Here is a 59733-nt window from a genome sequence, read left to right as displayed (position 1 = left end):
CACTGCGCCACCAGGGAAGTCCCCCAAACTCTTTTTTTCTTTATTTAATTTTTTTTTTGGCCACGCCACATGGCATGTGGTATCTTAGTTCCCCGAGCAGGGATCGAACCTACGTCCCCTGCATTGGAAGCACGGAGTCTTAACCACTGGACCGTCAGGGAAGTCCCAAGACCCAAACTCTTCAGCATGGTGTTCAAGGCCCCTCATTGGCCCACCAACCCCACTTCATCTCCCAGCATTCCTCAGGTCTTCTCTGCCCCCATGCCTTTGTTCATGGGGGTTCTCCTGCCAGGGAAACCCTACTCCCCTTATCCATCTGCGGGGCTGGGGGAATTCTATTCACCTTTCAGGGCTCAGTTGAAATGTCACCTCCTTCGTAAAGTTGGCCTTGACCACCCACGCTGAGTCACCTCCCTCATCTAAGTCCCCACAGTACCCTGTACTCCAGTAGAATAGCCCATCCCACTTTGTGATAACCGGCTATTTATACATACACCTCCTTTCCCTGGGCTGTGAGCTCCTCCAGGGCAGGGGCCAGGGCTGATCCTCTGCTACGTCCCAGCAAGGACCAGTTTGGAGGCTCGTGGGTGCTGAAATGAATGAATGAGTCAGTATTCTCATGGATCTTGCGTCATCAGTGTGGGAACCACTACTATAGTTATATGGATTTTTAAAAAAATGCGTTATCCAGTATTATACAACCCAGAAATGCATAGGGATTCAAAGACCCAAGGAAGTGGGCTTTGCAGAGCCCACAGAAGAGGAATCTCGGGAGCCTGCACAGAGGACAACTGGCACCTGGCTTCCCCGTGCCCCGGCAGAAGTTCCCCACGAAGCCACTAGGCAGGACCCCTGGGAGTCCCGTCCCGCCAGCTGGGCCTCTGGACAGCCCAGGACCGAGAAGCACTGATGGCTGGGAAGCCCTAAAGAGATAGTCATCACTCATCAGCTCAGTCTGGCACCAGCCTGCCCTGCCCAGAGGCGGGGGGCTGCATGAAATGAATCCTGCTCTAAGAGGCCCTGGCTCCCTGAGCCTGCGTGACAGCCCAGACAGTTAAAATGGTTGTGCATAGTCACATCTGCAGGTAATTTCTGCATCCATCTGCACTGGAACAGATCTCATTCAATCAATTAGAACAACAGCCTCTGTCCCAGCGCCATCTCTCAGGCAGGAGGGACCCCAGTGTCCCCCGGACAGCACGTTGCTCAGGCTCTTGTCGGAACCCGCTGTCTCCTAGTGGGCTCCAATTGCATCAGGAGTAACCATGAGGTCAGTGGGCATGCTTGTTATGGGCAGCCTGGCCTCCAGCCGCCTGGGTGCGTGCGCAAGGAGCTCCGAGGCCGTGCTGCCTGACATTTGCAATCGTTTAATGGGAATAAGTTCCATCTTTGAGCTCTGCTCAGCCTTTCATTCAGCAGCCAAAATGTCCACCCTGGACAGGACATAAATCCCATTGGCGAGTCACTGGGCCAGCTCTCCTCCTGGAGCCGCTTCTTCCCCGTGGCTCACCAGGGGCAGCTGTTTGCCCCCCAGTTCAGGAAAGACCTCAGGAAACTGATGGGGTGCAGGGGAGAGAGAGCACTGCATTGGGAGTCAAATTCCAGAGGAGTAGTCCAGGTTGGGTGAGTTACTTAACTCTCTGAGCTTTGGTTTTCTCATTTGTCGAAACAGGATGATACCTACTTCTCTTAATTATCCTAAGAATTAAGGCCCCAACTATGCCTGACACCCTGTAGATACACAGAAAGTGCTTCTTTCCACCTGTGTACTAGCTGTGTGACCTTGGGTGACATACATAACTTCTCTGGGATTCGATTTCCTCATGTAAAATGAGACCACGAGAGAACCCGTCTCATATGACAGTTGTGAGGACTAAATGAGGTTAACACATGCAAAGTGGTTAGAAGGGTGCCTGGCACGTGATAAGCACTTGATACACATTAGTCGTCATTGTTTTTACTCCTTTGTAGGTCACAGTTACAGGAGAAAGCCCTAGTCAATGTATTATTTGGGATGCTTTGGAGGTTAATCCTCTCCTTGGTGGGGTTCCGAGTTGAGACAAGTTGCAGTTTGGGAGGAGAAAGAGGACGAGTGGGAGGGCTGAGTTCCAGACTGACCAAATGTTCATTTCACGAATGTTTATTGAGGTACTACTGTGTGCCAAGCACTGGGCTAAAAATGTAGCGTTGATAGGAACGCCTATCTGGATTACTGTCATTCGTGTGATCTGGTGATTTTATTTTTCTCTTCGCTGGGCTATTCATGTTTTAAAAAAATCACCAGTGAAAGGAAAGAGGTTCCTTGACACCACCGCAGCGGAGCTTCTGGGGTATCTCCTGGGGCTCAGGTCCTGGGTGACATGTTTCTAGGACCTTCCTCTGTTTATGCCTTCCCTCTTTTTCTAGTCTCAGCTGAGACTCCTCAGCTAAGGTCAGGTGGCCTGTCCTTAGCTCCTGATTCTTTGTCTGTCACTAACAATGCGTATCTTGAAGTTGCCGGTACTTTGTCCATGACCTAGGATGAGCAGGCGCCATGTCTCTTGTTTTCTGCTCTTCTGCAGAACCTAGCGGATGCCTGGCATGGAATAGATACTCGACAGATATTTGTCAAACAAAGGGGTGAGGCACGGACTTTGGGCCTGTGGTCAGGTGTAGGACTGGGGCCTCTGAGAGGTAACCTACCTCCACCTTGAACAGCCCCTCGGACCTGCCCCCATGCCCAGCCCCTGTGGAATGTCTCCAGGGCCAACGATTTCACTGTCTTCCTCTGGCTCCCATTCCAGCCGCTAAGCCCCTGTCGGTCAGGACGTTCTTCCCGATGTCTGCCTATATCTCCAGGAATAACTTTAGCCTGCTGTCCCAGAGCCAGGCAGCACAGAGGCAGACGGGCATCCTCCCTGAATGCCTCTCCCTGCTCCCCCAAGGAAAAGACTGCACGAGGGACCAGAACAGGAAAGTGCCTGGGGGTGGGGGTGGGTTGGAAATGGGACTGACAAAGGTCAAGCACACGTCCCCGAGGAAACAGAATGTAGTTGTGGCGAGTGGGGCTTGGAGACTCGGGCCTGCATCTGACCGGAATCTTAAGAGCTTTCCTGGTGGAGAGGCACTGGCAACCAAGAGGGGTGAGCTCTCACCAGCTGGGTGCCCGGTGTGGGGCATCAGGAATCCTGGAATGCCTACCGGGCAGAGTCCGAGTGGGAGTCTCCAGAAACCCAGCCTTCCCAGGCTGGGCTGGGGTTGAAAGGAGAAAGTCAGCCTGGCCTGGACCAGGACAACTTGCCACCCAGCAGGCCAGCGAGCAGGAGCCTCAGGCAGGGACCACTACAAGAAGGAAGGGCCCCATCGTCAGTCTGGGTCAACCCCAAAGCCCCCCAGCTAGACTACAGCTGGGCCACTGCGTCCTCTCCGCCCTCATCCCGGTGTTCACTGTCTCCTCTGCCGCGCAGGCCTTCTGCGGCCTGGAGGGATGAAGCAAAGTACTCAAAGGGCCCGGGGCACACCAGCCCACACACTCCTTCCTGCCTCCTCGTGCCCTAAAGAGCTGTTTTCCATCTGTCTCTGGTTTATCCCAAAGTCACGTTGGTTACTCCAGCAGAGGATGGAGGGACAGCTCGGGGCCAGGAGGCGGGTGGCTTGCTTTATGTGACCTTGGACAAGTCTCTTCTCTCTGAGTCCTGAGTTATTTCCCTGCACAGAGTGGGCAAGGACAAGGATATTTACATGCTTTTTGTTTTTTACAGTAACAGACACTTCAGTATTTTGGAGAAAAATCTGAGTTGGAATGTCGATGTTTAAAACAAAGAAAAGCAGAGCTGCTCTGGTTGGAGTGGGGGAAGGGTCTGGGACCCCACCTGCTCAGCCTCCCCCAAACCCACGGCTGAAAGTCACAGGACCTCATGACCTTTAAGAGACTTGCTGCCCTCAAGTTCAACGGGGCTCCTAAGTGGGTTAGCACTGGGAGGTCCAAGGGCAGTGCTATCAGCTGGAAAATTGTTGACAACTAGTTCAACAGCAGGATGGGGGAGGCTAGGCTCATTGTACCTTGATCATGAAATAGAACTAGCTTCCTGCAGATGGTCCCAGCTCCCGCTGAAGGAGTAAGAAGAACCGCCACCCTCCTGAAGCAGCGCACACAGAGGGAGACGGGTCCCTGGGCTTTGCCCTCGAGGGGCTGAGGACACACTGCCTAGAGGCAGGAGATCGATTTGATGGCCTCCCCGGGCCCCGACACCTTGGGTGGGGATGGCAGGTGTGGAGGAAAGCTTGGAGCACGAACGCCCCTACCGAGAAGAGACTCGAGTCCTCAGACCAGCCTTGCCCCCCTCCAGGGGGAGTGACTTTGAGACACCCGACCAGACCCCGTCTCCAGCCTCCTCTCCGGAAACCCCCTCATTCCACGGTGTCTGCTTAATCCCTGTTCACAGCAGGCTGACCTCCCGCCTCCGTGGCCTCACACTGAGCCTTCTCCAGATCCTCTCAGGCCTCCTTCGAAAAATAAATAAATACTTTCTCTATTATCCCATTAGCAGCTTCACAGGTTTTTCTGCTATTAGTTCCCAACTCCAGTGAAAGTGGAAACACGTGTCCTGAAGAGCCTCCCTTGCCCATCAGCCTCTATTGGGCTGGTGCTAAACTCCAGGTGGGAGCTGTGCCCATCCACCTGCAGCCACCCTCTGGCGAGAGGTGGGGTCAGAACCAGCTCAGCTCCCCCCGAGTTCCGCCAAGCTCAGCCTATACCAGCCCCCCACCCCAAACACACCAGACAAGGATCTGGGAGAGGCAGCTTTTGCACACTTCTCCTCACAGGCTGTGCATCTTCAGGCAAAGCTCTTTACCTCTCTGGGCCTCAGATTCTTTTTTTTTAAATGGAGTTTATAATCCCTGGCTTGAAGGATTGGAGGACCAAAATGATCTGAGAGAACCAGGGAAGGTCTTAAGAGGCACACAGTGCTTTGCCAGTGGGGTAGTGTTTTTGGGAAATATTTTGCTTTTCTGACCTTTGCTCCTACAGATTTAGGAGAGGAAGCAGCCAGGCCTTCCCTATAGCCGAAGAGGGGACTTTGGCAGCTCAGACTCTCTGGCATTGGCTCATCGGCCTTCCCTTCTATGCCTACCACACTCTACTTCCCATGGCCATAGCTCTCTGAGAAGATTCTAGGATGCCAGATCGTCAGCTCCTCGAGGTCAGGCAGGGAGCTGCCCGGTGGCCTCATCTAACACCCGCACAATGCCCCGGGCAGGCCCTGGCACAGAGCAGAGTCAGGCTGGGAGCTGGGGATGTGTTTGTCTCTTCATTCTATCTCTTGGCCCCTTTTTCCCTTCCTCTGCCTGTGGCCCCAGGCAAGAGGGCCCAGAAAAGGCAAGGCCAGCCCTTTGGCCCAGGTGTGCAGGAGTGTGGGCTGTTTCTGGCTGCCCCCAGGCACCAGGCAGCTCTATTAGTCTGGGAAGAGCCTGTCGGCAGTGCCTGTGAGGTCACTGCTCTGCCTTCCAGTTTCTAATGAAATAGGACTAAGTCCCGGCTCAAGCCGTCTCTGAAACCTTTTGTCCCTTGGCTCCCACCCTAGTGCCCCTCCTTACCCCTCCCAACACCCCAGCCCCACTTTACTTCTTCTCTTGTCCGTGAGCTTCTTGAGACAGAAAGGGTATCTCATGATCCCTGGGTAAGCAGTGCTGCCCGGGCCCTGCAGTCAGCCATGCTCCATCCAGTGCCATTCAGTGCCAAGCCTGAATTGTGACTCTCTTCTTTTTTTTTTTTAATAAATTTATTTATTTTTGGCTGCATTGGATCTTCGTTGCTGCACGCGGGCTCTCTCTAGTTGCGGCGAGCGGGGGCTACTCTTCGTTGCGGTGCACGGGCTTCTCATTGCGGTGGCTTCTCTTGTTGCAGAGCATGGGCTCTAAGCGCACGGGCTTCAGTAGTTGTGGTGCGTGGGCTCAGTAGTTGTGGCGCATGGGCTGTGTGGGATCTTCCTGCATCAGGGCTCAAACCTGTGTCCTGTGCATTGGCAGGCAGATTCTTAACCACTGCGCCACCAGGGAAGCCCTGTGACTCTCTTCTTAATGGGCTGTGTAGCCTTAGACAAGGGCCCCAACTTCTCCTTACCTCTAATTCACTCATCTTTAAAGTGCAAATAGCACATTGCCATGAAGATCTAGTGAGATAATGCATCTGCACTTTGCAAGCCCTCTGAGGGATAAGCTGCTATTGTTACTTTGCCCCTAGCCCTGCAACACAGCAGCAGGCCTGGCGAATATCCAGTCCCAGATTCAGTCCCAGGCCCCAGGCCCCAGCTCCCCAGCCCCTCTTTCCGGCTCCTGGCCAGGTGAGAGATGCTGTCAGCTCTGCCAGCTCTGTCAGCTCTCTGTGGCTTCCCGGCCTGGGAAAGGCTGTCCAGATGACTGGGAGCAGCAGGGTGACTATACCCAGGCAGCCTCAGGGCCCACAGCCTCCCCGGGCGGACAGGACCCTGGAGCACATTCGTGGGTGGGGAGCTGGATGTGCCCACCTGCACCACTGAACTTGGCCTCAACGTTGTCTGATGAGCTGGAGCGTCTTACCAACCCGCTGCTCCGCCCCTCGCTGTGGGTCTGTGTCAGATGCGCAGCAGGACCTGGCCTTCCTTTCCCTGACTCTCAGAAGTGAGAAGTCCCTTCTCACCCATCAACCAGCCACTCTCAGCACCTTGGTTCCCCCAAAAGTTGCAGGGGATCAGACGAGGGCATTCTTCCACCTCTGAGCTGCTAATGCCCTCTCCAGGTCACCCCTGGAGGGGGAGGTGAGGCTGGGGCTGGCTGCGAGACATCTGTAACCCGCTCTCTCTTGTCTGATGCTGGTCCTCAAGGGAGCAGGGGAAGGGCTCAGTCTTCTCCCTCCCGGGATCCTGGGCTCTCTGGCCAGGGGCTGGGGGCTTTGGGGAGGGTCTCAGGGACAGCTGAATACTTTGACATCAGGTTCCATGCAGGCCAGGATGGGAGTGGACAGGACTAGCCCCCTCTTGCCAGACATTGCTGGGGGGCTGGGCATGGCCTTGTGGGGAGCTGGCCTGGACGCGGCAGAAGGCAGGAGGCTGGACCGCCTGACCTCCTGTGAGCCCAGAGGCTGCAATTCCTGAGTGATTCTCCCCTCTGAGCAGCTCTCCTGGGAAAGCTGGCAGGTCTGGGTCAAGGGGAGGGAGTCTGGTATGGACCATATTCAGGGGCGGATTAGCTGGGGGAACTGCTCCCACCAGCAGGGAGGGGAGAGATAAAGCCTGGGAGCTGGAGAAGGGGGGCCCAGCATGGAGACATTCCCTCCCCTGACCCCAGGCCCGTGCAGAGCCGTGTCTGTGGTGGGGGAGGGGCTGCCCCCTTTCCCAGGGTACTGGCCGGCCCTGGAGCCCAGCACTTTCTCAGGCCCTTTATTAAATTTCTCAGGAGCAAGAAGGGAGGTTATCCCTCCCCCTCTTCCCCAGGCTCCCCTCCTTTTGTCTCCCTCCCCAGGAGGGTCGGAAAGGAGCTTTTCTCATTATTGTGGTTATTAAAAAATAAATGAGCCAGGGACAGAGACACACACACACAGAGACAGAGAGACTGAGAGACAGAGGCAAGCAAAGAGAGACAAAGAAAAGACAGACTGATTGAAGAGGGAGCTGGGAAGACGGAGACAGAAGGAGGTTCGCATAGAGACTTCTAGAGCCCACGAGAAATAGATGGAGAGATCCGAGGCCACTTGGTGTAGGAGGGAGAAAGGAGGTTTGGGAACTTTTGGCGGCATTTCAAGTCATAGCTCCTTGGGCCTCACTTACCTCATCTGCAAAATGGAAATAATCATTCTTATTTTGTAGCATCACCTTGTCACGTAGAAATAATGTCTGTACAATACTGAGTGCAAAGCCTGGAGCTTAATGTTGCTCAGAACATGGCCTTATATATATTATATGTTCTGTGTGTATGTATGGGCCGGGGGAACAATGGCAGCGAGAACTCAGTGATGCCTGGGGAAGTGCCCAGGTACGGCCCACGGGACAGGACTGGGAGTGTCAGAAAGCCTCACCCAGGGAATAACTGTTCTCAGTTATTCCCTGGGTGAGGCATTCTGGAACAATCCCCCTTCCCTGTTCCTCACCTCACTTCTCTGAGCCAGTTCTTGGTTCCTGAGGAAACTGGAGTCAGAGATCATCCATCTCAGGTTGTTTGTTTTTTCTTTTCTCTCCCAAACGAAAGGCTTTGGAAGCACACAGCCCTGGCACTGAATTCCAGAAATTTACTATGAATTTTTTTAAGGGCAAAGGGCTAATAATGTTTATCTCATAGGTTTAAAAAAAAATCTTGTTATAAAATTCCCTTGTAAAACCCAGCCACTTTAAGTGTACAGTTCAATGATCTTTAGTAAATGTATGGAGTTGTGCAACAGTCCAGTTTTAGAGCATTTCTATCACCCCAAAATATCCCTCATGCCCGTGTAAGTCACGCTGAACCCCAAGCACCTACTAATCTATTTTCTCTTTCTACTGATTTGCCTTTTCTGGACATTTCCTATAAATGGAATCATGTAGTGTGTGGTCTTTGGTGTCTGACTTCTCTCACTTAGTATCGTATTTTGAGATGCATCTGTGTTGTAGCAGGTAGCACGCCTTTACCCCCTTTTACTGTTGAGTAGTCTTCCATTTATGGGTGTACCCCATGTTGTCCATCCATTCACCATTTGATAGACACGGGTTGTTCAAAGGGTATTTTAAGAGTTAAATATGGGACTTCCCTGGTGACCCAGTGGTTAAGAATCTGCCTACCAATGCAGGGGACACGGGTTTGAGCCCTGGTCCGGGAAGGTCCCACACAGCCCGTGCGCCACAACTGCTGAGCCCACGCACCACAACTACTGAAGCCCGGGCGCCTAGAGGCCGTGCTCCGCAACAAGAGAAGCCACCGCAATGAGAAGCTCGTGCATCGCAACAAAGAGTAGACCCCACTAACCGCAACTAGAGAAAGCCTGCGTACAGCAACGAAGACCCAACGCAGCCCAAAATAAATAAATAGATAGATAAAATTTTTTAGAAAAAGAGTTAAATATGATACTGTGTGTAAAGTGATTAGATCAGTCAATATCAGATAATTTTAAATAGATTAAGGAGAGAGAGAGAGAAATTTCCTTGCAGGCTTACCAAGGCAGTCAGAGTTGGGAGCCCTTTGTAGTAATTTGCTTCTCACATCACCACCCCGGGGTAGGTCATTCTACTATCCTGTCTGCTTTAGGGAGAAGAAAACCACAGCTTGGAGGAGAGACTGGCTTGTCTGTGATCACACCCTAAGTGTGGAGCTGGGACCGTGTGAGCCTGTGCAGTTGGCCCCAGCACTGCAGCAGCTACTCGGCTGTCCAGGACCTGCACTCGACCCCCAAGAGAGCATCAGGGACAGAGCTGGAATTCCCACCAGCCCCTCGCTCTCAGCACCCAGCACTTACCTCCACCCACAGGGCCTGCTGCAATTAGCTACAAATCCACCCCACCCACACCCCATGTCTCCTCTCTCCTCCCCGTCCCTGCGGAGTCTCCAAGCATAGAGCACCATCGGGCTACTGTGTCAGGCACGGCTTCACAGGTGTGGCATTCACAATCTACTTTAGTCTTCAGCAACCCCTGAGTGTTGGTGCAAAGGCTCAGAGAGGTTCGGAAACTTGCCCAAGATCACACAGTTTGTGTGCAAGTGGTGAAGCCCAAATTCCAGTGTCTACATCTGTTTGATTCCGAAGCCCGTTCTCTCTCTCCCTCTGCTCCCCTCCCTCGCAGAGGCTGGAGCTCTACATCTGGCTCCCAAATGACCCCCCAGGAGGGAAGGCAAAGGCCTGGGGACCACGCTGCAGGGGGAGGGGAGGGGGCTGGAGCGGGTGGGCCGAAGGACCGCCTGGCCTTCTTCCCTCCAGCTCGGCTCCGAGGCCCTCCCTAAGGTGGCAGCGTGATGAGCTGCCCTCTCCTGTCCTCCCAGCTTCTTCTGGGAGGCAATGTGCTTCTTATCAGGCTGGTGTTGGGTTTGCAAACCACACCGTCTAATTGCGAAGGGTTGGGGGAGTAAGGGCGCATCTCCTGTGAGAAGAGCAGTCAGGCCTCTCCCACCTCCCTGGGGGTGGGAGGGGACTCCCAGCACGGTGGACACAGCTGTGCCCATGCCTTCACCTAGCGCCAGCCCAGAGGGGCAGGGAACGGGCTTCCCAAGAGAAGTCGTTTAGAACCAGGCCACACTGCCTTCACCTGCACCCATTGGGGGCTGGAAGAGGCATCGGCTCTAGGCTCCTCTAGTTACCTCGCCTCTGATTAGGGCTCCCTGAGGGCAGGGCTGGGCCCCTCGGGACAGTCTTCCAGGACCCGGGCCCCCTCCTCAACCTTTCCCCACTCCCAGCAGGAGGACATGCACCCCACGCTGTTCCACAGTGCTGGGTTCACAGTGGAGAAGCTGTGTAACGAGGGCTCCGAAGGCTCCGGTTTCCTCCCCACCCAGCGGGTCTGTCGGGGTGACTGTGAGGCGGCCGGGATGCCTCCTTCTCGAACGTTCTGAAATCTCTGTGGGTCTGAGCCAGGCCCTCCCACCTCCTCCGCCACCGCCCCGACGGGTGTAACTGTTGAGCTGCCGGAGCTCCCATCACTTCCCAGGGCACACACACCTCTGTCACAGCTGCAGAGGCACACGGAGACCCACACGAGACCCTCAACTCCCGGTTCCTGACATGTGCACGCGCACACCTGCCCTCACAGTTGTGCTTCCCCCAGACACACAGATGTCTGCACTTCCTGACACACAAACACAATGCTGTGTGCTAACACACGCAGCCACTCCATGTAGGCACTGAGAGTCACACACTCAAACACACTTCTGGAGCATACGCTGAGGCACACACATGTCAATAGGCACACCTGCAGATACACACACGGACATGCATTGCAGACGCATGCAGGAGTGTCCTCGTTGTCAGGGCAGGATTACATGCAAGGAACCCTAGGTTTCAAGCGCGGGAAGGGACTTTGAAAATGCACTTGCCCAGCCCCCTCCTGGCAGGCCCTCGCCAGCTCTGCCCAGCGGCTGCAGTAGCACCCACAGAGAGACCCAGCTCTCGGTCCAGGCTCCAAGGTCAAGGAGTTCTCACGACATCTGAATTTTGCCGGATGGACCCTGTTGATCTGGTCCTTTGGAAATCACCTCCGGTGACTCAAAACCTCAGGTACTAGAGTCCGGGGCTGGCTCTCAAAAGGAAGGGGCTCTGGGGGGAGGTGGGCGGGGAGGAGGATTCACAGGGGGCCTTGCCAAAGAGAAGCGCTGGTTTGGATTAGGGAGGACACCTTGTCCCATCCCAGCTGAGAATATTGGGCTTATCTGGTTGCTTAGACAAAAGGAGGAGGAGCAAGTGGCCCAGGCTCCTGTTCCCATGATGCTGCCAGCAGACAGGGAAAATGTGGAGTGGGGACCAAGGCAAGGGCAGGTCAGCAAACCTGCGCAGGACGGCTGGTGTAGGCCCCCCAGTCTGGGCAGCACGGCTTGGAGGGGAGAGGCAGGGTCCGGGGCTTTGAGGGAGCAGGGAGGGAAGGGACCAGGGTTGTGTAAAGGAAGAGAGGCCCCACTCGTCTGAGGCCAGAGGGTCCACAGCGAGCACCGTGAGCGTGATCTCGAATAAGACTTGCTTCTATTGGGGCCCAAGGCCTGAGCTCCAAGTCACCTGGGCTTCTTTAATTACTCCCCCACCCCGATTCATTCCTCCGGCTCCCGGACTGCAAAGTGTCTCTCTGTATTGTAAACAATGACCTGCCTCCCTCACTAGAGGGTGACCTTATTTTATGTCATTCATTCGTTCAGTCAGTCATTTGTTACGAGCTGTGTAACCTGGGGCCATTCATTCTCTTCTCTAAAAGATGGATAATGATAGCACCCTCCTCAGGATTGTTAAGATCAAATGAGTTATTATAGACGTAAAGCTCACAGGACATCACCTGACACAGAGTAAGTGCTGTGTAAATGCTAGCTTAAAAAATGTACAAATGCACACCAGACACGGAAGGCTGGGGACACACGAGTGAGTAAGGTAGACACAAAGCTCAAAGCCTTGGGGGCCTGGACATGGGATGGGCTGTCATCCTGATGCAGTAGTCACAGTAATGCGTGATGGCTGTTGTAATGGGTGAAGGCAGGATTTTAAGGGAGCACAAGTCATGGGGTCCCAACCTGGGCAGAGGGCTGGAGAGGGGCCTCCTAAGGCAGGGATGTTCAAGGTAGGACCTGGAGGGTGAGTCGGAATAGTCAGGTAAAGAGCCAGAAGCAGAGTGTTCAGGCAGAGGGAACAGAGGGAACAGAGTGTGTAAAGGCCTGGAGGCAGGATGTCTAGATCACTGTTATGAGCTCCAGGCTTTAGCCAGAGCCTGGCCCAGGGTAAGTCTTCAGTCGTTATTTATTGACCAAGCACTGATTTTTTCTAGCTCCTGCAGTGGACACACACTTCATCCCACGGAATCTCTGTAGCAACCTTGTGAGATGGGGCTAACGTATCCCATTTCACAGAGAGACACTGAGGCCCTGGCATCGGTGGCCAAGGGCACACAGCTAGCGGTGACTCAGTGGTCGATTCAGGATAGTCTATCCCTCAGCTGGCTTTGGAGGGTCATGGGAATGTTTCTTTGCTGCTACCGCAGAGGAGCCCTGAACAAAGACCAGGCATGACCCGGCAGGCTGGGGACAGGCCCACAAGGCCCTTTCCTTTGAGATGTAGCCCCTGGGATCTGAGATCAAAATGCCTGGAGCCCAAATTTCTGGGCCACCATTGTCCATCCTGAGCCTGTGGTCTGACCTCCTCCCATACTCAGCCTCTCGATGGCCTAGGGTGGAGACCCAAGCTCAGAGGGTCTCACCCCTTCCCACCTCTCCTTCCCTGCAATTCCTGGGGGCTGCATCTGGCTCCTGTCAGAATGAGGCCTCTGGGCCTCTGTTCCCTGGGCCGTGCTCAGGACCGTGTGTCTGCAGCTGTGGCAGCTGTGGGCCTGGGATGAAGCCATCATGAGGGGTGAGGGTGAGGCCTGCCAGGACACCCCATGGCCAGTACCCCTCTCCAAGCCCCTGTCTGCCTCCTCCGGCCCAGCTGTAATTTTCTTATCAGATGCTTCAAAGTGACACATCTGGGCACAGAAACGACAGTGTGTCTCCCTTTGGAAAGCTGAAGTCCAGGAGGAGGCCTCGTGTGCATTGTGGGGGAGCACAGAGTCCAGGGCCAAGGAGCTCAGGGCCAGGGGGCCAGGGTACCAGCATGTCTGACGGTTGCTCAGGCCTGGCTGATGGCCCTCAGCCCCATGTCTGGCCAACTGTCAGCCTGTTTCCAAATTACAAATGCTTATTCCTTAGGGTGCCAGGTCTCTGACCCCAGAACAAACACCAAGCCCAGTACACAGGTAGGAAAACTGAGGCCTGTGTCTGCTAGGAGGGGCCAGGTGCAGTTCTCTCTTTCCATCTTCCTGGGACAGGGGAAGGGAGGCTGGTCTGTCTGTTCTTCCACCCACCCATCTTCAAGCCACTTTCAACCCCCAACCCCCCTAAATGCTCCCTGGAGCTGGTCCCCAGCGACCCCCTTCCAGGGAATGTGATGAAAGCCCTATTTATTATACTTCAGCTCGGACGGTTGTTTCAGATGTTTCCAATTCGTTAGCCTGCTCACACATCTGTTCCTGGTTGAAGTCAGAGACTAAAAAGCAAAAAGGAAAACTCGATGTGTTTCACACACCCTACTCAAATGCACATGGACTGGCACACACCCCCCTCCCTCCCAGAGACCCCCACAATCCACCCCCACATCCTCGCCACACTCACATCCCACTTAGTTTCACTCCACATGCTCATGCTTGCTCAGCTTCCACAGATGTGCTCACACCCAACACACCCAGTTGACACACACACCCTAGCGTGCGCGCTCATGCCCACGCGCCCCCTGCACCTGTCCCCTCGTAGCTCCCCGCCGCGGGTCCTCCGCTATCTGAACACCTGACAGGTTGCGGTGAGCCTCACAGCCCCCCGGTGGGGTGGAGGGTGGTCCGGAGCAAGTCTTGGCTTCTGGTTTAGACGCTGACCCTCTGAGCCCAGGAACCATGCCCGTCCTCTGAGCCTCAGTTCCCTTGTTTACAGAAGGATGTCGTCTCCTTCCTTTCTCAGGGGGCTATCATGCTGGTTCAAATCTTGCACGTGAGCACCTGGCCTGATGCCTGGCAGCGAGCTGGTGCTCCCGGGCTAGAACGCAGGTCATGGTTACCGCTGCTGCTTCCACCTTCCCCTACGCACACGCGCACCCCCCACACACATCTGCTCCTATGCTGAATACACGGGCACGGGGTGGGATTGAAAGAGCTCTAGGGTCCCTGAGAACCTTGAGGTCCTGCAATTCTTGACACCTGCCCCGCAAATGTATACAGCTGGACGTGGCTGCGTGCTCAGCAACCCAGGCCAACACACACACACACACGTGCAGGCGTAAACAAAGGCACGTGCACTCAGGAGCAAAGCCTTCCCATACACAATCCTTAACACACCCACACTTCCTTACACATTCACACGCACCCCCGCCACCGCCGCGGCGCACACTTGCACTCCCTTCTCAGCTGGTTCACACACTCACACCCAGCTACACACGGAATGCCTGGGGGCGGGGCTGGGGATCAGCCGGGTAGGGGTGGTCTGGGTTCCTAGGGCCTAGGGCTGGACATCTGGCTTGGGGCTGAAGGAGAAAGTCACCTCTTCTGCTACTAGGCAGGCTGGGAGCACTATTGAAGGGGGGAGGGGAGGACAGCCCCACTCAACTCTGGGGGCCCGGAGCGGGGAGGGCAGGGCGATGATACGCGCCTCTCTAATGCCTGGCAGTGCTCACCCGGGTCACCCCACCTCTGGAGGAACTCTCAAGCAGCTCCAGGGAAAAGGGAGGCTGGGAGGGGGGCACAGATCAGTAGGGTGAAAGGTCAGGGTGATGACTTCTCTGCCCAGATGGTCCACTGATTGGCACCTCCTGTTCACCAACCCCAGCCCCCAGGTCTGGGCCATGAACTTGGAAACAAGAGCCCCTCTCTCTCTCTGCCCTCCCATCTACCCCTGTTCCCGCCAACCACAGGTGGCTTCCATCACGGCTCAGCCAGACCAGCCCAGGGCCGCTCCGGCCTGGGGTGCTCCAGGCAGGCTTAGCCCATCCCTCCGTCAGCTCCCCTGAGCCCCGGGTAGGGTGGGCCTGGCCGTGGACTGCTGTGGGGCAGAGGAGCTCTGACCACCAGAGAGCAAGCAGAGGGGGTCTCCGAGACCCACCATGCCTCGCTCCACTTCCCCCAAGCTGACCCTCCAGCTGTCTGTGAGTCACGGCCCTTTTGCTCCTTCAACCCAGACCCCAAAGCAGGTGGGAGGAGGGGTTTTCCTTGTTAGACCCCGATAAGCTCAGAGCAGCCAGCTCAGCACATGTGTGTGTTGGGGGGTCTGAGTCACAGCCCATCTGCCAGGGGCCCCCCAGCTCCCCTCCCTTCCCTGCCCAAGCTTTAGGGCCACCTCCTTCTTCTCTCCTCTGTTCTTGGAATCAGAACAGACCCGAGTTCAGATCCTCTCAGCCGCTGACTTGCGCCGTGATTGGGGACAAAACATTTAACTTCCCCAAGCTTTGCTTTGCTCCTCAGCAAAATGGGCAAATGATAGTCTTTGTGGTGAGGACCCACTGAGGTCATGGCCACCAAAGGGCCTGGCCCCCAGTAGGTGCTCAGTGAGAGCTTGCAGACTCCATCCTGAAGCCAGGTGACCTGTCCCGACACTGCGCCCTTGGGAACTTCTTCTTTCAGCAGACACTCCCATTGGGGCCTCCACTTCAGTAGGAGGGGGTCTGCCTGGATGTGGAAGGGCAGCATCTCTCCCAAAGAGCCTTCCCTGGCTCCCCCAGTTTTCCTGTCAGTCCCCCGAATCTGAAGGACCATAGGCCCTTGGGGAAGCAGGGGTGCTGCTGGTGCTTGGAGCTGCCCAGTGCCCTCTGAAACGGATCTCTCCTCCCAGCCACAGGGAGGGCAGTCAGGACATAGCCCTCCTTCCCCTCCCCATCCCAAGGCCAAGGGCAGCACATGCTACCGCTATGATTTTAACTATTGCACATCTGCAGGGTTTGCATCTGTGCGTCCTCCCTGTTCCTACCCTTGAAGAAGGCTTCTGCAGGTACTTGAGCTGGAGTCAAAAACTGCAGAGGGAGGAGAGTGGGCCGGTAGAGGGGCTTCTGCCGTGCTCCTCACCCGGGAACTAACATCAGGTGGGAGGAGAGCGTAAGAAGTCAATATTTATTGAGAACATACTGTGTGCCAGGCCTTGTCCCAGAGCAATGTGCATGTTAGTCTGCATGTACCAGAATGTAATTCCACGAGGGCAGAGACTTTTCTGTTTTGTTCAGTGTTATAACCCCAGTGTCTAGCACGGTGCCTGGTAAGTGGTAGGCACTCAATAAATATACACTGAATGAACGAGTTTGTACCTGTCATTCTCTCATAACTCTATGAGGGAGGTGCAGTTATTATCTCCATGTTACATTGTCTTTACCGGAGGCTCAGAGAGGGTAAGTGACTTGCTCAAGGTCACACAGCCAGGTAAATAGAAGAACCGGCCTGTCTGGCTGTCAAAGCCCTTCCTCTGTCCACTTCACTCATGAGCAGGCCCAGATGACCACAGTTACTCTGTGTGCATAGGTGCCCCTGCATGGGGCGCATTGCCCCTACAGTCTCATAAACATACATAGATGTTCTTGTGTGTTCTGGTGCCTCAGGGTACCTGTGAGGGCTCCCATGTTTGCTCTGCACTCAGAAACCGGCCCCTCCACCAGCCCCAGCATCAGTGTTCCTGGACACCCACTGAATATGGACTGGACACGGGATGCAAGATGTAAGACACAGGACAGGGCACCCAGGCCTCTCTGGGGCACACCGGACCTAGCTGGCTTCTCCTGTCTCTCTTGCACCAGTGCCCAGAGGATGTGATTGCATGTGCATATTTTCAGTTGTGCATGGTGTGTGTGCACACACTTCCGTGCATGTGTGTGTTGGGTGTGCACGTGTATGCATGTGAACCTGAGTTGCTTCTGCCTCAGAGATCCTGGCCTGCCCTACCTCAGGGTCCAACTCTTCACAGACAAAATGGGGTCCTGGGAAGGCTGACAGAGAAGCTGGAAGAAGTCAGCTCTCGGCCTGGTGCCGCCTGGGTGGGAGTGCCTCACGGAGCGGGCAGTAGGATAGGCACAGGCTCAGGGAGCCGGGGGCAGGGAGTAATGCTTGGGATGGGGGTTAGCAAATCCCCACCCTCCTCCTTCCATCCCCGAAAAGGAGGGGTACATCAGAGCTAGGGTCAAGTGAGAGCACATACACATATGTACAGACACACACACACACACACACACACACACATACACACACACACTGATGCAAGTACACACCCATAACCACTGATTCCCACAAAGACAAACACAGATGGGTTCACGTGTGCAAACGTGCCTGGACACATGCACTGACATGGACTCCTATGCACACAGAAACACGCACACGCGCACACACACACACACACACACACACACACTCCTGATGAGCACGCAGATCCACAGACACACACATCACAATGAACAGATCCAATCTCATCATATGAGCCCCTGCCTGACTCATCTACCTGCCCCATCCACCTTCTCCCTCCACCAATACCCTCCTTTCCCCTGAGCTTGCTTGGGCCATACTGAACTGAAGGTTTACTCTGCAGGATGAGTGAGGGCTCTCCATTGCCCATCCCCTCCCCACAGAGTCCAGGGACCGGAGCACCTGAACCTCATTGGCTGTCCAGCTTGGTCTGTGTAAGTCCTGCAGGGACTTAGGGAGCATCATCTCTCATTACGCCAACCCCACAGTGCACACTCTGCCATGTCCTACTTCCTCTGGGTCTCTGACGATGACTTACCTTCAGCCTCCGGGACTTCCCACGAGCTCTTGCTCTCAATACGAACCTTTCCCTCCCGCTCTTGGCCTAACCAACTTGTGCTCTCTGGTCCCAGCTGCGAGTCATTTTCTCCGGGAATTTTTATGGCTTGTCCACCTCTGCTTGGGAGTCCCACTGCCTCCAATTCATCCCAAAGGGTGCACCTTTCCTCTGAAATGTAATTGCTGCATGACTTGTTCCTCTCCTCATCTGTGCTGCCCTCAAGGAGAGGGGCCAAGTCTGTCTTATCTGTCATTGTTTTCTAGGTTTTTTTTTTTGTTTTAGTTTAGAACTTGATGTATAGTAAGCACCTCATAAATACTAATTGAATACATGAAATGAGTGAATGAATGAATGAGAGCTTCAGCCCAATCTCCTTCTAGACACTCTGGTTTTGCTTGGAGGGGCTGGGTGATAGAAGATGCGCTCTTCAGCTGGGAATCGGGACACCTGGCTTCTAATCTCTAAGTGGCAGAGTGACCTTGGGCAATTCACCTCCCTTCACTGGGCCTGGTCCCCTCCTCCATGAGGTACAGGAGAGCTGATGGCCAGGTGCTTCCTGACGTCCTTCCAGCTCTGCCACCAATCGTGGGCCCTGCAGTCTGGGCAGTGCTGGCCCTTGTTTTCATGGAGGGGCAGGGACATGAGTGGAGAATCTGAGTATCCTTGACAGGATAAAGTCTGACCCTGGTTTGGCATTCAAGACCTTCCACCATCCAGTCTCAGCCCCAACTGCTTCTTTATTTCATTCCCTCCCCTCAGCCCATGCAACACACACACACACACACACACACACACTCATGGACACCATGCAAAACAACAGGCCCACAAGAAAAAGGGGCTTCAGGGCTGTACCAGCTGCTGGTCACTGAACCGCCATCAGCATCTCGGTGGGACGGAGTCAGACGATTTGAGTTCAGATCCAGGCTTGGCCGCTCGTGGGTAGGGCACTTAGCCTCTCTGTGCCTCAGTGTCCTCATCAGAAAGATGTAAATGCTAATACCTTCCCTGTGGGGACGCCTTTGATCAAAGGAAGCAAGTGTCTGCAAAGCACACTGAATGTCGTGTGACCCTGAAGAATGATTCATCAGAAACCCGCTCTGTGCTCAGGCCCCTGACAAGGAGCTGAGAGATTTGGGAAAGTTGCTGCCTACTCTTGGGGACTCATGATCTAACCAAGAGAATGGATGCAAACCCAGGAGCCCCGTGGGAAAAAAATGTCATCTGAGGGAAGGGGCAAAGGACAGGCTGGGGGAAATAGCTGCAATGAATATGACAAGCAAATAATGAATATTCTTGCCATCTAACAATCTTATACAACTTAAGGGGCAAACACCCCACAAAGACTTCCATAGATTAATGGGCACACGATACGGATACAAAATTCACAGGAGAGAATATAATACTGCAGATCAACTATACCTCAATAAATTTTTTTTTAATTCACAAGAGAGAAATTATAAATGTTTAGTGGCAGATGTTTGTAAAATATATTCCATCTTATCAGTCATCAAAGAAACGCAAATTAAAGCAATGGTAACACTTCTGCCTGTCAAATTAGCAAAGTTTTTTTTTCTTTAAAGAGAATACCCAGTGGAGGTAAAATCATGATGAGAACAACCTCAAACACAGCCACCTTTTCCATTCATCATTCTATATTTATTATTATTATTATTTAAAAATTTATTTGTTTTACTTATTTATTTTTGGCTGTGTTGGGTCTTTGTTGCTGCGCGAAGGCTTTCTCTAGTTGCTGCAAGCGGAGGCTACTCTTCGTTGCAGTGCGTGGCTTGTCTTGTTTTGGAGCACGGGCTCTAGGCACGTGGGCTTCAGTAGTTGTGGCACACGGGCTCAGTTGTTGTGGCTCACGGGTTCTAGAGCGCAGGCTCAGTAGCTGTGGAGCGTGGGCTTAGTTGCTCTGCGGCATGTGGGATCTTCCTGTACCAGGGCTCGAACCTGTGTCCCCTGCATTGGCAGGAGAATTCTTAACCACTGCGCCACCAGGGAAGCCCATCATTCAATATTTCTCAGACACATATGACGCACCAGGCACCGTTCTGTGTGCTGGGAAGCGGGTTGGCGAAGTGGACAAGGAACTTTCCAAGCACGCACAGCAGCAGTGCAGTTAGAAGTCGTGTCTGCGGCGCTGATTGACATGGTTGAGTCGGGTGATGGTTCACAGAGACGTGGATGCAAACCTGGGTGTGTCATTAGTGGCTGTGGCACCTGAGGGGAGCTGCCCGCGTGGTCACGCCCTGTTTCCTTGTCTGTACAATGAGGATGATCATATCCAGCCCACAGCGTTGTTGAGCACTAAGCAAGCCAACAGGTATATGACGCCAGGCCTCAAGCGACTGCCCCGTCAGTAGCAGAGCCTATGAACACGTGACGTCCATTGCGCATTGTTTATCATGGGGGATTTCCCCACCCAAGTGTCTAACAATGGAAGAGTGGCAAATATATGTTGTTACATTGATGACATCACGTATAGAAGCCACTCAGAATGTTACTTCAGGGGGCTTTCCTGGTGGAGCAGTGGTTGAGAGTCCGCCTGCTGATGCAGGGGACACGGGTTCGTGCCCCGGTCTGGGAAGATCCCACATGCCGCGGAGCGGCTGGGACCATGAGCCATGGCCGCTGAGCCTGCGCGTCTGGAGCCTGTGCTCTGCAACAGGAGAGGCCACAACCGTGAGAGGCCCGCGTACCACACACACAAAAAAATCTGTCATTGAGAATATACCTATATGCCTGCTTTACACGCATCTTATCAGTTCTCCCAACAACCCTGTAAGAAGCGAGCTATAATTACTGTCATTTTTACACATGAGGAAACAGAACTTGTCAAGTTCAAGAGACTTGCCAAGGTCTCAAAATTAACAGGCAGAGCTGAGATTTGAACCCAGCTTTAGCCTGGCTCCAAAGCGCTGGGCTTTGCCACTTTGCCCTGCCACGCTGTGGGAGAACGAACACTCACTAACTCTCTGGTGCTGGAGACAAGAGATGGAGAGATGACTAACCACGGGGGCTGGGGAGAGGATAGGAAAGTACGGACTCCTTCCGAAGCCCTGAGACCGGTGACGAGAGACGTGGGGATTTGGAGCTGGGCTGCCTGGAAGAGGTCAGCTGGGTCAGAGACAGGAGGACTAGGGAGCTGGGCTCGTTTCTAGGGAAGGAGTAATCTGACTTTTTCTAGGTTGAATTTGGAGAGATGGCCGGCAGCTTGAAGTATTGACAGGTGTGAAGATAGGCGAACCAAGCTGGAGATGGGTATACGAAGGAGACAGAGGGCTCTGGACTAAGAAGATGGCAGGGCAGTTGGAGAAGGGAGTGTTCGTTGAGGCTGTACTACGTGCCAGAACGTGCTAAGTACTCTGTTTTATGGCAGCTGTGTCTTGGAGTGTCTGCCCCGTTCTTTGGACTTGTCCTCTATCCACAATCCCTCCTGGAAGGAAATTTTTTTTGGTCACGCCTCGCTGCTTGCGGGATCTTAGTTCCCTGCACAGGGATTGCACCCGGGTCCCGGCAGTGCAAGTGCCGGGTCCTAACCACTGGACCGCCAGGGAATTCCCCACAATCCCTCCTGAAGGCACGTGCCCAGGCAGCCACATGAACGCTCTCTCCCTGGAATGGGCTGGGACCCTGGGAGACAGAAGTAGATCCTGGGCAGCCACGCTGTTAGGTCACAGAGAGCTGAGGCCGGGTTGGGACGGAAGTAGCCTTGTAGAAGCTGGTCTTCAGAGAGAAGGCACAGCTGCACAGACAGAAGTGGTGATAGGGGACCATGTGACCCCACAGAGGGACAGATGGAGAGCGATGACTGTCGCCTTTCTGGTTCCCGGGAGGCAGCCCGTCTCTCCGGCGTTTCGATTCTTCTCCTTGGATACTCACCAGATTATCAGTTGTAGCGTTCTGGTAAACCTCATCTTCCTTGAGCTGGCTTAAGAGGGTTTCTGTTCTTTGCCACCGAATGACATTGAATTGACACATGAACATTCTGTCTTAAGTGTAAAGTGCCTAGTGTAGTGCTTGGCTCATTACTGGCAACAACAAAAATGGTAGCTATTATTATCTCATTTACTCCTCAAAGTAACCTGATAAGACAGAGGTATTATCATACCCATTGGAAAGATGGGGAAATTGAGGCTCACTGATGCATTCCACAAATACTAGTTGAGTTCCAGTGCTGGGGATACCGGAGAGAAAAGAGCCTGGCTTTGAAGATGCCTGTATTCCCACGGCAGAGACAGACACCAAACAAACAAATAATAAACAAGAAAACACCAGGCAGAAATAAAGTGCTGTGAAGAAAATCATACAGAACGGCCTGTTAGAGCTACTTTAGGCCGGAGAAATCCTCTCTGAGGAGGTGACACTTGAGCTGAGACGTAAATGACAAGAAGGGCAGGCCATGTACGGACCTGGGAAAAGAACATAAAACGCAGAGGGAAAAGCAAAAAAAGACTGTCCGGCAGGATTGAGTCTGGGGCTCTCAGGGGACAGCAAGAGGTCACAATGGCAGAGTCGGAGAGCAGGGGCAGGCCACCAAGGGTTTTGTGAATCAGGGGAAGTGTTCGGCCTTAATTCTAAGTGCACTGGGAAGATTTAAGAGTGCCATGGTAGACAGCCCCCCAGAGATTCCTACATGCATCCCCAAAACCTGTGAATGTGTTACCTGACCTGGAAAAAGGGATTTCACAGCTTGACTAAGTTAAGGCTCTCGAGATGGAGAGGTTATCTTAAATCATCCAGGTGGGCCCGGTATAATCACAGGGGTCCTTATAAAAGGGAGGCAGGAGCCTCAGAGTCAGAGAACAAGATGTGATGACAGTGCCAGCAGTCAAAGCGATGCAAGGAAGGGGCCACGAGCCACGGAATGTGGGTGGCCTCTAGAAGGTGGAAAAGGCAAGGAAACAGAGTCTTCCCCAGAGCCTCCAGGGGTAACGCAGCCCTACATTGGGCTTCTGACCTCTCGAAGAGTAAAGATAATAAATTTGTGTTATTTTAAGCCACTGAGGTTGTGGTAATTTGTTACAGCAGCAATAGGAAACTCATACAAGTGCTATGATTTGATTTATATTTAAAAAAAAATCACCCTGGCTGCTATGGATTGTGGGGACAAAAGGAAGCCAGGAGACCAGCATCACCAGGCAGGCAATGACAGTGCCTGGACCAGGGTGATGGGAGAGGAGATGGAGCCCAGTGCATGGGTTCAGACACCCTCTGGAGGCAGAAGTGCAACAGCCTGGGGAGTAAGGAGATGGCAATCCAGAATGCCTCTGGGTTTTACCTTCAGCAATTGGATTTATTGGTATGGGAAAGACTGTGGGAGAAACAGGTTTAGAAGTGTCAAGGGACTCAGAAAAGGTCACCCAGCCAGAAAGTGGCAAACCCAGGACTAGAACTCTCGGCCCCAACACGTTTGAATCTGTGAGGATGATCTCACAAAGGAAAAGACTTCAGGAGATTTTTAGTTAACATTTAGTTAACACTCTATTAGTGGAGCTCTCCAAAGAAGGAGAACCAATGTGTTTTGTGTGTGTGTAGTACAAGGAATTGGCTCACACAATTGTGGATGCTTGGCAAGTCCAAAATCTGCAGGATAGGCTGAAGGTGGAAACCCAAGGAAGAGCTGGTGTTGCAGTTCAAGTCCAAAGACCATCTACCGACAGAATTCCTTCTTGCTCAGTGGATGTCAGTTTTTATTCTATCAAGGCCTTCAACTGATCAGACGAGACCCACCTACATTATGGAGGGTAATCTGCTTTCCTCAAAGTCTTAAATGTTCATCTCATCTTAAGAGTACCTTCACAGAAACATCTAGAATAATGTTTGCACCATGGCCTGCCCAAGTAGACACACAAAATTAACCATCACACTTACTTTTCTTACTATCAGACATTGTGTTTTTTATCTATTTTAGTTCATGGTCAAAGAGTAGCACAGAGGGCCAAGAAAAACCCTTAAGGGCTGGGAGAAGAGGTTGGCAAAGGACAGAGAACAGGAGCCAGGACGGTGGAGAGAAGCCTTCCAAGAAGGAGGGGGTATCAAGAGCTGCAGAGAGGGTCTTCCCTGACATTTCAGTGGTTGGGACTCTGAGATCCCACTGCAGGGGGCACAGGTTCGATCCCTGGGAACTAAGATTCCCCGCATGCCGCGGGGTGCGGCCAAAAGAAAAAAAAAAAGTTGCAGAGAGATAGAAAAGGAAGACAAAGGAGTTACAGAACGTGGCGATTAGGAGGTTGCTGGTGACCTTAGCAACGGACCACGCAGGGACTATGAAAGGAAGAAGGGCTCTTCACATGCAAGCAATGGGAACTCGAGTCCCACAGGGGAACCAGCAAGTGAATGATTACAAAATACAATGCCCACTAGAGATTGTCATACTGAATGAAGTAAGTCAGACAGAGAAAGACAAATATCATATGATATCACTTATATGTGGAACCTAAAATAGTGGTATAAATGAACTTATTTACAAAACAGAAATAGAGTCGCAGATGAAGAAAACAAACTTATGGTTACTGGGGGGAAGGGGGGGAGAAATAAATTGGGAGATTGGGATTGACATAAACACCCTTTTATATTTAAAATAGTTAACTAATAAGGACTTACTGTATAGCACAGGGAACTCTTCTCAATACCGTGTGATGACCTATAGGGGAACAGAATCTAAAAAAGACTGGATACATGTATCACTGATTCACTTTGCTGTACAGCAGAAACTAACATGACATTTTAAACCAGCTATACTCCAATTAAAGTTGTTTAAAATTTATAGTTTAAAAATAAATAAATAAATTTCAAAAAATACAACATCCAATGAAACAGAAAGGAAGCTGTGATAGGGAATGTTACTGGAACTACTTAGATGGAGAGGTCAGGAAAGGCCCTTCAAACAAAATGATGTTTAAGCTGAGATTGGAAGGAAGAAAAGAAGCTGCCCACGTGAAGGTCTGGGAAGGATGAGCCGGCAGGGGACCGGTGCAAAGGCCCTGAGATGAGAAAGAGTTTGGAGTGATCAAGAAGCTGGAAGAAGCTCGGTAAGGCTGAAGCCGAGAGAGGGGCAATAGATGAAGCCGGAGGGATGTGGCCTTATAAGGGATGGTGTTTGGATTTTATTCTAAGTGTGATGGAAAATCACTAGAAGGTTTAAGCAGGGAAGTAAGTGATGGGATCTGCTTTATAATTTTTAAAGTTTATTGCGGCTACTGTGTGAAGCCTGTGCTGGGGAGGGAGCGGGGATAGAGGGGAAGCTGTCAGGACGCTTACAATGGACCAGGTAAGCCGCATAGATGGCATAAAGGGGTGGCAGTGAGGTAAGCAGTAGGTGGGTTTGGGAAATGGTCTGGAGGTAGAACCAACAGAATTTGCCAATGGAGTGGATGTGGGAGGTGAGAGACGGAGAAGAATGGAAAACCACTCCCAGTTTCCTGTTTGTCAGGTTCACTGCTGTTTACCAAGAAGGGGGAAATCAGCAGAGAAAGAGGTTCTGGGTCACGAGTTTAGTTTTAGGGGCAGGACACTGAAGGGGTCACTCTTAGCTGTCTTAGCTGTCTTGATGAGGATGGGCCTGGGTGGCTTGAGCGGGGGGCGACACTGTGGCAGAGTGCCCAGTGGAGGCTGGCAGGTAGCTGGGGGCTTCTTCTGCAGAGCTCAGTGGGAAGGTGCTGAGGGTTTGCAGGGCAGTTGAGATGCTGAGGTGAGGCCAGGGCAGAAATCATTATCCAGTAGTCAAAACGTCAAGAATCTGAATTAGGGGGGGAGGGTATGGTGGGGGCCCGTGAGGGGAGTCTGGGATCTCAGGGATGGAGCAGTTTGGGTGAGGCCAAGAGGAGGGAGTGGCCATGTGAGCAGGAGGCTGAAGTGGACTATTGACACTGTCTGGGAGGTCTGGGAGGTGCTGAACATGGCATTGACACAGAGCGTGAGGTCCCTGAGGTGACGCTTGTGCCTGCGATGGAGAAGAGGACCTTGAGACAGACATCAGTGTCCTGGGTAACCAAAGAAGTTACTGGAGGGCAGGTAGCCCCAGTGAGGAGAGGGGGGATGCAGAACAGCAGGAATGGAAAAGAGCAGGAATTTCCCAGAATACTGCAGGGAGGGCCACGAAGGGGGGGCGAGGGGAAGGAGGCTGATGGCTCGTGCTCCCCCACCCCCGCCCCGGGCGAGAATCGGTGGGTTTTCCAGACCCAGCGGGGTGGGGGCTGCGGCATCCCAGAGGTGTGTCGGGGAGCCCAAGCTCCCTACAAGGCAGAGACTCTGGGACGGTGGGTTTATGGTGGGAGCAGGCTTCCAGAGGACACACCGGCCCTTGGGAAGGGAGAATGAGAGAGGAAAGGGGAAGAGCAGGAAATTTCCACCCCCCATCCTCCCTCTCTGGGGCTCCTCACCCCCTCCAGACTCTCCCCTTCAAAGCCAGCCTTCACAAGAGCTGCCAGGCACTCCTTCTAATGCACGACTCCATCCTGCCTCTTATCCACTTCGTAAACCCCACTGCGCTCAGGGTAAAGTCCCTGTCCTTTAGCCTGGTCCACGAGGCCCTTCTGGAAGGATCTCACCTGCTGCCCTCCTTCCCACCTCTCTCATCCTAAATCCCCACAAAGCAGGATGAACTTATACCTCTAAGGGCACCATGATGCATCAGGCCTCTGGCCCTTTGCACACACCATTCCCTCTGCCTGGAATGCCTTTTTCATCTCACGTGCCTAGAAAATGCCAAGTCTTTCAAGCAAGCATCTCCTCTTTGGAGAAGCTTCTCTGATGCCCTCAAGGAGCCACGATTGCCCCTTTCTTTGTGCCGTCACTCTTCCTCATCTACCTTGTTTCATAAATCTATCTCCCCAACGACCAGGAGTGCCTTAGGAGGACAGTATGATATCCATTTCTCTCTCTCTCTTTTTTTTTTTTCTGTACCATGCGGCTTACAGGACAGCGGTGAAAGCGCTGAGTCCTAATCACTGAGCTGCCAGGGAATTCCCTTATATCCATTTCTCTATCCTCCATTCCCAGCCCAATGCCTGGGATACAAAAGCAGTTAATATTTATGAATGACAGGATAAAATTATAGCTAATTATAAAAAAACAGTATGTACTAAATACTAAGATTCCTAGCACTGCGGTGAGCTCTTTAAATGCATTTCCTTATGTTAGGCCCATAAGAACTGTGGTGGAGCAGGCAGTGTTACTATACTGATTTTACAGATGAGGACACTGAGGCTCAGGGAGGTGAAGTGACTGGTCCAAGGACATTGAGCTACTTGGTGCTAGAGATGGGCTGCTAACTCAGACAAGCCTGATTCCAGTGTCGGTGCACTTGACCACTGTCCTATATTGCCTCCATGAAAGAGAGGCAGAGGACAAGGTCTCAGAGGACAATGGGGTCACGGAGACTGAGGTTTGCAGGAGAGTCTGCAATAAATTGACAATAACAAAGTCATCTTTTCTTTGAGTCACAGTGTGATCACAAGGACTGTTTGTTGCCTACCCAAAAGCCCATCTCCCCTTCTTCAGTGCTGTCAGAGTTTTGCTTTTGTCTGTGAACACCCTACCCCCCATAATTCAGGTAAATCTTGACTGGTCTAAGATAATTTTAGTAACATTATCCCTCTTGTCTGGTTGGTTCAGTGGTGGGCATGTGATCCAGTTAGCTCTTTTAAATTTCTTTTTAATTGGGATAAAATAACACAGTGTTATCTTTTTAACCATTTTAGAGTGGCACGTAACTCTTTAAGTTATTGCTGGACTTGGTTGAAGATGTAGTGCCTGGAGCTGCTGCAGCCATTTTGTGATCATGAGGATAATGGCCAACATACTGAGGGTGGTGGAATGAGGTTAGAGGACAGAATCTGATGTGTGTGGTTCCTCAGCTGCTGGATCATTCCTACCTCAGCTCTTCCCGATACATGAGATAATACACCACCCTGCTCTCTAAGCCATTTTGAGCTGGTCTTCTATTACTTGTAGCTAAAAGTATATTGATACTGACACTGCAGGTGGTACAGTGGTTCTTGCCTGATAGAGGACGACATGAAGTATAAAGAATTTCACTAATCTCTAGGAGCTACTGCCCTGGCCTGAGTCCACTGACCTTAGGTCTTCTAATGAGAATGATGATCTTGGCCTGGGTGAATAGTAACAGTGACCTGGGACATCATCTGAATAAGCTTGCAGGAGCTACAAAAGATGCAATCCTGGCTGTCTAGGGGTTCAGTTTACCAAACATCAGTTAAGTATGTTTATGGTGCTGGGATCATAAGGCTGAATCAGACACAGCCTTTGCCTTTAAGGGGCTCACACTGCAGTGGGAGAGATGACCACAGGCCAGTGATGAGTGATGAATAGGTCTACACGAGGTCCGGAGGCTGATGTGCAAGGTGGCTGGGTGAAACTTCACATAAACATTTTGAAGGATGGTAAGAGAAGGGCCAGAGAAGAAGGCATTTCTAGGCAGAATGACCAGCATATGCAAACCCAGGGGACCATGACTCTTTCAGGGAAATTACAAGTTATTTAGCATAATGGGAACCGGGCTGGCCACTTACAGGCTGTGTGTCTCTGAGCAAATTACCTGATGTCTCTGAGGCTTGGAATTCACATTTGTGAGAAAAAGAAAAAAGAAAGTAAAATGGTTGCAAAATTAGGTAACGGAATTTAGATGCAAAGCACAGTGCTTGGCATATATTAGATGCACAAGAAATTCTCTTTCTCATTCATCCATTTTTGTCACATGGTTCTAATTCATTATCTTCTCTGACCCAGGTGGCTTTCTTCCCTTTCGCACTCATTCCTGAGCCTAGTAGCGAGGCCCCCCAACTCCTACAGACTTTTCCTCAGGCAGGAAACCCGACCCACTGCCTGGCCTGGGACAGCTTCTGGGGCTGGGTGGTTTGTGTTATTCATTCTCTCTCTCTCTTTCTCTCTCTCTCTCTTTTTTTTCCCCTAAATGCAACAAAATAAAACCAAACAAAAAGCCCAACGACTGGCGTGGCTTGTCAGGGAGTTATGCAAGTGTGTAAAAAAATAAAATAAAATAAACATCGAGTTTTCGGCATTTGGGGCTGTTTGATTAGGCACAGAGCAGAGCCAAGGGCCGGTGAGATGGAGGAAAGGCTCAGGGCAGAGGGGAGAGGGGAGGGGCTGGAGAGCAGGGGTGGAGGGGGCCCAGGACCAACTCAGAAATGGCTGTTTGCCCCCTGCAAACTTGGCAAGGATCTGGCTGAATGAGCCCAAATCCTGGTATTTGGGACCCAACTGCTCCACTTTCTCTGGCCATCCACCAGCTCTGCTCCCTGGCCATCAGGACACACCAGAGGTCACTCCGTCCATGCCCCTGTCACTGTAAAAGACCCTGTTCCCTTGTCTCCATAGTTAGGGCTCCCCCCTCCTCTCCTGAGAAGGAGATTCCACAGCCTGTCTTGATTACTCCTACCCCCTCCCCTCTCCCCTCCCCCCCCATCAGTATAGCTTTTCTGCTCTAACTTAACTCCTGCTAACTATAGTTTTAGCCCATTTCCCTTTACCCAATCTGAAATGATGCTGGAAAACAGCTGTTTGCCACCCTAAGAAGTGTTTCCCTCCCTCCCTTCTTCAGGCTTGACTTCAACAGCATCTGGGTCACTGCAGGTGCCTGCAGCCCTTCAAGACCCAGTCCACAAACATGCATAGGGTCCCTACCGTTTACCGGGCGTTTGCACCCTTCATTTCACTGCCCCTAAAAAACAGATGAGAACTCTGAAGCTCAGAGAGGTTAAGTAACTTAGGCATGGCCACACAGCTGGTAAGTAATAGAGCAGGGATTTGAATCTCCGTCTTATTTCAAAATCTACCTCGCTCTCCTGCACCAGGTCCCAGTGGAGGGTCCTCACCTGGGTTCCCGGGACGTTATAGCCTCACATTTCCTCTGAACTGGGAAGATGCTATGAAGAGTTGACTCTGAGAAGAGGAGGGCGTGGCCGGGACCACAGGCCCCGTTGAGCCTGTTCCTTGTCACTTTCCAGGTTCCTGATGGGGAAACTGAGGTTTCGAGAGGCTCCCCGGCCCTGTTCTGACCCCAAGATGCCTGGAGCTGCAGCCGGTGCTCCGGCTGCGTGGAATCCCCAGGATGCGGAGTGGGGGAAGGGGAGGAGACAAGGACAGAGGGTCTGCGCCAGGGTCCAGACCAAGTGTGCGGGTGCCCGCCCTGCGCTCCAAGCGCAGCGCCCCAGCTGGGGGCAAGTGCGCGCGGGAGGGGGGCTACGAACTCCCGGGCCTGGCGCTCCAGTCCGTTTTTTGCTGCGGATCCCGGGAAGGGGGGCCGGCTCGGGGGTGGGACTGCAAAGGGTGGGGGATTCCCTCCCTCGTGCGCTAGGAGGACTAGCCCCTCTCCCGGCTGGGAGCTCCGGCGGAGCCGAGGCGCAACGGAGAGCCCCGGCGCGGGCAGAGAGCCGGGAGCGGATCGGCCGAGTGGGGCACTGTGGAGAGGAGGGCCGGACCGGGCCGCCCCGGAGGACCGATGCGCCGGGTGGGGCGCTGGCCCCGGAGGGCGTGAGCCGCCCGCAGATTGAGCAACTTGGAAACCGGCGGGCGGAGCGCGGGCGCGCTGGGCGCCCAGGACAGTTCCGCGGCGAGCGGGTGAGCCGGCCGCGCCCTCGCCCCTCCCGGGCCTGCCCCCGCCGCGGCTGGCAGCGCGGAGGTGAGTCCCCACGGAGCTGCCCCGTCCTCCTCCCTAGCGCCCCCTTCCACTGGGACCTGGGGCGCCGTGGGCCCTCTCATCTGGGCTTGACCGAGCTGAGCGCGGGGGGGAGGGGGGGCGGGGAGACCGCCAGAGCAAGGGGACTTATGACTGCTGTCGGGTCAGCGAGGGCGGGGGAGGGCACCTTCTGGAGTCCCTCCTGCGAATCCTGCCGTCCCCACCCCCGGCATCCCTTAAGCCAGTGGGCAGCCTCCTCGCGGTGTTGCCTCGGGCTGCCCTCAACCCGGCAGCCCCCGGTGATCGTGCTCACTCGAAGTTCTGAACTCCCCAAATCCACCAGACCTATTGTCCAGCACCCCCGATCCAGAAGCTCTTGATTCCTGGTGTCTTCGCCTCGGGTTCCCCCGAGTCCCACGGCCTCTAGTTACCACCCCCAGTGCCGCAGCCCGGGCCCGGGTCCGACGTGGCAGGCGGTGTGTGCCGCGCCCCCACGGTGCGCTGCGGGGTGGCGCGGCTCACTGTCCAGCGGGTTCGGGGGGCTGAGGGACAGACGGTCTTGCTTGGTTGGGGAAAGATGGGGGCTGTTTGTTAACCCACGGCTCCCAGGAGGGCCGGGTCGGATTCCGGGTGCGCGAGCTTGGGGCAAGGGTTTTCTTGTGAAACCCACCTATTGGACTTGGAGAATTCTCTTGGATTTTGGGGGGCAGTCAGGGGGACTTCAGGTCCACCTCCCCTCCCCCTGCACCTGTTGGGCCTCTCCCGATAATAGGGAGGAAGGCTCTGAGCGCTTGAAGTCGTGATGAAGGGGCGCGAAGGAGCCCTTCCCCGCTGCCCTTGGCGTTGGGGGGCGGGGGGGCGGGGGGCCCCAGCACCTGGCTTGGCTCCGGCAGACACGCTAATCCCGACAGGTCGGGCCGGCACGTACTAGGTCCCGCCCCCAGCCCAGCAATCCTTCTGCCCCCGCCTGCCAGCCCTCTCCACCCGTAGCTTGTCCTGGGGAGGGCTAAGGAGAAATTATCTGGATGGTTTACATTTCTGGGTCTGTATCCGGCCCCGGACCGGGTACCAATTTATCCAAATAGCGTGGCAGGGAAGAAGGTGAAAGTTTATCCAGACTTCTGGGGGCACTGAGTCCCCGCCCTCAGCACCACCCCTAGCCGTGCGCCCCTCCCCAGTCTGTCCTCCCCTCCTCGGACCACCTAGCACGTGGGGCCTCTCTCCTGGGCCCCAGCCTCTGCCTCTGCCTTCCACCCCTTCCCCAAGCTGGGTTGTGCCCTACACCCCTCTGCTCCCTGCGCCTTTTGCTCTGCCCTCCAGATCCCCAGTCCTGAGCAGCAAACCCTTCGCTCACTGACGAGGTTTGTAACCCCAAGACCCTTAACCTGTCCGTGCCCATAAAGTGGGAGTAATTCTGCTTTCCTCTTAGCCTTGTGGTGAGGAGTCAGTGAGGGCCTGGCGCACGGCAGGTGGTGCAGGCACGTCATGAATGTGAATCCCTCACCCCGACCCTGGCAGAGACAAAATGCCCCTCCTCACTCCCATGGATGCCTGAGACCTTGATCGCTGCCAGCAGTTCCCATTGCTGGCTCTGCCGGTGCAGAATGATGGGCCTCCAGATAGGACCTGTCTGTGCCATGTAGCCAAAGGGGCAGAGGAAATCAGGCAGAGGAACCGAGGGGAATGAGACAGCCTACTTAGAAGAGAGTCATTAGCTCCTATCCCCTCTCTCAGCCTCGATCCAAGGTTGTCTCTGTGTGTGTACCCACTGCATATGTGTGTGTGGGGACGGGGGGGGGGGGCAGGGACCTCCTCTCTGGAAGGATGTGGATTCAGGGACCTGTGACCTTCTGGGGCTTGGTACTGCAGCATTCCTAGTCTGAGACCTGTCCTGCCTTTAAAATCAGATATCACATAAAATTCAGAGTTTTCCACTTCTCTTTTAAAAAATCAGAAGATCTAGCAATGTGGAACCAGTATTTCTGCCTATCAACTATCAGTTGGAATGGAATAGCAGAGGCTCCCTTTGGATGGGACATTTGCCCTCCAGTTCACCCTCTCCACACCCAGTGTCCCTCCTATTTGTTGCTTGTATCCCTGATAGAATGAACTCTTAGCTCCTTTCCAGGGTTGATTCTGTATTGAAACTCTTCCTATCCAGTGATGGGCAAGGAAGGCCAGTGCCACTTGCTCCAGTGACATGCAGATCTGCAGCCTCCTCCCCATTGCCCTGCTGAGATCATGGTTTGATGGGGATACTGGTGGGAGTGGGTTGGAAGATCCTCCCTGGCAAGGATTGGGTGAGCCTGGCAAGGGCCAGACTGAAAGCTAAGACCCAGGAGGACTGAGGGGGAAGTAGAGGGAGGGAGAGGAAGGGTGATAACATTTGCTGTGCACTAACTTTGAAGTACCAGGCACCGTGCTGGGCAGGCAGAGGGAGTGCAGAGATGCACAGACCTGTTCTGCCCCAAGGACCCAGGGCTACTGATCACACAGTGAGACCAAAGTCTCACGCACTCAGGATTTAACACCAGCTTTGTCCGATGCGGTCTTCCTCCAGTGCTTGTCAAGTTTAAGGACTCAGGGCACCCTGAGGATGCATCTGCCAGGGGTCCTCAGACCTCAGTTTGAGACAGGCCACCATTAAAGTTTAACCCTATCACTTCGAGTGATCACTGGGGCCAAGGCAATCAACCATAAAGATAAATGCAAATATGGAAATGGCATAACAGTGCTCAGTGTTAAGATTAGTATCCAGATGGTATGAAAACTGTTTCTATTGCTTTTTAGATGGCCATCAGAAGGGAGACACAAAATACAGTCTTGGTCATAGAAAATACAGCATTTATTGAGTCCCTATGTGCCAGGCACTGTTCTAAGCAGTTTCATGTATTAACTCGCTTAAGCTCTAAAAACAACCACCCTCTTGTAGATGAAGAAACTGAGGCTCAGACCAGCTGAGCAACTAGCCTAAGGTAACAACTAATAAGTAGCAGAGGCAACATTCAAAGCCAGGCAGTCTGACTCTGAAGTTTATGACCTTAACCATCATACTCTACGGCCAGCGTCTGGGATTGTGTACTTGGAGCTGAAGACCCCGGTTTGATAAGCTCAGCCGGATGTCTGCAATCTGTGGGTGATGGAAGTGTGTGGTGGGGGCTGGAGAAGGCGGGAAGGCTCTGGTGGTTCACGCAGGGAGTACTGGAAGGGCAGGTAGGGGCTGGCAGCTGACGGGGCGCTTGGGGGTGGCTGGGGGCATCTCCGCAGGCTCTGGCCACAGCACCAGGTGGGATCCATCAGTCTCATGTAAACACTTCTCACAAGCAGCTTAACCACTTGAGTGTGTCTGGCCTTCAAAGCCGGTGGGAGAGGCCAAGGAGGGAGTGCTGAACTCCCCTGTGGGATAATGATTTATCTCCCATGCAGGTGGGCTCTCCTGGGGCCTCCCTGGAGGCGAAGGGGGAAAGGATTGGGATGGGGTTGGGAGGGACACCTCCGCTCTAGCATTTCAGCTTTCTCATTCGTTAAGCCAAAACTCAGCCGGCTCTCAGAGCAAACCTGTGAAATATTTATCCCCATTTCATAGATGAGGAAACTGAGGTTCAGAGAGGCTAAGTGACTTGTCCAAAGGCATCTTAAGCAGCCGGTGGGAGGGTGATGCTTGTCTGGCATCTGCAAAGCTTCTCTAAGGCTCTCTGTTTCCTCCCATCCCTGTGTGGGTGTGGGTGTGTGTGCAGCAGGTGTGTGGGCCAATGGACGTGCAGGCATCTGTTGTGAAAGTGTGCAATACTGTGAGTGGGAAGTGGGTTTTCGTCCCCCGACTCCCAGGTTGGGCTCCAACTTCCCAGACACATTTCACCGGGGAGGGACCAGCTCCCCCTGCCCCCATCACCCGGGCCAGCGGGTCCACAGACCTGGCTCTCGCTGGGCAGGGGGATTATCCCCATTCTCTGTGTCTCTGGCCAGGGCGGGCGTCGCTGCCTCTTTTATCCTTTCACAAAGGCCAGGCCCGCAGGGCCTGCTGTGTCAGAGTTTCTGTGGCCAGGGGAAGCCTTACTTCCTTTTCTCCCGCCAAGCCCAGAGGGCCACGCAGGGTCTGCCAGCTTGTCGGGGGCCACTGCTCTAGCTCCAGGCAGGTGAAAGGCACATTGGTGACTCAGCACTGGGGAGAGAAGGCTGAGGGGTCACTCACAGAAGGACAGAGAGAGCTGTTCTTTAAGAGACACGATGTTACTGCAGCATGAAGTCTGTAGGGTAGACCTAAAGAAGGACTTCCTAACATTGGGCAGGTCGGAAGCCAGGCAGCTGGTTTCCAGGGATCCACAAGTTTGATCTGAGTGTCCACCATATTCCAACCACTTGGGTGGCCAACTCCCACCCCATGTTAGGGACTCTCACGAGATAGGAAGACGGGCAGATCTCTCCCACAGGGGCGCCAGGTGGGCAACTTGTAGTGTCCAAACATTCTGAGTTCTCACAGTCTCCTGGGTAGGGAACCACATGGGAGCGTAGGTGGCATAGGTTGGGGGGCCCCATGTTTCCCCAGAATTAACCCTTCTCTCTCCTCCCCCAACAGGTTGGTTTTTGGAGGTGTCCCTGCTGAAGGACAAAGAGTTCTCCCATGTGACACCCCAAGGTGCCTTTGAGGAAAGCTTTCTGGACCTCCTTATGGGCTGATGGAGAAGTGGGCTCCCCACACCCTGTCTGTCCCCAGCTGAGATTATGGTGGATTTGGGATACAGCCCAGGCCTGGGCCTCCTGCTGCTGACCCAGCCCCGGAGGCGTTAGCAAGAGCCCTGTGCCATCCACCCCCCAGAGACCACCCCTCCCACCAGGGGCCTGAGCTGGCGAGTGACTATGCGGCTTGGGCTGTGTGTGGTGGCCCTGGTTCTGAGCTGGATGCATCTCGCTGCCGGCAGCCGGGGGATCAAGGGGAAGAGGCAGAGGCGGAGTGAGTAACGGATGCGGCTGGACCACCGTGGGCCTTGGGAGTGGTGGTGGTGAGGGTGCTGTCTGGGGACTAGGGCCTTTGGTCGTTTCATTCTATGATGACCATTGCAGATTTCTACTTTGTCTATTACATTGCTCAGTAGATTATCCTGTTTGTGGATTAATTTGTTGAGATTGCCCACTCTGTAGATTACTCACTCTGTCTGTTTTCCCCTTTGTAGACTCTGCTTTCTAGATTAACCCCTCTCTTGTGAGGGTCCAGTTTGTGGATTCTGCCCTTTGATATAACACCAGCTTTGTGTGGTATCCATGGAAGTGCTTCTCGGCCCGGTGCTCCTGGGGTGCTGTGTCCTCCCATTTATGGACAGGAGTTCAGGGCTCCTTTCTTTTAGTGGTGTCTGAAGTGCAGCCCTTAACCCCTTGGGGCCAGGAACCCCACACAGCCTCGTGGTGGGCAACAGATGTCCCTGCCCAGATCATGGGGCAGAAACAATGGAGCAGAGAAGGTCGTGGGACAGTCCACTGCTGTGGTTTTTAAACCTGCCCAGTGGGATTCAAAGATGTGTGCTGGGGGGTGAAGGGGAGGCCGTGGGCAGGAGGCTGGCCCCCCACCTTCAAACCAGAGCAGCTTCCCTCTTCCCTGCTTTTGGGAAGATTCCACGTAAGATGTCATTGGAGGAAAGAGTCTTCACAGCCTAAAAAAAATTAAATCCTGTTATTGTACAGATGGGAAAACTGAGGCTAAGAAAGGGGAAGAGATGACATTCCAAAGGACACGCAGTCAGTATTGGAACCCAGGTCTCCTGGTCCCCGTGAGCCCAGTCTTCTTGAAAACAGAGCCTGAAGGAGTTTACCTGTCCCCACCATCCTCGCCGTCCCTCCCAGGATCCCATCCTAGGCAGTCCTGAGAGCAGGTCCCCCATGCTCCACTTGATGCCTCCAGGGATGGGGGTTCAGTACCTGCCATCGTGTGGTGGGAGTGGCCACTGCGTGTGAGGGACAGTGCCAGGGAGTGGGGTGGAGGCCCGACCCAAGCCTATCTGTCTCTCAGCATCCCCCGGAAGAGATGTCACGCCCCCAGGCAGACAGGTCCTCCGAAGTCTAGTCCGACCATCTCTTGCTTCACTTCTGAGGCCTTCTGACTGAGGTCCGCCAGGAAAGGTTGAAAGGCAATGGAGTTTTGTTGGGTCTCCACGGGAGTGGCCAAGGCCAGAACCCAGCCCAGAGAGAGAAGCTCAGTGAACTGGTGAAGCTGAAAATCCCTGGCTTAACAAACAATTAGAGACGGTTAGGTTTAATCAGCAGCGAGGCCTTGATTTTCCTCCCTTCTCATCTGCCGTGGCCAGTAGTTTGGACTCCACGGGCCAGATGCGGTTTAGTGATTTCTAATCAGTCTCCTCTATTTCCGAGAGGAGAGAAAGAATGGGAGAGGCCACTCATCCTCATGGGATGTGCACTAGTGGTCACGCTTCCACTGGTGAGCCGCACACTCACCTACACCAGGGGGGGTCAGAAGACCTGGGTTCATCTCTTGCACTAAAAAAAAGAGAAAAGTACTGGTCTGGCCATCAGAATGGGCCACTCCCAGCAACAGCCAGTCAAATGCAGCGATTTTGATGTGCCCGCTTTTGATAGAGCCGCATCTCACAGCCTCGACAGCATTTAGCCCAGTGTTTATTACCAAACGGCGTCACTGACAGACATCCTTGATCACCATCAAGGGGGCGACGAGGTTGGGGAGAGGTGTGGGAAAGACTCAAGATGCAACGAGGGTCCAAAATGGACAGAGGCTCGGGGGGGATATGGGGGTAGACGTTGCTAGGCAACACTTGTGAAATAACCATAAACCTGCAAGTGTGACTGTACAGGAATACAGCGAGGGTTACATGAGATAACAGGTCCACATATTGTGAAACCTTTGTGAAATATCAAGCTCTGTATGGTCAGGATGCATGTCATGGTTTTTATTGTTTTTTTTGCGGTACGCGGTCCTCTCACTGCTGTGGCCTCTCCCGTCGCGGAGCACAGGCTCCGGACGCGCAGGCTCAGCGGCCATGGCTCATGGGCCCAGCCGCTCCGTGGCATGTGGGATCTTCCCGGACCGGGGCACGAATCCGTGTCCCCTGCATCGGCAGGCGGACTCTCAACCACTGCGCCACCAGGGAAGCCCCTTTTTAAAAAATTTTTATTGGAGTATAGTTGATTTACAATGTTGTGTTAGTTTCAGGCATACAGCAAAGTGAATCAGTTATACATATACATACATCCGCTCTTTTAGATGCGTGTCATTATTATATAAACAAGCTGTGGACCATGTTGCCCCAGGGTTTCCATGCGAGTGGAGGAGGGAAGAAAGGATGGAGACAGCACGTGTGGCTGCTCTGGCCCCCCCCATGTGCAAAGGCAGTGGGCAGCCTGGGGGGCAGCGGCAGGCTTGCTGTGAATATGAGCCTCAGGTCTGCCGACTCTGCCATCCCGTGACTGCATGCCAGTGGGGCCACCAGAAGCCACCCAGTATAGCTCTGAGCCATACACCAGTTTTGAGCCCAGAAATGTGTGATCTCAGGTCTGAGAGATGGTGTCCCTGCACAGAGGGGAGAAGTTCAGCTGTGAGTCCTAAACCCTGCCAGGGCGTCCTCCTCCTGTCCCACTCACTGAGGACACCTCCCCTCCCCGAACCCTCTCCTCACTCACCCTCACTGGCCCTTGCCCTCTGCTGACCGCCTCCCCACCTGGATTTCCTGCATCACGGAGCCGTCTTTCCCTCACCATGCCTCTCACTGAGTGCCCCTCCCCTTACTGAGACCCTTCTCCCGTCTGATTCCTGGGCCCCTTCACTCAGTCCTGCCCCCCATGAAGCCTGCATTCCTTCACGGAACCCTGACTCTTCCAGAAGCTGGACTCCCCGTTTTTTAAATTAATTTTTATTGGAATATAGTCGATCCCCAATGCTGTGTTAGCTTCCGCCTCACAGCAAAGGGAACCAGCCACACGTGTACGTAAATCCACTCTCTTCCAGATTCTCCTCCCATCCAGGTCACGACAGAACACTGAGTAGAGCTCCCTGGGCTATACAGCAGGTCCTTGTTAGTTATCTATTTTATATATACTAGTGTATATATGTCAATCCCAGTCTCCCAATTCATCCCTCCCCTCCCCTTCCCCCTTGGTAACCATAAGTTTGTTTTCTACAGCTGTGACTCTATTCCTGTTCTGTAAATATGTTCATTTGTACCACTTTTTTAGATTGCACATGTAAGGATATCATATCATATTTGTCTTTCTCTGGACTCCCCTTTTTGCCCCTTCTCACTGCCCCGTCCTCCAACTGGAGCCTTCCTCCCCTCTGCCACTAACCACCTGTAGAACCCCTCTTCCCTGGCTGAAGCCCCATTCACTCCTTGGGCCATTCCCCACTCGCCTGTTGCAAACCCCCAGAGCCCGGCCCCGGGTGGCAGAGACGGGTCATGAGGAGCCCGTGGGTGAAGGGGGAAGAGGCAATTTAACCTGGTGTAGAGGATGTGGAAAGGAACCAGGAGGGCTGCGAGGGCCCAGAGGGAGTGACTCCTGAGATGTGATTTTAAAGATGAGTAGTTGATGTGCAGGCAAGGGAGTGGGGGGGTGGGGGAGGCAGAGGGCACTCCAGGCAGGGGACCAGCCTGTCCGAAGGTGAGGAGTTGGGACGCGGCACAGACTGTGCAGGAAGTGGGGTACGGTTAAGGGTAGCTGGAGGAGTGGTCTCTGGGTGCAGTTCTAGGGAGCCCTGAGGTTTTCACTGGAGCCGCTCTGCTCATTCTGTGTTATACGTGGACACTCTTTTCTACTGAAAAGAAGGGTTGTGCTGTTAAAACAAAAAGCTGAACGTCCATCAGGGTAGAGCAACGAAAGCTGCCTGGAGCTGAGGGAGCATCCTGGGAGCAATGCCACACAAGTGGGCAGAGGTCGGAGGGTGGAGCGCTTGGTACCCGCCAGGCTGAGGAGTTGGCCCTTGACCTGACTTGAGCTGTGGGTAATGAGGACCCACGGAGAGGTCTGAATTAGGGGAGCAGTGTGGTCCAGCTGCAGGACCGGGCGAGGGGAGGTGGTTCGAGATGGGAGGCAAACAGGCCAGTTAAAGGCTATTTGGGCCCAGTCGAGGAAAAAGTGTAGGTCTAAACTAAGCTCACAGCTGAGTTAAAGGATGCCGGATCTTCCCGGGGGATGTGCCCAGGGCACCAGGAATGGGCACATCTCCTGGGAGAGCATGTGGCCTCAACACGCTCAGCGAGGTGCCAGTTCCTGTCACCCCCCCTGCCCTGCCCTTGCCCCTGCCCACTTAACTCAGGGCTCTCTCACCGAGTCTAATTCCTCCAAGACTAGATACCACCCCCAAACAAAGGTCAGCCCTCCTCTGGGTCATGGAGAGTTCCCCTCCCTTGGCATTGACCTTCACCCAACCCCCCGTAACTCCTCATACCTATCCTGTCCAGCTCCCCACACCTTATCAAGCCCCCCAGTAAGCTCCATCCGTATAACCCCCCCCCCCCCCCCCGAGCCTCTGCCTCACTCATCACATCCTCAGCCCTACATTCTGGGGTAGCCCTATCCCTGTGGAGCCTCACCCCTTACTGGGCTCCCATTCAGAAACAAGACAGGCTCCACCTCCAAAGCTCTTTCTAATGAGAGACAAAGACATATTAGCAGATAATAACGACACAAGGTGACGTCTACCATGATGGATTCAAGTACTGGGGGCAGGGAACACACAGAAATACTCCATCCAGATTTTACATGGAGGTGAGATCAATGGAGACTTCCTGTAGGAGGTGACCTTAGTTCTGAGACTTGAAAAAGTTAAACTCAAGAGGAGGCAGAAGGTGTTCCAGGCAGAAGGAACAACTTGAGCAAAGGCACAGAAGTGTGAAATAGTGTGATGTGTTCAGAGGAACAAAAATAATTCCATATTGCTTAGAAGTAGTGTGAAGAGATGAGGTGGATGGGATCTGCCTATGGAAGCTTTTTAGGCCAGGTGGAAGAGCTGGGTATTAATTCTGCAGCCAATAGAGAGCTATTGATGGGTTTTAGGCAGGCGTGTGACACCATCAGAATTGGGGTTTTGGAAAGATCTCAAGATGAGAAAGTTGGGGACCTGGGAGAAGTGAAGTCCCTGGAGAGGAGGCACTGTGGCCAGAAGCCATTCTTCAGCGGGGTGGGGGCTGAGCCACCCTGGGGCAAGGCCTGACTGTAGAAACATCAGCCCGAAAGGGGTTTGCATGGGGATGAAGGGGGCGAGAAGCACCAGGGAAGGGAGGAGGACACAGCCTTGCCTTCCTGGCTCACGCACTCAGGCTCCACTGAGTGCCTGGGAGCGGGGGCAGTAGGGTGGGGGTGGGAAGGGCAGAACTGCATGAGGGGGTTTTGTGAAGAGCTTGGAAGGAGGCTCCGTCAGCTCCCTGAGCGCCCTCCCCATCACTGAGCCCACCCATCCTCAGCCAGGCTCCAGCCCTGCCAGGCTGCCTCCCCTGCATGCAACCCTCCTATCAGGGGCACAGAAGCCCGAGGCAGCATTTCAGATTGTGAATCTGACCACGCCCTTCTGAGGTCCCTTTCCCTGCCAGTAGACTAAAGCCCTGTTCTCCATCCTGTGGATGCCCTCGGATGGTCAGTGCCTCAGAGTCTTTGCACAGGCTGTTTCTCCTGTCTGCACTCCCTCTTCACCTAGCCTGCTGCATAAGGGCATGCCCTTCATCGCTCCTACAGTCCTCACAGTGTGCAGCCAGCCCTAGGTGGGCGTTTGTTGCTGCATCTCCACATCCCCAGTTCCTAGCAGTTCTGACACGTGTTAGGTGTGTGGTGAACGTCCGTGGAATGAATGAGCCTGTTTCTCCCTTTGAATCATTATGTAACCTCTGCCCATACCCAGCATCTTCCTTGGACACCCCCAGCCCGGCACGCACAGAGCCCCCTCCACTCTGGCTTTCCATCCGCTCGCTGCCCATCTATTCGCCTCACTGAGCCGAGAACACCCTTTGGTTCCCCTTCCCCTTGATAAGTGTCTCTTTCCTCATCGGACTGGCCCTGCCCATCGCCAAGCCCCCTCCTCCTTGCTGAGCACCACTCTCCCTTCCTGAGCCCCCAAACCTCATGGAGCTCAGCTCCCTAGTCTCTTGTCCCTGACCCCAGCCCCAAGCCTCAAGGCCTGTCTTACCACCTGAGCTCTGTATCTTGACCCTCTCGTATCCTTGGGTCTTCACTCCATCACTTCACCCTGCCTCTGTCTTGTGATCACATTCCCCACCCCCAGCTGGTCTCTCCTTTCTGTCTGTGTTCCCTGACCCCCTCTGTCCCTCTCCTCACTTTACCCCCCCCACCTCTATCCCCTCCACTCACTCTTCAGCCCCCTGTGGTTTGTCTGGCATCCCACCACTCCACCAAACTGCCTTTGTTGAGGTCACCCAATCACCTCTTAGTGCACGTGTTGTAGATTTGCCCAGGGCTCCCCCCTCACGGTCTCCTCCCAGCCCCGGTCCCCGCAGATCTCGCCCTTTTCCACTCGGTTTCCATCCCCCACCCCCGTCAATGTCCTTCCATCTCTCCCATTATTCCTTCTCAGCTTCTTTCCGGGCACCTTCCTCTACTTGTGTGTTGAATGCGAGGACTGCCCGGGGCCGCAGTTCTTGATCCTCTTCTCAAGCTGCACAGCTCCTTCCCCCGGGACGCTTTCCTCTCCCAGGGATTTAAGCCCCAGTGATGGCTCCCAGGACGGATCCCTGAGTTCTCTCCCTTCTCCATAGCCAGTCTCTTGAATGAGATGGTTCTCTTTCCTCACCTTCCTTTACCCTTCAGCCACTGCCCTCCACTCTCCAACCCCACCAGGGATGCCATTCCTTACGTGGCTGATTTGTGGCTGTTTGTGGCTGATTCCTTACGTGACATCTCGGAAGCGTTTGGCGTTGGACTCCCTGCTCCCCCCTTGAGGGTCCTCGTCTCTTGGCTTCCGTGATGCAGCTTCTGAGTGTCCCTACCTGTCTGGGTCCTCCTCAGCCCCTTAGTTGGCCCTTCTTTTTCTGTCCTTCTCTTCAATGGCTAATGCCTTTTCTCACTGTCTGTACCCTCTCTCCTAGTCATCTCACGGACCTCTAGGCCTTTGATGACTGTTTTATATTAAGGGCTCCGTGTCTCCATCTCCAGGCAAAATGTTTCTCTTGACTTCCAGACCCACAGGTTCAGCTGCCTAGTAGATCCCCCCGGATGTCTCATGAGAACCACAAACTCAACACAAGGCATCATTTCCTCCACCCAGATCTGCTCTTCCTCCTGTGGGCCCTCTCTTGGTGAAGGACCAACGGCTACCCCACCACCCAAGCCCAACGCCTAGGCATCACCCTTGACGTGTGCTTTCCCCGGGCTCTCATCCCACGTCCAGTTCATCACCTAGTCTCATTGATTCTACCGCCTGAATATCTCAGCTGTGTCTACACCTGTCCATCCTCTTGGTTCAGCTCCATCTCTTTGAACCTGGGAGTCCTCCTCCCTCCAGGTTTGCCATCCCTACAATCTGGTCTCCACACCACAGAGTGATGTTTCTAAAACGGAATCCTGGCCATGTCTCCTGTTTTAAAGGCCCCAGGGATTCCTCATGGCCTTTAGGGTAACGTCCATACTCCTTTATAAGGGTTCGAGGCTGTTCCTGCTTTGGCCCCTGCTTCCCTCTCCACTCACTCCACACACCAGCCATGCTGAACTAATTTCAGATCCCCCACGGGCCGCACTTTCTCTTGCGTGTCACTGAGAGCTCTGAAGGGAGATGCACACAGAGATCTGTTGTTGGTTAAGTGGGGTCGGGCAGCAGGATTCTGAGAAGGCCCTTTGCAAATCTGTCCTTAACAGAAGTGATAAGGAAGGAATAAATGAGTTACGGGAGCATAGTGATAGAGGCCCACAGCTGGGACACCTGGATGACTTTGGTTTTCGAAACCAAGGCAAAAACCTAGAAGGAGCATTCATTTCAATAATGACTTAAATAAAAACCTTGAGTATAGACAACTTTATATCTTTGAAGCAAAAGTGGTACTAAAATCTACAGTGACATTAATTTGTAATACAGCTGAATAACGGCCCGAACTAGAAAACTAATCCCAAGGGGGCTCCCTCATAACTTCGACACCACATTGGGAGCCTTGTTTTTTTCTTTTACAATGACCCAACCAACAAGAGTGATATTAAGTTTTATGGGTTTTTTTGTGGTATGCGGGCCTCTCACTGCTGTGGCCCCTCCCGCAGCGGAGCACAGGCTCCGGACGCGCAGGCTCAGCAGCCATGGCTTACGGGCACAGCCGCTCCGCGGCATGTGGGATCCTCCCGGACCGGGGCACGAACCCGCGTCCCCTGCATCGGCAGGCGGACTCTCAACCACTGCGCCCCCAGGGAAGCCCTGATATTAAGTTTTAAATTCATTGATTAATTAAATGGTAACGTTGACTCTATATAAATAAATAAATTCTCTATTTAAAAAAATCAGTCTGGCCATGCTTTCCGTTTGCATGTCACCTTGTATTGTCCTACCCCCTGGCTTTCATAAACTTTGTCCCCTCTGCCTGGAACACATACTGGCGGTGAAGCCTTGTTTAAGTAATTCGACCTCTCCATTTCCTCATCTGTGAGAAACAGGATGAAATAAAAGTAGTAGCACCCCCGCACGGGTTGTGAGGCTCAAAGGAGTTAATATCTGTAAAGCACTGAGAGCAGCGCCTGCCACAGAATACGTGTTCAACCTGTAGGAATAAGCTGCCATGATTACGATTATGATTTTGTTGTTGTTGTTTTATTGTTGTGTTTGTTATTCCCCTCTTCTCTTCTGTTCACCTTTCTCTTACTCGTTCCCCTGTTCTGAAATCAGGATCATTCCTGGAGCACGTGTTCCTTCCCGCAACCCTGCAGAGTGGGCCTCCTGATCTCCCTATTTTGGTGGTGGGAAGGGAGGCCCACAAGATGCGGTATTTCTCCCAGGGTCACAGGCTGGGCCATCGGCTCAGGTCCAGCCAGCTGAAGCCTGAGCTCTGGGTCCTCCGTTGCAGCACGACCCCCTGCCATCTGTGCTCTGATTCCCCTGGCTCTCTGCCTCCAGCCTGTATCTACAGCACCTCGCTGCCTGGTTCCTCTTTTAGTGACTGGTCCCACTCATCCCCTATGCCAGAACCCCGGGAAGCACCGCAGCCTCCTCCCGCTACGCTTGGTCACCACGACCACACTGATGGCTTCCCCTAAGCAACTCTCAGATCGTTTTCTCTTTATCTCCCCTGAACAGAACTTGGTTTAAGGCTTTCTCATCTTTCTCACCTGGATGATCAGGTCAGCTTCCTCCCTAAAGGTCCTCCAGTCTCTGGTCTCTCCCCAGGCTGCAGAGGAAGCTTTCCAACGTGTAAATCAGACTGGGTGTTTCTCCTGCTTAAAACTTGCCAATGACTTCCTGTTGTCTTATCAGCTCTCAGAAAGATGGCCCCCAAACTCTGCAAAACAAGGGTTCTGTGGCCAAAATGTCTCAGAGGTGCAGTTCACTCTTTCCCCATTTTACGGAGTCACTCTAATTCACAGGAGCCTAATAAAGGCTGCAAAACGTCCTGCAGTAAAGAATCCTGCTTAGACTTGTCGGACCCGGTGGTTCTCAGTCTCACCTGGTGCAATGGCCTTTTCTCCACATCCTTCTATGAACATTTAGGGGAGTCACGTTCCAAGGAATACTCTTTGGGAAAAGCTGCCCGACAGGATGGAATTCAAGGCCATTGGCATGATATAAAAGGCCCCTCCTGATACGACACCTTATCTTTCACTTGTACTCCAAATTATCCGCAATTCCCTTGGGGTCATTCTGCGCCTCTGTGGTCTTGCCCCTGGAGGGCCCTTGTCTCCACTTCCCAATGGACAAATCGCTACTTATTCTTCAAGAGCTGGCCCAAATGGCGCCTCCTCTGTGACTCCTTCCTCCCTTATTTCTGGGTCCTCTATTGCTTGGCCTTGTGGCTGCCAGCATGTTCCTGGTTGCGGGTCTGTCTGCACCCCTGAGAGATTAGTTCAGCTTGGCCGGACGTCTTTCCCTCCACGTCGCCAGCACTCACACTGCACATGGTACCTGGGAGGGGCCGGGTGAGTGTTGGTTGAACAAGTGAATGAGGAAACAAGATCAAAGGTCTGAGACTCGACGCTGGGGCTGGGGACCACGTTGGCTCAAAGGATGGTTCCAACCTCAGCGCCTTTGACATCTTGGGCCACATTGTTTTTGTAGGAGCTGCCCCCCCGCATCGTAGGATGTTTAACGGCCTCCCTGGCCTCTGTCCCCCAGATGCCACTAGCAACCCACCCCCCCCCAGTGTGATAATCGAAACGTCTCTAGACTTTGCCAAATGTCCTCTGGGGAGCAGACTCATCTCTGCTCGAGAGCACTGTTCTAGATGCAGGTTATTCCAGCTGTCTTCCTGTCTCTGGGCAGGTGGCCTCTTTCTCATTATGCCTCTTGTCCTTGAACTTTTCTCAAGGATGAAAGCCCTCCATCCATACCTGAGGCTGAGCGTTCCTTCCTCTGGGGTGGGGGTGGGGATGAGGGAATGTGTAAATTCCAGGATGGGTGCAGCTTCAGTGCCTCCTCTGGGGATGACGGGGCAAGCCTGGAGGGTGAGTTTGTGTTGCACCTGGACCTAAAGAGGCATTTAGGGTGGGTGGCAGCTCTTGCTGTGCTAGCTCCCTTGAAAGCAGATACTGGGGAGGTTTATAACGCAGCCTTGCAGAGAGCTACCAGCCTGGCCTGTGCTTTCTGAGAAGCACATTCATTCTACGGGCTGAAACTCCTGTCTACTCACTTCCCATCCTTGTGGGATTCTGGGAAAGATGGAGGTCTCTCCCACAGCTGCCTCTCACCCTTGCCCCATCCTTGCAGTCAGCGCCGAGGGGAGCCAGGCCTGTGCCAAAGGCTGTGAGCTCTGTTCGGAGGTCAACGGCTGCCTTAAGTGCTCACCCAAGCTGTTCATCTTGCTGGAGAGGAGCGACATCCGCCAGGTGGGCGTCTGCTTGCCGTCCTGCCCACCTGGATACTTTGATGCCCGCAACCCTGACATGAACAAGTGCATCAGTGAGTGTGGGCGGGGCTGGGTAAGGGCACCGGAAGCTCTGGACATGGGGCGGGGGTGGGGCGGGGCGGTGCTTTGAACTGTTGATGTACTACAAGAGAAATAGAGGGATACGGAGGAGGGGAGTTCTTGATTTAAAAATCCAGCTGCTGACCAGACCTCTCCCCAGACATCCCACCCACGTTTCCAACCCACACCGTAGCCACATCTCCTCCCTCCAAACCTGCGCTGACCTGTATTGGGTCACTCTCAGTGTCCCAACCCATCACCCAGGCCACAGACCTGAGAGCCAACCTCTCATTTATGCCCCCACCCCATCCATCCAATAACCAAATTGTGCCTCCTTCATCTTCTTTCCATCCTCACTGCCATGGTCTTATTCAGGGTCCCATCACGTCTCTCCTTGACCATTGCAATAGCCTGTTCATCTGTCCCCCAACCCTCATCTGGTTCCCTTCCACCCTCCCTCTGCACTGCAGCCAGAAAGATGCCTCTGAGACACATAACCAGAAAATCACTGCTGGCTCCACTGAGGGCAGGGAAATTCAAGCCCTGGTCAGCCTTCTCTCCCCACCCTTTTCCCCCCACTCTTCTCACTCTGCTCCGCTCTCTCACACCAGCTACCGTCCCACATGCTCCAAGACACATGCTGTCACACCTCCCTCTCGTCTGGGGGACATGCAGCGAACACTCTCCTGTAAACAATGCCAGTGACCTTCCCATTCTGTTCAGAGCCTTGGAGTTTAGAAGGCATTTCCAGACCTCCTATCAGTTGAGCCTCCCAACCACCTTTGGAGGGAGACGGACTTAAGTGATGGTACCCTTTTCATAGCTGATAACGTCGAGGTCTCAGGGGAAATGACTGATCCAAGTTCAGCCGACTTGGGTTCTAATCCCCGCTCTGCTGCTTATTCATTGTGTGACCTTGGGCAAGTCGCAGCCTCTCAAAACCTCATCTTCAAAACGTGGCTGCTTGCTTTTACCCCCCTAGGGCTGTTGTAAGAGGCATGTGGAGGTCCTCAGGGTCTGGCACTCAATAAACAGCTACTGTTATTCTTACTTTTGTTCATATTTTGCCTGCCACCAAACCCAGGAATCAGAGGCCAGGAGGCACAGAGGAGGGTGGGGTGGCGTTGGGAAGCTTGTGAGCATGGAGGTAGGACCCTGGGACTGGTCCTTTGGAACCCTGGTCCTCAGGGATTTGGGGTAGGGCGTTCCTGGCTGTGTCAGCTTCTGGGAAACTGTCATCCCAGGCTTCAGGGGCGGAGACTGGGGAGAAGTCAGCTCCACCCACAATCCAGGAGGGGAGAGATTGTGAAAGACCCCTCCAGCTTCTAGCCTAGCCCGGCCACCCACCCTCCCCGCACTTCCCCAGAGGAGGGAGAGCTGGCAGGACGGCTTTGGGGAGGGACCCAGGAGTCCAACCAAGGTGGTTCCTGGAAGCCGGCCTTGTAGAGGCAGAGGAATTTGCCCCGGGATCGCTCTCCCCTACTCCAGGCAGACTCTTGCTGCCCCAGGCAGGAGGAGAACCGGGCTCTGGGGTCCTATGGATGCCCGGCAATAGGGGGAGAGGAGACCACACAGCCACTCTCGGGGTGTCATTGTATCCCTCGGTTCAGCTCTGACTAGGTGGTCCTCGGGGTGCCGTGAGAGGCTGGGACGCTCCTCTCGCCCCCACTAATCTCCTCTCCTCTGAAACCGGCTCTCTTGGGCCTCCCCTTGGGCTCCCGGGCCTGGGATTGGGTTGGGGCTGAGGTTGGCTGACCGTGGCAGGAGTCCCAGCCAGCCCTCAAGAGAGGCTGCTTTGACCTCCTCTCCCCCCATCCCCTTGCCTTCCTTTCTCTCCGTCCCAAGACTCCCCTGCGGTAATTGCAGCCCCAGACCCCTGTCCTGCCCTGCGTGAGTGGGCGTGGCTGGGTGGCCACGGGGACCAGGGGAGGCGTCTATCCGCGGCTGAGCCAGAGGCCCCCAATCTGGCCCTCTCCTCAGAATGCAAGATCGAACACTGTGAGGCCTGCTTCAGCCACAACTTCTGCACCAAGTGTAAGGAGAGCTTGTACCTGCACAAGGGCCGCTGCTATCCCGCCTGTCCCGAGGGCTCTGCGGCTGCCAACGGCACCATGGAGTGCAGCAGCCCCGGTAAGGCAGGAAGGCGCGGCGGGCAAACGCTGCGGTCCAGGGTCCAGGACCCCGGAGGAGGGGCGGGCTGGGGGGATCTGGCCAGGGCGAGCGTGGGCTGGGCCCTGTGCAGCGAAAGCGCATCACCACCACCCTCTGAGCTGCCCCTCAGGACTCTTCTGCCTTCTGGGCTAAAGACGCCTCTAGCCTGGGGCTGCGGCTGAGAGCAGATGGGAGGGGCTCCCCTGGGGTACCCGGGGCCAGGGGAGGAGACGTGACCCCCTTGTCCTCTTGCTTCCCTCCCCTCCTGCCAGCGCAATGTGAAATGAGCGAGTGGTCTCTGTGGGGGCCGTGCTCCAAGAAGAAGAAGCTCTGTGGCTTCCGGAGGGGCTCGGAGGAGCGGACACGGAGAGTGCTGCACGCCCCTGGGGGGGACCACACCGTCTGCTCCGATACCAAGGAGACCCGGAGGTGCACGGGGCGGAGGACACCCTGCCCGGAGGGTGAGCTGCGGCCTCACCTCCCTGGGGTCGGGGGTCAACACAGCCACGAGAGCTCTGACCCCCTCTGCTTCCTGCCTGTGGCCCAGGAGAGGGCTCAGGCCAGGACTCCATACTGTGCAAACGCATGCCAGGCAGAGAGTGGGCCCCGCAGCTGTGTGATGGGCTGGGAAGCTGCTATGGCCCTATCCCTCCCCATTTCTTCTGAGCCAGTGGATGTCGGCACTGGAAGCGCCCTCAGAGGTCAGATGATGGGAACGTAGAAGGGGGTGTTAAGACCCAGAGAGGTGCAGTGATTTGTCCAAGGTCACACAGCCTGCAGGTGACAATGATGTGGCAGTGTCCTGGGGTGGAGGAGTGGCGGGTGGGGGGGAGGCGTCCTGCCTGTCCCGAGAGCTGCAGTGACCATCTGGGAGATGCCCTCGGCCCATTGAGACCAAAGGTCTGAGGAAGACGTGAGGAAGAGGAGGGCGTCTGGTTCATCGAGGGGTGCAGGGTGAAAAGGCTCATGGGACCCCTTCTCAGTACCCATGTTGCAGCGCCCTCTGCAGTGGCTGCTTCTCAGAGGAGACCTTGAGGGGACCCCGACTGCTTATGGGCCTCCTCCCCACCTCCCCCTGCCCAGCTTCCTCACCACATTCCTCCTCGGGGCCCTTGGCCATGCCCAGGGCCTCCCTGCTGTGTCAGGACGCCCTTTGTTGACTCTTACAGGGCAGAAGAGGAGGAAGGGCGGCCAGGGCCGGCAGGAGCATGCCAACAGGAACCCCGGCCGGAAGGAGAACAAGGAGGCGGGCGCCGGTGCTCGGAGACGCAAGGGCCAGCAGCGGCAGCAGCAAGGGACAGTGGGGCCGGTCACCTCTGCGGGGTCCACCTAGGGACACTGTTCAGCGTCCGGGCCTGTGCAGAAAGAGTCCAGCACTGCTCTGTGTGATGAGAGCTTTACCGAACTTGAGCACTGGGGGCAACGCATACACACACTCTCCCTACCTACACGTACACACAGATACGTGCACACAGACCCCACGTCCAAACGTGTAACTGACATACATGCAAACGTGTGCACGCGCACACGCGGACACACACACACACAATCGAGGTTACCGGAAGACACATCTGTCCCTCGGACATCACCGGGTCAGCAGGGCAGGGAGGCAGAGGGGTCGTCTCTGCCCTGCAGAGGGCCTAGTGGCGCACACTTGGTTTGTGATGCTCCCAGTGGGCACATCAGAGAGAACATTTTCCAGCCTCCAAGCCCAGACTCTGCAGAGTGGAGCCTTCTGGAGGAGCTGATAGGACCAGCCCGGTGGACCGCAGCCAAAGCTTGAGAGGGGTTCAGCATCTCCAGCTGTGTGACTTTATCTTTGGAGAGTATTGTTACACCTCCATGATCCATATCAGGGCTTTCCTGACTCTGAAAACTGCTTAAAGGTTTATTTCAAATTAAAAACGAAAACCAAATGACCACAGTAGCCACAGGTACCACGTTTCTTTTCAGGATATGGGGTTGGTAGAGGACACGGGAGCAGGAAATGAATTTCAAGAGACCCCTCCTGGTCTAATTTACAGAAGGTCCAGAGCAGGAAGGAAACTTGGGGGATATGTAGAGCAGTAACCAGATTCTCTACATCTTTGTCACTCAGAGTGTGGTCTGCGGACCAGCATCAAAATTATCAGTAGGCAGCTTGTGAGAAATGAGAATCTCAGGTCCCATCCCAGACCTGATGAACCAGAGTCTGCATTTTTCCAAGTGACTGGCATGCACGTTCAAGTTTGAGAAACACTGCTTTAATTACCTCTAAGGATGGAACGAAGGTCTCGGCCAGCTTGCAGCAGGAAGGATCCTGGTCGGCTGTAAAGGGAGACTTCCCACCTGGGAGAGGTAGAATCTATATACGGAAGGGCTATAGGAGCAATTCTAGGGGGAGGGAGTGCTCAGGCTCTCTGAGATGGTTGGGGACCGTTGGACGGGAAGGCAGAACAGTGGATAAAATCACTTCTTGCGGTATTCTGAAGTGTCCACTGGCAGCCATCCGGGCACCAGGCTCTGGATGAATGTTTGGTTTGCAGAGGGGAGCCAGACAGGTGCCTTGCTCTCATGGAACTTAGAGGTTGGTGGGGGAACAGGCATGAATCAAGTAATCATTTGAATAAATGCATAATTATAAATGAGAGGTGTTAAAGGCAGGCAACCACTGAAACATACACAGAGCTATGAAAGTAAAGAAAACTAAATAAAAATAAAAGACCCTATCTCGGGGAAGCTTTTTAGAGGGGGTGACCTTTGAGCCAAGCTCTGAAGGATAAATATAAGAGTTAACACAAAGACGAGGAACGGCATTCTAGACCAGTGCTGTCCAATAGAAATACAATATGAGCCACTTATCTCATTTAACAGTTTTCTAACAGCCACATTTAAAGCATAAAAAGAAACAGGTGAAGCTAATTTTAATTATATCGTCTATTTAACCAAATATATGCAAAATGTTATCTTTTTAACATGTGATCAATATAAAAAATTATTAGTGAGATATTTTACATTCTTTTTTTAAACTAAGTCTTCAACATTCTGTGTATATATTTACACTTACAGCGTATCTTAATTCAGATACTAAATTTTCACCAGGAATACTTGATATGTATTTTGATTTAATAAAAATTCAAGTCGAAAAGTAGATTCACATACCCAAAGTGTTTATAGATTAGGTTAAAATTTTCTGAACTGAATATGTTTAAAATTTTTAATTTAATTAATTGAAATGAAATAACATTAAGAATTCAGTTCTTCAGTTGCACTGGCCACGTTTCAATTGCTCACTAGCCGTATGTGGCTCGTGGCTACTGTATTGGACAGCATAGTCCTAGATAGAGGGCACAGCACATACAAATGTCCTGTGGCAGACAGGAGCTTGGTGTTCAATGAACTGAAAGAAGACCAATACAGCTGGGAGGCCTGGAGGGCAAGAAAGGTGAGATGTTCCCAGAAAGGTCGCCTAGAGCTGGGTCCTTATTCTCAGAGCCAAGAGAGGCCACTGAAGAGTTTTAAGCAGCCAGCCCACAGGACCAGATTTGCAAAAGGCAAGTCTGATCATGTCGGCCGTTGTATAGACGACAGATTTTCGGGAAGTTGTTCAGGAGGCTGTTGCTGTCATCCAGGTGAGATGTGGTGGTGACAGTGGAAATGGAGAGAAGAGGACACAATCAGAGGTATCTGGAAAATAAAGTTGGCAGAGTTTGGTGATAAACCGGACATGGAAAAGGAGAGAAAGGGAGAGGGAGGTGTCAAGGATGAAGTCCCCATTTCTGGCTTGAACATCCAGACAGAGGATGGTGCTGTGTTCCGAGATGTGGAACTCGTGAGGAAGACCAGTTTGGAAGGAGAAAGAAGACCAAAACTTTGGTTTTGACCGCGTAGAGTTTGAGGTGCCCATGAGACATCCTGGTGACGAGGGTGGATAGACGTTGCGTTGACACAGATATGGGTCTAGAGTGCACAGGGGACGTCTGAGCTGCAATGCCAACTGGCGTAGAGAAGATCACTGGGGCTGTGGGTTGGGAAGAGCCCTGGGTGAAGAGAGGCCTCAGCACCCAGCTCTGGGCCCTCCAAGGATAAAGATCAGATAACAGAGGATCGGTTGGCAGAAGAGTCAGAGAACAAGCAGGCAAAGGAAAAACCAAGGGAGTGTCACGTCCCAGAAGCCAGCAAGCAGGAGGGGAGATCAAGAGGACCAAAAGCTGCTAGATGCAAATAAACGAGGCCTGGGAACTGACCACTGACTTACAACATGTGCACCAGTAGTGGCCTCAGCCAGAGCTGTTTGGAGAAGGTGATGGAGGCAGAATTCAGCACAAATTCTTTCCAGAAGTTTAGCCGAGAGACAGAGAAGTAAGACAGGGGCTAGAAAGAGATATGGGCTCAAGAGAGTGTCTTTTTTTTTCCTTTTTTTTTTTTTCAGGTGGGAAAGATTTGAAAATGTTTAAAACCTGCTGGGAAGGGTCCAGTTAAGAGGAAGAGGTTGAACACACAGGAGAGAGAAGGGGAAATCAGTACTGAAAGACTCTGTGGGGAGGGACAGCTCTTATAGGAGCAAAGAGACGGGGGTGCCGGAGCAGGAAGGCTGGGAGATTTGGAAGTGGGGAATCTCAGGTCTGTGCACCTGACACACTGTGGGGATCGACCCACCCATATCTCTGAGCCCCTTCGCTGCTGGTTAGGAGCCTGGGTGGTCACAGGCTGGCTCCGGCCTCTCCCCTAACCCCTTACTTTGCCTTCTCTCTCTGCCCCGGCTCTGTCTTTGCCAGTCTCTCTAGCCCTATGCATCGTCCATCTCTGATTTGGTCTCTCTGCCTTTGCCCCTCCTGCTTCTCTGACTCTGTCCCTTCTCTGTCCCACTTTTTGTCACCGTGTCTTTCTCTGTTCCCACCTCATCAGCCCCTAGCTCTGTCTGTGTGTGCCATTGCTTCTCTGTTTTTCTGTCTTTGTCTGGGTATCAGGCCCTGCATGTCTTGGCTGTCTCTGGCTCTGATTTGTCCCCATCTCCCAGAACCTCAGGTCCCTGCTACTTGAAGGGTGGCCATGGGTCAGCAACCTCAGCCTCACCTGAAAGTTTGCTAAAAATGCAGACTCTCAGGCCCCTCCCAGCCCTAGAAATCGGAATCTGCCTCGTAACAGATCCCCCAGGTAATTCACATGCATGTTAAACGTTTCAGAAGCACTGTCCTCAGCTTTCCTCTAAAACATCAAAACCAAAACCCAGAGTCTTAGAATCAGAGTGAGCTGGATCCTCCTGTGTCTCCTGCATCACCCGGGTGACGCTGAGGCATTCCACTTCTCCGCATCCCTCCTAACGCCGCTCTTGATGCTTTAGACAATTAAGGGAGGGAACTTAATAGGAGCTCCAGGGGGTCCTGAGCTTCCACATCTGCAGAATTACCGGTGGGAGGGAATTCTCCTGGTACGGATATACTGGTGCGTTCAGGTACAATTCCAGTGTGTCCTTGGAAACATTCCCACCTGGATCTACCCCCATCTGCCTCACTCTGTCCTTTCAAGACTAACAATGCTTTTCTTGAGCTGGAGGTAGGGTATGGGTTTCAAGATGGGGGGGCAGTTACCTGCTGGCAGCCTTAGAAGCAACCCACCTGAGGCCAGAGACCATAGGTTGGATGAGAAGTCACACTTTGTGATTTTCAGAGTGAGGGTGTGCTGGAGAGAGGAGTCATGTCAGGATTCCTAACACAGGGACTTCCCTGGCGGTCCAGTGGTTAAGAATTGGCCTTCTAATGCAGGGGACGTGGGTTTGATCCCTGGTTGGGGAACTAAGATCCCACACGCCACGGGGCAACTAATTCCCTGTGCTGAGGGGCAACTAAGCCCACGTGCCGCAACTACTGAGGCCGCACGCCACAACTAGAGAGCCAGTGCTCTGGAACTAGAGAGAAGCCCACACACCGCAACGAAGATCCCACATGCTGCAACTAAGACCCAACGCAGCCAAATAAACAAATATTTAAAAAGAGAAAAAGATTCCTAACCCTACTCCCAGGTTTAGGCAACAATAGCATGTGATGTGCATACTGCTGTTATCTGGCCACAGTGTCATTTGGAAAATGTTAAGTTTTTCCTCTACAGGGTCGCAGACTTGCTCGGACTAACACATTTCTGGCCACCTTACCCAGTGCCAACTCTGGTATATTTCAGATCAATTCTCCAGAGAATGCATTTGTTTTCCATTTCAGTATTTTGGGTGATGGGATTGTGTTTTCTGAGTTTGTTTTTTTAAGTATGTTCCCCCCGCTCCACCCTGGTTTGTTTGGTTTGGTTTGGTTTGGAAGCACAGAGAGAAATTAGGAAAAAGGTCAGCTTCCTGGGCCCCATTCAAGTCCCTGACCCAGGGCCAGTAATCCAGGTGCTGGCGGGTTTTTGCCCCTGATTCCAGCTGTGGTCCAGATTAGATCTAAACGGTGAAAACCCTGATGAACGGCGGTAAGGAAGGAGAAAACAACCAGAGAGAACAGGTCCCATTTCTGAAGGATTAGATGGATTCATTGCAAAGGGACTAGAGTGCTGCCTGGCTAGTAAAAGGGAGCCGGAACAAAAGCCTAGTTACAGGGCTGTAGAGAAAATCTGGAGATCAGGTGCCTCAGGGGTTGCTGAGATGGAGCATACCAGAGCTGGGAGCACCTGCTTCGGTGTGGTGTCCCTCCTGGCTCTCCCTAGGGAAAGAGCTGACACAGGGTGAAGAATAAACAGGTTTTGCCTGGAGCCTTGCTTGGCTTCGGCATCAAATAGACCCCGGGTCAGCAGCCCTGATGGGGAGGGTGGGAGAGCCGCTCAACCTGGGTCCCTACCTTTCTCTCCCACCTCTAGCTTATCAGGTTAGTCGTGGGGAGGACAAGAGACCCAAACTAGTGGTTGGAGTGGGTGGCTTGGGTCCTACCCTAGAGCCTTCCAGAGCTTAAGTAGGAAATTGCGAAACAGGGCTACATTTTTAAAGAGAAAGTATGTGAAAAATGGTTCCTCCCTCGCCTGTTCGCTCTCCCGGAGCTTGGTGCAGGGTAGTGGGTGAGATGGATTCCTGGCTGGACTCAGTCCTGTGCGGGAAAGAGGGCAGAGTCAAGACCCCCAAGGGCCCCTCAGGCCAGGCCGCAGCAGCTGCCAGCCTTTGGTTATTGATTATTGTTATTGGGAGGCACTTTTTCCATCTGCGGAGCATCAGCCTGGCCCATGGAGAAGGCCGGTTCCTTCCTCTGGCTGAGTTTCATCTCCTGAAAGGGCTGGCTTCTGAGGGCTCCCTCTGCAACCCAATATGTACCATGGGCTGCTGATTAAGTACTTGGAATGTCTTCAGGTCGAGCCAGGCCTGTCCATAAAATGGGAGGCATTTTGGCAGTTCCAAGGCCCCTGGCACCCAGTCTTGGCACCGGCCCTGCTGTCTTCTTCTAGGAGCTGGGGTGGGCCTCCCGCCAGCATGCTTCCCTGGGAAACATCGAAGTGAGTTAAAGTCAACAATGAGTTCATCTCCAAAAGGAATAAGCCGGCAGCCTTCAGGGCAGGGGAACTGGGAGAGGGGGAACAGGGATTTGGGGGCAGCGGAGGGGGTTAAGTGATGCTGGGACAGCCAGACCAGATCCAAGCCTGTCAAACAAGCTGGCAGCTCAAGGAACAAAGAAAAGTGCTTTCCCAGGCCAGTGCTGGATGGCTCCCTTGGCAATGGTGGTGACAATGAGGGTGTCACAATCCCAGGGACCATGAGAAGTGTACTTTCAAGGATTGGGAGCCGGAGCAAGACACTGACTTGCAAAGAAGCTGGGGAAGTTGAGTTGACGGCCCCATGAGCTCTGGCTCTGCTGGCCCCAGGGCTGCCGGGAGGGCACGTGCAGATGGCCATGTGGGCTGTCGAACCCACTGTCTCATCTTGGAGGATTCAAAGGGGGAGGACTCGGGTGTCAAGGCCAAGTGAGGAGCAGGCTCGTGATTGCAGGACCCAGCATTTTCATCTGAACATCTCTATCGTTCGACTCATCTTTGAGGGCTTTACGTTTGGATAATCGCTCCTGGTTTGGGCCAGTGTGTCATTTCTGTGCTTTTCACCTGGGGCATGAGGAAACCACATCCTAGAGGGCACTGGACTGCTCTCTACTCATTTGATCTGTTGTGCCATGGGGCCGGGGAGCCAAAGGCAGAGCAAAGCCCAAAGTGAGCCGTACTCTGGGACTGGCCTGAAGCTGGAGTCACCTCTCTTTGGCCATCAAGTGGAATCCTGGTCTCTCCAGCCACCTTTCAAAGGCTGGACTCCACATGCAAGGAAGGGAGCAGACAGAAAAGCATGATGCTGGCCCATCAGCTGCTTGTGCCGGTTGAGATACCCAGAAAACCCTTCTGGTTCACACTTCGGATCTGACCCAGCGGCTGGGAGACGGGCAACAACTGCCTTGAATATGTACTTGGCCTGTCTCCCAAGGGCAGAACCATTGCTGAAGACTGTTTGATTTCTCCCATGCCCTCACCTCCATTCTCACAAGGTATTTTATTGTATGAGGTATTTGCCGACCATGCATACTTATAATTCTTTTCCCACCACCAAACCAACAAAATGTCCACAGACATTGCATCTCAATTTCTCACAAACACATTCTCTTTGCATTCCCATGTTTTCCCCTCTCCCCATTTCCCTCTTTTTCTAAAAAACCTCCTTCACCCTGTTGGTCCTTCTGATTCCTCTCCATGTGGACCAACTTTAACATTACTGCTCCCCTCAGAGCTTTTCCAGCCCCCTCCCACCACCATTCTGTGTCTTTCTTTCCTTTCGATGTGCAGCCCCAGGTCCTTCACAGCCAGGCCTTGCTCAGTACACATGTCCCCTATATTTTCCACCAGTTGCATTTGTCTTTTGTTATTGCAGGCTAGATGTTTGTCAAGTGAATGCAAAAAAGTGAATGAATGAAAAAGTCTCGCTTGAATGTGTTATTCTCATATTATTCCTGGAGATCATAGCTATTGATAAGACTTACTCCATTTTCCTTCTGGGAGTAAAAATAAGGCCAGCATCAAAGCTCATTAGGGCACTGGACCAAGATCTCTTTGTCATTGGCCACCACTGGTTGTGACAACCCAGCTCACCAGAGTCACCTCCCTCCACTCCCATCCCCCATCCCACCTACTCTTCTGCCCAGAACTACTCAATGGTGCCCAGTACCAATGAACTTTCAAACGTCAGTGCCTTTGTCCATGCTGTTCCCTCTCCCTAAAATGTTCTTCCTCCAGGGTCTCATCTGTGGAGCTACTCATATTTCATCCCCAGATTGAATCTTATGTGAAGGTGCTGCCCTCCCTCTGTGTTTCTATGGACTGTCTATAAAACTTTATCACATCTAAGTGTCCCCAGCCCAACGTTAGCTCCTGAAAGCAGAGACTGTGGGATTCATTCTTGCATTTCCTGTCCTTTCCCAAGTCTTACGAAGCTGCGAAGCTACGGTTATAGTTGGAGACACACTTATGATAACAATGGCCAACATCTATATAGCACTTACACTATCCTAAGCCCTTTACTTGCATTGCCTCACTTCATCCTCAACACAGCTCTGTGACGTGGGTACTTTTGTTATGCCCATTTTTCAGATGAGAAAACTGAGGCACGAAGAGGTAAAGGGAAGTGAGCAGGGGCACACAGCTTATAAACAGTGGAGCCAGGACTTGAACTTAGGGAGTTTGGCTGCACTACCGCCGAGCTGTGTAAAAACTCACATTTTGCCTGTCCTTTTCCCCACCAGCGTACCCTGACACCCAGCCTGTTCAGGTCTCACTTGTTTATCAAGAAGAGGAGGAGCATCCAGGGCATGGGTCCTATGTGCTCACAAATAACGCCGTAGGGTCCTCACGGGCACCCACCGGGCCCTGCCTCTCCCCTGCAGACCCTCATGAGTCATTGCTGTGAAGCAGCTCAAGGCCACCTCACCACTGCCTGGCTGCCGGTGTGTGCACCAGCCTTGGGCCCTGGGGGGCTACCTCAGGATGCTCCTGCAGCTGCCTACCCTGGGTGCAGACCTTGAAGATCCCAGTGCACCTAAACCTCATTGGGCAAAGCTGAAATTCTTTGCCTCAAGATCACCAAAGCCCATCTCACAGACTCTGGACAAAGGGGCTCTTTGGATTTCTGCCTGAAGCTCCCTTCTCCTCTGGGCTCCAAAAAAAAAAAAAAAATCCTTGGCCAGTGTCCCTCTTCCCAGACCCCTATTCTCCTCCATGCAGACTCCCTCCGCACCCCTCCCCATGAAACGTAAACCTCTGCAGAGAGCCCCCTGCTGGTCCACTAGAGCATCAGCTACACTGAGATGTGTAGGGAACCCCATCTTTTGAATTCCCAGGGCAGAAAAAAATAACTGTAACTCCATGTTGAGACTGGCAACTTTCACTCTCAGAGGGCAATGGCAACTGACCGCTCTAGTCGGTTACATGCCTGTTCAACGCGCGGAACACACACCAGAGCCCCAGGACTCGGCCGTGGGCAAGCTTTTTCTGTAAAGGGCCAGGGAGTAAGTATTTTAGACTTTGCAGGGCGGCTCTTCATCTCTGTCATTGTCGTGCCAAAGCTGTCGTGGACCGTTTGTAAACAAACGGGGTGGCTGTGTTCCAATAAAACTTTATTTATGAACTCTGAAATTTGCATTTCTTATCAGCTTCAGGTGTCACAACATATTATTCTTATTTTCTTCTACCATTTAAAAATGCGAAGACCATTCTTAGCTCACGAGCCCTATAGAAACAGGCGGCTATTGGGATTTGGTGGGAGGGCTGTGGTTTGCCTACCCCTGCCCTCAGAAATAAGCTACTTGGCTAATGCCCGGTGCGCTGGTGAGGTGGGGGAAGGGGAACACAGCAGAAATCTGAGTCCCCAGGTCCTAGGCACAGTGGCCAAGCATCCTAGGGATTTGCCCAGCTCTGGCT

The 59733-nt window shown here is 53.4% G+C and overlaps 1 protein-coding gene across 1 annotated transcript; it reads left to right on the top strand.

The window, feature by feature from the left end:
• Nucleotides 1-30383: 30383 nt before the first annotated feature.
• On the top strand, nucleotides 30384-50714 carry RSPO1 (R-spondin 1). The gene is made up of 6 exons (XM_067712002.1): nucleotides 30384-30625; nucleotides 35199-35573; nucleotides 46482-46673; nucleotides 48661-48810; nucleotides 49104-49292; nucleotides 50001-50714. Exons 2-6 carry the CDS (start codon nucleotides 35480-35482, stop codon nucleotides 50162-50164), a joined length of 789 nt encoding a protein of 262 aa, XP_067568103.1. The 5' UTR covers nucleotides 30384-30625; nucleotides 35199-35479; the 3' UTR covers nucleotides 50165-50714.
• The last annotated feature ends 9019 nt before the right edge of the window (nucleotides 50715-59733 follow it).

The sequence above is a fragment of the Pseudorca crassidens genome, chromosome 2 (assembly GCF_039906515.1).
Source record: "Pseudorca crassidens isolate mPseCra1 chromosome 2, mPseCra1.hap1, whole genome shotgun sequence".
NCBI classification, from domain to species: Eukaryota; Metazoa; Chordata; class Mammalia; order Artiodactyla; family Delphinidae; genus Pseudorca; species Pseudorca crassidens.
Note: the sequence above shows the minus strand (reverse complement) of the source record. Positions and strands in the feature narration are given on the sequence as shown.

Bases quoted from the DNA above. Each gene is read 5' to 3' on its own strand.
- RSPO1 (XM_067712002.1), top strand. From the start codon at position 35,480: ATGCGGCTTGGGCTGTGTGTGGTGGCCCTGGTTCTGAGCTGGATGCAT. The intron at 46,674-48,660 runs GTGAGTGTGGGC...CCCTCTCCTCAG, and splicing joins TGACATGAACAAGTGCATCA to AATGCAAGATCGAACACTGT. The intron at 49,293-50,000 runs GTGAGCTGCGGC...TGACTCTTACAG, and splicing joins GAGGACACCCTGCCCGGAGG to GGCAGAAGAGGAGGAAGGGC.